The 72,089-nt window shown below is 37.8% G+C and overlaps 4 protein-coding genes across 4 annotated transcripts in view; 3 read left to right on the top strand and 1 right to left on the bottom strand.

The window, feature by feature from the left end:
- The first annotated feature begins 28,084 nt into the window (after positions 1 to 28,084).
- Positions 28,085 to 29,390, top strand: LOC113346347. Its single transcript, XM_026589894.1, has 3 exons — positions 28,085 to 28,589; positions 28,768 to 28,892; positions 29,002 to 29,390. The coding sequence occupies exons 1-3, from the start codon at positions 28,155 to 28,157 to the stop codon at positions 29,150 to 29,152; spliced, it is 711 nt and encodes a 236-aa protein (XP_026445679.1). The 5' UTR covers positions 28,085 to 28,154; the 3' UTR covers positions 29,153 to 29,390.
- A 516-nt stretch (positions 29,391 to 29,906) lies between these two features.
- LOC113346346 (UDP-galactose transporter 1) lies at positions 29,907 to 34,911 on the bottom strand. Its single transcript, XM_026589893.1, has 5 exons — positions 34,402 to 34,911; positions 32,530 to 32,779; positions 32,205 to 32,412; positions 30,869 to 31,100; positions 29,907 to 30,309 (listed from the first exon to the last, which is right to left on the bottom strand). The coding sequence occupies exons 1-5, from the start codon at positions 34,510 to 34,512 to the stop codon at positions 30,082 to 30,084; spliced, it is 1,029 nt and encodes a 342-aa protein (XP_026445678.1). The 5' UTR covers positions 34,513 to 34,911; the 3' UTR covers positions 29,907 to 30,081.
- A 3,577-nt stretch (positions 34,912 to 38,488) lies between these two features.
- On the top strand, positions 38,489 to 39,668 carry LOC113346517. The gene is made up of 2 exons (XM_026590065.1): positions 38,489 to 38,796; positions 38,914 to 39,668. The coding sequence occupies exons 1-2, from the start codon at positions 38,635 to 38,637 to the stop codon at positions 39,448 to 39,450; spliced, it is 699 nt and encodes a 232-aa protein (XP_026445850.1). The 5' UTR covers positions 38,489 to 38,634; the 3' UTR covers positions 39,451 to 39,668.
- Positions 39,669 to 70,693: 31,025 nt separating this feature from the next.
- The window catches only part of LOC113346469, a 2,249-nt gene continuing 853 nt past the window's right edge, over positions 70,694 to 72,089 (top strand). Inside the window, exon 1 of the mRNA XM_026590020.1 lies at positions 70,694 to 71,039. Coding sequence (XP_026445805.1) covers positions 70,739 to 71,039 — 301 coding nt within the window. The 5' untranslated portion in view covers positions 70,694 to 70,738. The remainder of the gene's footprint in view (positions 71,040 to 72,089) is intronic.

Below are 72,089 nucleotides of genomic sequence, written 5' to 3'. Positions count from 1 at the left end.
AAAGTTGCAACAGAGAAATCGCAACAGCTGTTCCTGTTGCGAAGACGATGTTGAACTGTTACAAAGAAACAATTGGTGACTGAAATTAAGGCTCTGTGGTCTAATATGCTGTTGCTAATTGGTTGAAGAAACTATTGCGAAGATGAAGAAACTGTTGCGAATGGGTTGAAGGAACCGTGGCCGATTCCTGTTCTTCACAGCAGCAGCAGGAGCAGTTTCTGTCAAATTTTCTATCGATTATTCTGGCTTCTACACTCCTCATAAGGATCTCCAATCACTTGCTAACCCTTATAATGTACCTAACAGACCCTTTTATACTCAACAGGAGCATCGAATCTCGCCATAACTCCACATAATTCTCATTAAACCCGCTGTCCAAAAATAAACGATAGTTACCATTTTTAGAAGATTTTCACGTCAACTCTCTCCCTGAACGCTCCCAATTGCCTTATCCACGCCTCAGCACTCTTTCTGAGCTAGCATAACTCCCCCATGCACGCTCTAACTCCAATTATTCTTGCTTACAGTGCGTGTTGCTCTGTTTTGGTTTGATGAATCGAACCAGGAATTCTAGCCAAATTTGATCAAACCTGATGCCCAAAACATGTTCTCTATGCCATATCACATCTCTATGCCAAAATTCAGCCATTGAATCGACGTATAACTGCTTCATTTCTTCGATCGAAAATCTCCTGAACTGTGAACAATTTTCCCGCCAAAAATCAAAATTTGAATTTTGAAGAGACTGCCCCCTATCCGTCTCTGGAGTGCAAATAGCAAATGCCCAACTGAGATGCCCCTTAGTAATTGGGTTGCCCCTTAACCAAAATGAGAGTCCGAATAACAAATGTCCTCTGGGATGCTCCGCATAATTTTTCGAGCCGATTTTTCCAAAATTATTTATTTCCAAAAAATACCTGCAAACACACAAAACACCATAATAAGGACGAAAACGAGTACTAACAACACGAAACAATGAGGACAATTTAGACACATAAATGCGTCTATCAAATACCCCCAAACTTATTATTTGCTAGTCCTCGAGCAAATTTATTCTAGAAAGGAAAATCATTTGAACCCCTAGGTGGCCCTAGTGGCGGAGTGTTGTTTCCGGAGGGTTTACCAGAGGTGTACCCACAAAACCTTTACTCTAGACCCTAGCTATTTACACAGAACCTTGGAAGGCACTAAAGAATCTCCTTGGTTGGCATACTTATTGACTATAGGAGGAAGTACCCTGACACGAAATTCCAATTGTTGTACACGAGTTTGCACTCAAGCATACTAAAATTCATATAAAGTGACAGAGCTCTACTAAGATAGTTTCACAATGGACATCATACTCGGAGTCAAACTAATCACATGAAAAGATCAAGAAGATGGAAAAAGAAAAATGTAGATGGTTGAAAAGCGAACGGTGTTTCCCATATCTGTCTGAAGGCCTCTGCCAAGATGAACCTAACCTAAATGACTGAGATACCGGTCTGACTAATATTAACACACTGGCATATACAAGGGAACCAGTGGTCAATAACTTAAATCTAGATCAACAAACTGGCAAATACAAGGGAACCAGCAGTTGACTACACATAACAATAACCATTTTTTTTATTTTTTTTTTAACTTAACGGCATGAATAGATCTTTTTGATCCAAGCGCATGCTTCTTGTCAGCAGATTACACGATAGTTCCCACGGGTCCTGCATTCCACGCTTGCTTAGGCGACGGAAACAGGGAGAACACACGCATATTGCTATCCAAGTGTTAATACTTATTCCGATTGGTCTAACTGGTCCGGTCTTTTTTTTTTTGGTAACTCAGTCACTCTATTTCACCCTAGCAAAGGTAACAACTTGAATCGTGTGCCCCACCAAATCACTTGAAATAAAAACTAAAAATAGAAAGTGAAAAGGACTCGACGAGATATGGCGAAACTATCATGTTATTTCTAACACCTGAGCTCTGTGCTTTTATGAATAGACTCTATAGATGTTTCCATCTAGTCAGATTGTTCCTCAGCTCCTAAAACCAAAATGTTTCCATCCACTTAGATTGGTTAGTGCCTACCTCAATAAGTATAAATTTCTAGGCTCTGGAGTTTAAGCTAACAAAAAGTTTATTCCCCACCCCCAAACTTAAATCTAACATTGTCCTCAATGTTCTAAAGATGAAATTAAAAACATGAACAAGGAAAAACTATTACCACTGGAGGGAAAAGAAATAAGGAAGGATATTACCGAATCAAATGAGCGCGGAAGCCTCCCAATAAATGCTAAATTTATAGTCATTATCTAGACATCAAGTACCTCTAAAAGAATTGTCACCTTCCAAAGTCGTATACCAACAGTCGAAACAATTGTGGGTCCATAAGACCAAACAGAGCTAGCACAAGTATGAGACAACTGCACTGGATTAGAAAAATGAACAGAAGGAGTACGTCCTCATCTAAGGTTTCTGTTAAGACAACTGGGTTTGCATGATTGAGCTTCATATTTGTGTCTTGATAACTAGAATCCTCCGCAAAATGGGTCTCTAATACCTGGGTTACCTCCTGGACAGTATCAGGAGGATTGGGTTGCGGAATCTGAACAGGCTCTAGTAGTATCTCAGACGTACAAGGTTCGAGTCCCAAGTTAGGATTTTCGATTAGGGATACTTGACGATCACCAGACTCATCTTTACCCCCAAACTTAGGGTGAACAAACTCCTCAAATGGACCAAAAGCTATGGGATTGATTCTAGGGTCCATAAAGTCGGCACAATAACTAGATTCTTTTGGGGATTGTCCATCTAAATGAACAATATCCTCGTATAATGGATTATTAAAGAAAATCTCTAGCATAGGCTCATCAGCTAGGGTGTTTGTCAAGGATACCTCCTCCGAAGCACTGGGGAGTTCATCAAACAATGGATTATCAAGCATATTGCAGGCTAACGGATCAGGAACTAAAGTGCTAATCATGTTCACTACTTCTAAATCATCTATCTCAGAAGACTTAATGACATTGAAAACATTTAGCTCAGTAGTCATATTACCAAAAGATATGTTCATAAGTCCGGTTCTACAATTGATGACAGCATTAGATGTGGCTAAGAATGGGCGACCTAAAATCACCGGGATGTGAGCACTTGGGTCCTGAACTGGCTGGGTGTCTAGAACAACAAAATCCACTGGATAGATAAACTTATCAACCTCAATCAGAACATCCTCTATGACACCACGAGGTACTTTGACAGACCTATCAGCTAATTGTAGTGTCATATTGGTCGGTTTCAGCTTACCAAGACCTAGCTGGTTGTATACATGATACGGGAGTAAGTTAACACTAGCTCCTAAGTCCAGTAATGCCTTATCGACCATGTGGTTACCAATTGCACAAGATATGGTAGGGCATCCAGGATCTTTATACTTAGGGAGTGTTTGGTTCAGAAGAATTGAACTTACTTGACCAGCTAAAAAGGCTTTCTTATGAACATTAAGCTTACGTTTCCGTGTACAAAGATCTTTAAGGAACTTGGAATAAGCCGGTAGTTGCCTAATTGCTTCTAGTAATGGAAGGTTTATGGTAACTTTCTTAAAAACCTCCATTATGTCATTAAAGTTTGATTCATTTTTCGTTGGTGCTAATAGCCGGGGAAATGGGGCTCTGGGAACGAAGTGAGGCTCAACAGGACCCTCATTTGTCTCTTTAGAGACTCTATCAGTCTCTTCATTCTCTGGCTCAGACGGGTGAACTACAACATGTTCATTATTAGCATGGCAACCTTGTTGTCAACTTTCTTTCCACTCCTAAGGGTTGTGACAGCATTCACATAATTGTACGATTTCTCTCCTTTTGGGTTGGGATCAGTACGACTAGGAAACCTTCCATCTTCTCTCTCACTTATGAACTTAGCTATTTGTCCTACTTGAAGTTCTAATTTGGCAAGACTCTGGGAATTATTCTTCAATTCTTGCCTAGTTTCTTGTTGAAAACTCATGTGGTTCTTTGTTAGCATTTCATGGTTATTTGCTAACATAGTGAGAGTATCCTCTAAGGTAGAGATCTTTTTCTCGGAAGTGTTCTGAAACTGGGTTTGACCTGAAGAGTTCAAAACCAAAACCTGGGGGAGGCTGAGAATTGCTAGACTGGCCTTGACTCTGGCCCTTAGACCAAGAGAAATTAGGATGGTTTCTCCAACCAGGGTTGTAGGTTTCTGAGTATGGGTCAAACTTCTGACGGTTCTCAAACCTAGCATTGTTATAGACAGCATGGGCTTGCTCTTCACTAACCTTCCTTCCCAAAATGAATTATCGGGCTCTATTCCACAACTAGAGACTTGAGAGGCTCTATTAGGTTCAACAAGGGACCTATTTTTAGACTGACCCATTTCCAAAGCTTCTAACCTTCTAGACAAAGCAGCAAACTTAGCATCAGACGCAAAACTCGTATCTACCATATTGGTGCTACTTCTATTGACCAAGAGTCTTTTAGGGGGTTCAACACAAGATTCCCACTGTTGGGATTTTTCAGCGCTCCTAAGAAGGTAAAAGCATCATCAACATTTTTACTAGTGAACTCACCAGCGCACATAGACTCAACCATGGCTTTGGTCGAATAGTCTAAACCATCATAAATAATTTGTACGAGTTTCATATTATCAAATCCATGGTGAGGACACTGAGAGAGGAGATCGTTGAATCTCTCTAAAAACCTATAAAGGGACTCTCCCTCTTGTTGCACACTAGCACTAATTTTCTGCCTAACAGCTGCAGTTTTATGCTTAGGGTAGAATTTCATATAGAAAGCAGCAATAAGTTCCTGCCATGTTTCAATGGATTCAGATGGTAGGTTGTTCAGCCAGGTCTTGGCTTTATCTCTCAAGGAAAAGGGAAACATCTTAAGTTTCAAGACTTCATCAGTAAGGTCTTTTATTCTAATTGTCCCACAGATTTCCTCAAAGTCCCTAATATGGAAATAAGGGTTCTCATCATCTTTTCCTAAGAATATAGGGATCATCTGGAGAAAACTAGGTTTTATCTCGAAATTAGCCGTAGTGGCTGGCAATTTAATGCATGAAGCTCGGTTGGTCCTAGTTGGGAACATGTAATCTTTCAAAGTTGCCATCTTTGGCACAATTGGAGTACTAGGGGTACTCCTTCACTCAGAGATAAATTCTCAAAACTGAAGTTTCCAAAAACAGGGCTCTCAAAAGAAGAATCTTCGAGCTCCCTGCTTATATCAGAAGAACTACTAGGTTTTTCGCTAATCAATCGACCTAGAGTATCTCTTTTCCAAGCCCTATTAACAAAATCGGGCATACACTAAAAAAATTCAAAAAGAAATAAAAATCCTAACAGGAAGGTTCTAGCAATCACACAGCAGGCTGACTCGACTTTACCACAGCAAACCTAGAGATTTCTAAAACAACAAGCATGATGGCTCCACTTAGATTGTTTCTAGACCAGCTTCTAATCCTTCGAAAGGGAATTCGTTACAATTTAAGCAAACCCCTCTGGAATCAATCTGAGTCAAAGTAAGTTGAATCGAGGCGAGGGAAGCTTAGTGGAGCTTTGATACCCAAGGCCTCACCGCGTTACAAGGCGGCGCAATCACGCATTCAACTCACAGAAACCATCATGAACTTCGGAATATGCTAAAAGAATAACCAATATTTTTCGAATGACTTTCCTACTAAGCTCGTTACCCTATAGGTCTTTTCTAGTCAAATTTTTAGGCTTAGGTTCGCGTTTGGTTTCGTTTTCCTAAGGCGGGCAAGAAGGGAGCGGTGATGAAATCCGAACCCTTATCTTGTCTAGGCCAGGCCTTGCCCTTTACTAGGAATTTAAAAACAGTCCATATTCAAGTCCTCAGCATATATTCACCTTAAGGAGTCCAGTAACCCGCTTGCAGGGATTCGCGAGTGTTTAGAATTTTACCTCCCGTACCAGACGGGCGAAGAACCGCTGAAGTCGACTCGGCCACGACTCCTATGCCGTGTGCGAACCCGAGGGGCCGAGGTGATATTGTAATCACCGTCCTTCCCTGCACACAGTTTGTATTTAACCACCCTTCCGTAGGGTTAAAAAAAAATTAAAGTCCAAGTCCAGTCCAATTTAAAGTTCAAAAAAAAAAGAAAAAAATTACAAATTTCCTCACACACTCTAAAAAAATATAATAATAAATAAAAAAAAAAAATTAAATCCTAAAATTGTCCTCTTTTCTTCTCTTTTGCTTTTCGCTTTAAGCTTTTTTCTCTCCAAGTCCTTCGTTTTCACTTTGAACCTGCAAAAATAAAGACAAAAAGAAACGTAAAAAGGAAAAAAAAAAATAAAAAAAATTCTAGAAAAATAATTAATAAACCTAAAAAAAAAATCTACCTAAAACAGGTCCGCGTCGGCGGCGCCAAAAACTTGATGTAATTTCGAAAGTTATAGTGATAGTGTGTAAAAGGGGTTCTTTTCGAACTTGTGAAGGTAACTTTTTTTTTAGATTTAATTCAGTTGTACGAAAAATAATAAAATAGCAAAGTGGTCGAAGTCTTTTTGGGGGAAACTGGGGCTAAGGATTCCACTTTTCTACCAAATAAAAATGATATTACTAATATTTATTATGCAGATTTTTCTTTTTAAATAGTTTTAATTATTGCAAAAATTGATTTTATAAAATAATACTTGTAAGTTAAAAGCATGGAATATCAAAAACTTCTAAGTCCAGCATAATCCATCAATCAAAATAACAAGTATTTAATAAAAATCTTTGGAAAATCCTAAATATTCAAGGCAAATAATTAAATAAATTAAGTTGCATAAATAATAAAAATAGATATTACCAATTTTTATTGGTGGTGAATTGCTTCCTCCGTCGCCCCAGAGAATAAAATTAGCTCATCATTATGTAATGCATCTCAAAATATAATATTATTGCTCCAAAATTGTTTACAAATGAGTAAAAGTTGCAACAGAGAAATCGCAACAGCTGTTCCTGTTGCGAAGACGATGAACTGTTACAAAGAAACAATTGGTGACGGAAATAAGGCTCTGTGGTCTAATATGCTGTTGCTAATTGGTTGAAGAAACTATTGCGAAGATGAAGAAACTGTTGCGAATGGGTTGAAGGAACCGTGGCCGATTCCTGTTCTTCACAGCAGCAGCAGGAGCAGTTTCTGTCAAATTTTCTATCGATTATTCTGGCTTCTACACTCCTCATAAGGATCTCCAATCACTTGCTAACCCTAATGTACCTAACAGACCCTTTTATACTCAACAGGAGCATCGAATCTCGCCATAACTCCACATAATTCTCATTAAACCCGCTGTCCAAAAATAAACGATAGTTACCATTTTTAGAAGATTTTCACGTCAACTCTCTCCTGAACGCTCCCAATTGCCTTCTCCACGCCTCAGCACTCTTTCTGAGCTAGCATAACTCCCCCATGCACGCTCTAACTCCAATTATTCTTGCTTACAGTGCGTGTTGCTCTGTTTTGGTTTGATGAATCGAACCAGGAATTCTAGCCAAATTTGATCAAACCTGATGCCAAAACATGTTCTCTATGCCATATCACATCTCTATGCAAAAATTCAGCCATTGAATCGACGTATAACTGCTTCATTTCTTCGATCGAAAATCTCCTGAACTGTGAACAATTTTCCCGCCAAAAATCAAAATTTGAATTTTGAAGAAGGACTGCCCCCTATCCGTCTCTGGAGTGCAAATAGCAAATGCCCAACTGAGATGCCCCTTAGTAATTGGGTTGCCCCTTAACCAAAATGAGAGTCCGAATAACAAATGTCCTCTGGGATGCTCCGCATAATTTTTCGAGCCGATTTTTCCAAAATTATTTATTTCCAAAAAATACCTGCAAACACACAAAACACCATAATAAGGACGAAAACGAGTACTAACAACACGAAACAATGAGGACAATTTAGACACATAAATGCGTCTATCAAATACCCCCAAACTTATTATTGCTAGTCCTCGAGCAAATTTATTCTAGAAAGGAAAATCATTTGAACCCTAGGTGGCCCTAGTGGCGGAGTGTTGTTTCCGGAGGGTTTACCAGAGGTGTACCCACAAAACCTTTACTCTAGACCCTAGCTATTTACACAGAACCTTGGAAGGCACTAAAGAATCTCCTTGGTTGGCATACTTATGACTATAGGAGGAGTACCCTGACACGAAATTCCAATTGTTGTACACGAGTTTGCACTCAAGCATACTAAAATTCATATAAAGTGACAGAGCTCTAAAGATAGTTTCACAATGGACATCATACTCGGAGTCAAACTAATCACATGAAAAGATCAAGAGATGGAAAAGAAAAATGTAGATGGTTGAAAAGCGAACGGTGTTTCCCATATCTGTCTGAAGGCCTCTGCCAAGATGAACCTAACCTAAATGACTGAGATACCGGTCTGACTAATATTAAACACTGGCATATACAAGGGAACCAGTGGTCAATAACTTAAATCTAGATCACACAAACTGGCAAATACAAGGGAACAGCAGTTGACTACACATAACAATAACCATTTTTTTTTTATTTTTTTTTTAACTTAACGGCATGAATAGATTTTTGATCCAAGCGCATGCTTCTTGTCAGCAGATTACACGATAGTTCCCACGGGTCCTGCATTCCACGCTTGCTTAGGCGACGGAAACAGGGAGAACACACGCATATTGCTATCCAAGTGTAATACTTATTCCGATTGGTCTAACTGGTCCGGTCTTTTCTTTTTTTTTTTTGGAAAAGGTAACTCAGTCACTCTATTTCACCCTAGCAAAGGTAACAACTTGAATCGTGTGCCCCACCAAATCACTTGAAACAAAAGAAAACTAAAAATAGAAAGTGAAAAGGACTCGACAAGATATGGCGAAACTATCATGTTATTTCTAACACCTGAGCTCTGTGCTTTTATGAATAGACTCTATAGATGTTTCCATCTAGTCAGATTGTTCCTCAGCTCCTAAAACCAAAATGTTTCCATCCACTTAGATTGGTTAGTGCCTACCTCAATAAGTATAAATTTCTAGGCTCTGGAGTTTAAGCTAACAAAAAGTTTATTCCCCACCCCCAAACTTAAATCTAACATTGTCCTCAATGTTCTAAAGATGAAATTAAAAACATGAACAAGGAAAAACTATTACCACTGGAGGGAAAAGAAATAAGGAAGGATATTACCGAATCAAATGAGCGCGGAAGCCTCCCAATAAATGCTAAATTTATAGTCATTATCTAGACATCAAGTACCTCTAAAAGAATTGTCACCTTCCAAAGTCGTATACCAACAGTCGAAACAATTGTGGGTCCATAAGACCAAACAGAGCTAGCACAAGTATGAGACAACTGCACTGGATTAGAAAAATGAACAGAAGGAGTACGTCCTCATCTAAGGTTTCTGTTAAGACAACTGGGTTTGCATGATTGAGCTTCATATTTGTGTCTTGATAACTAGAATCCTCCGCAAAATGGGTCTCTAATACCTGGGTTACCTCCTGGACAGTATCAGGAGGATTGGGTTGCGGAATCTGAACAGGCTCTAGTAGTATCTCAGACGTACAAGGTTCGAGTCCCAAGTTAGGATTTTCGATTAGGGATACTTGACGATCACCAGACTCATCTTTACCCCCAAACTTAGGGTGAACAAACTCCTCAAATGGACCAAAAGCTATGGGATTGATTCTAGGGTCCATAAAGTCGGCACAATAACTAGATTCTTTTGGGGATTGTCCATCTAAATGAACAATATCCTCGTATAATGGATTATTAAAGAAAATCTCTAGCATAGGCTCATCAGGGTGTTTGTCAAGGATACCTCCTCCGAAGCACTGGGGAGTTCATCAAACAATGGATTATCAAGCATATTGCAGGCTAACGGATCAGGAACTAAAGTGCTAATCATGTTCACTACTTCTAAATCATCTATCTCAGAAGACTTAATGACATTGAAAACATTTAGCTCAGTAGTCATATTACCAAAAGATATGTTCATAAGTCCGGTTCTACAATTGATGACAGCATTAGATGTGGCTAAGAATGGGCGACCTAAAATCACCGGGATGTGAGCACTTGGGTCCTGAACTGGCTGGGTGTCTAGAACAACAAAATCCACTGGATAGATAAACTTATCAACCTCAATCAGAACATCCTCTATGACACCACGAGGTACTTTGACAGACCTATCAGCTAATTGTAGTGTCATATTGGTCGGTTTCAGCTTACCAAGACCTAGCTGGTTGTATACATGATACGGGAGTAAGTTAACACTAGCTCCTAAGTCCAGTAATGCCTTATCGACCATGTGGTTACCAATTGCACAAGATATGGTAGGGCATCCAGGATCTTTATACTTAGGGAGTGTTTGGTTCAGAAGAATTGAACTTACTTGACCAGCTAAAAAGGCTTTCTTATGAACATTAAGCTTACGTTTCCGTGTACAAAGATCTTTAAGGAACTTGGAATAAGCCGGTAGTTGCCTAATTGCTTCTAGTAATGGAAGGTTTATGGTAACTTTCTTAAAAACCTCCATTATGTCATTAAAGTTTGATTCATTTTTCGTTGGTGCTAATAGCCGGGGAAATGGGGCTCTGGGAACGAAGTGAGGCTCAACAGGACCCTCATTTGTCTCTTTAGAGACTCTATCAGTCTCTTCATTCTCTGGCTCAGACGGGTGAACTACAACATGTTCATTATTAAGCATGGCAACCTTGTTGTCAACTTTCTTTCCACTCCTAAGGGTTGTGACAGCATTCACATAATTGTACGATTTCTCTCCTTTTGGGTTGGGATCAGTACGACTAGGAAACCTTCCATCTTCTCTCTCACTTATGAACTTAGCTATTTGTCCTACTTGAAGTTCTAATTTGGCAAGACTCTGGGAATTATTCTTCAATTCTTGCCTAGTTTCTTGTTGAAAACTCATGTGGTTCTTTGTTAGCATTTCATGGTTATTTGCTAACATAGTGAGAGTATCCTCTAAGGTAGAGATCTTTTTCTCGGAAGTGTTCTGAAACTGGGTTTGACCTGAAGAGTTCTTAAAACCAAAACCTGGGGGAGGCTGAGAATTGCTAGACTGGCCTTGACTCTGGCCCTTAGACCAATAGAAATTAGGATGGTTTCTCCAACCAGGGTTGTAGGTTTCTGAGTATGGGTCAAACTTCTGACGGTTCTCAAACCTAGCATTGTTATAGACAGCATGGGATTGCTCTTCACTAACCTGTCCTTCCCAAAATGAATTATCGGGCTCTATTCCACAACTAGAGACTTGAGAGGCTCTATTAGGTTCAACAAGGGACCTATTTTTAGACTGACCCATTTCCAAAGCTTCTAACCTTCTAGACAAAGCAGCAAACTTAGCATCAGACGCAAAACTCGTATCTACCATATTGGTGCTACTTCTATTGACCAAGAGTCTTTTAGGGGGTTCAACACAAGATTCCCACTGTTGGGATTTTTCAGCGATAGCTCCTAAGAAGGTAAAAGCATCATCAACATTTTTACTAGTGAACTCACCAGCGCACATAGACTCAACCATGGCTTTGGTCGAATAGTCTAAACCATCATAAATAATTTGTACGAGTTTCATATTATCAAATCCATGGTGAGGACACTGAGAGAGGAGATCGTTGAATCTCTCTAAAAACCTATAAAGGGACTCTCCCTCTTGTTGCACACTAGCACTAATTTTCTGCCTAACAGCTGCAGTTTTATGCTTAGGGTAGAATTTCATATAGAAAGCAGCAATAAGTTCCTGCCATGTTTCAATGGATTCAGATGGTAGGTTGTTCAGCCAGGTCTTGGCTTTATCTCTCAAGGAAAAGGGAAACATCTTAAGTTTCAAGACTTCATCAGTAAGGTCTTTTATTCTAATTGTCCCACAGATTTCCTCAAAGTCCCTAATATGGAAATAAGGGTTCTCATCATCTTTTCCTAAGAATATAGGGATCATCTGGAGAAAACTAGGTTTTATCTCGAAATTAGCCGTAGTGGCTGGCAATTTAATGCATGAAGCTCGGTTGGTCCTAGTTGGGAACATGTAATCTTTCAAAGTTGCCATCTTTGGCACAATTGGAGTACTAGGGGTACTCCTCTCACTCAGAGATAAATTCTCAAAACTGAAGTTTCCAAAAACAGGGCTCTCAAAAGAAGAATCTTCGAGCTCCCTGCTTATATCAGAAGAACTACTAGGTTTTTCGCTAATCAATCGACCTAGAGTATCTCTTTTCCAAGCCCTATTAACAAAATCGGGCATACACTAAAAAAATTCAAAAAGAAATAAAAATCCTAACAGGAAGGTTCTAGCAATCACACAGCAGGCTGACTCGACTTTACCACAGCAAACCTAGAGATTTCTAGCAAACAACAAGCATGATGGCTCCACTTAGATTGTTTCTAGACCAGCTTCTAATCCTTCGAAAGGGAATTCGTTACAATTTAAGCAAACCCCTCTGGAATCAATCTGAGTCAAAGTAAGTTGAATCGAGGCGAGGGAAGCTTAGTGGAGCTTTGGTACCCAAGGCCTCACCGCGTTACAAGGCGGCGCAATCACGCATTCAACTCACAGAAACCATCATGAACTTCGGAATATGCTAAAAGAATAACCAATATTTTTCGAATGACTTTCCTACTAAGCTCGTTACCTTATAGGTCTTTTTCTAGTCAAATTTTTAGGCTTAGGTTCGCGTTTGATTTCTTTTTCCTAAGGCGGGCAAGAAGGGAGCGGTGATGAAATCCGAACCCTTATCTTGTCTAGGCCAGGACTTGCCCTTTACTAGGAATTTAAAAACAGTCCATATTCAAGTCCTCAGCATATATTCACCTTAAGGAGTCCTGTAACCCGCTTGCAGGAGATTCGCGAGTGTTTAGAATTTTACCTCCCGTACCAGACGGGCGAAGAACCGCTGAAGTCGACTCGAGCCACGACTCCTATGCCGTGTGCGAACCCGAGGGGCCGAGGTGATATTGTAATCACCGTCCTTCCCTGCACACAGTTTGTATTTAACCACCCTTCCGTAGGGTTAAAAAAAATAAATTTAAAGTCCAAGTCCAGTCCAATTTAAAGTTCAAAAATAAAAAGAAAAAAAATTACAAATTTCCTCACACACTCTAAAAAAATATAATAATAATAAATCCAAAAAAAAATAAATTAAATCCTAAAATTGTCCTCTTTTCTTCTCTTTTTGCTTTTCGCTTTAAGCTTTTTTCTCTCCAAGTCCTTCGTTTTCACTTTGAACCTGCAAAAATAAAGACAAAAAGAAACGTAAAAAGGAACAAAAAAAAATAAAAAAAATTCTAGAAAAAATAATTAATAAACCTAAAAAAAAAATCTACCTAAACACAGGTCCGCGTCGGCGGCGCCAAAAACTTGATGTAATTTCGAAAGTTATAGTGATAGTGGTAAAAGGGGTTCTTTTCGAACTTGTGAAGGTAACTTTTTTTTTTAGATTTAATTCAGTTGTACGAAAAATAATAAAATAGCAAAGTGGTCGAAGTCTTTTTGGGGGAAACTGGGGCTAAGGATTCCACTTTTCTACCAAATAAAAATGATATTACTAATATTTATTATGCAGATTTTTCTTTTTAAATAGTTTTAATTATTGCAAAAATTGATTTTATAAAATAATACTTGTAAGTTAAAAGCATGGAATATCAAAAACTTCTAAGTCCAGCATAATCCATCAATCAAAATAACAAGTATTTAATAAAAATCTTTGGAAAATCCTAAATATTCAAGGCAAATAATTAAATAAATTAAGTTGCATAAATAATAAAAATAGATATTACCAATTTTTATTGGTGGAATTGATTCCTCCGTCGCCCCAGAGAATAAAATTAGCTCATCATTATGTAATGCATCTCAAAATATAATATTATTGCTCCAAAATTGTTTACAAATGAGTAAAAGTTGCAACAGAGAAATCGCAACAGCTGTTCCTGTTGCGAAGACGATGTTAGACTGTTACAAAGAAACAATTGGTGACGGAAATTAAGGCTCTGTGGTCTAATATGCTGTTGCTAATTGGTTGAAGAAACTATTGCGAAGATGAAGAAACTGTTGCGAATGGGTTGAAGGAACCGTGGCCGATTCCTGTTCTTCACAGCAGCAGCAGGAGCAGTTTCTGTCAAATTTTCTATCGATTATTCTGGCTTCTACACTCCTCATAAGGATCTCCAATCACTTGCTAACCCTTATAATGTACCTAACAGACCCTTTTATACTCAACAGGAGCATCGAATCTCGCCATAACTCCACATAATTCTCATTAAACCCGCTGTCCAAAAATAAACGATAGTTACCATTTTTAGAAGATTTTCACGTCAACTCTCTCCCTGAACGCTCCCAATTTCCTTCTCCACGCCTCAGCACTCTTTCTGAGCTAGCATAACTCCCCCATGCACGCTCTAACTCCAATTATTCTTGCTTACAGTGCGTGTTGCTCTGTTTTGGTTTGATGAATCGAACCAGGAATTCTAGCCAAATTTGATCAAACCTGATGCCCAAAAAATGTTCTCTATGCCATATCACATCTCTATGCAAAAATTCAGCCATTGAATCGACGTATAACTGCTTCATTTCTTCGATCGAAAATCTCCTGAACTGTGAACAATTTTCCCGCCAAAAATCAAAATTTGAATTTTGAAGAGGACTGCCCCCTATCCGTCTCTGGAGTGCAAATAGCAAATGCCCAACTGAGATGCCCCTTAGTAATTGGGTTGCCCCTTAACCAAAATGAGAGTCCGAATAACAAATGTCCTCTGGGATGCTCCGCATAATTTTTCGAGCCGATTTTTCCAAAATTATTTATTTCCAAAAAATACCTACAAACACACAAAACACCATAATAAGGACGAAAACGAGTACTAACAATACGAAACAATGAGGACAATTTAGACACATAAATGCGTCTATCACACCACGAACTCTAGGAGGCATTTTTGTAGATGATTTGAGAGTGAAGAATGTGTGAATTTAGAGTTGAAATGAGGAGTATTTATAAAACTCAAAAATTGTAGCCGCTAGATCACAAGATTTTTGAGTCGTCCAGATGTAGTCGTTGGTGGTTTTGGGAGAAACGCAGCCCTTTAACCAAAGACGCTGGCTTTCGATGGATAACGGGCGGTTTTTTGACAAACGCCAGCGTTTTTGTCTCAAATGCCAGCGATTGTGGCACGATCGCCCGGCCTTCCTTCACGCGCGCGCGTTTGTTCATCCATTTTTCATGTTTATTGAGTCCATAATGGGATCAAAATAAACAAATCCTTGTTTTGTTGAGTCCATAGGAACTGCTCTTAGAGTCATCCATATTTTCATCTGGAGAATTGCCAAAGGCGACGGGTCCGGAGGGGTAAGCAAGACAAGCCCCACTTTGGGGCAAAAGGGATGAGAGGCAACAGGACAGGCCCCACTTTTACATTTCGGGGTTTACATTCAATAAATAGTTACCATGACCTATATATAATTTATACTATAAAATATAAGGACAAAAGTTTAATAGTGTTAATTAGGACTTGAAAAGTTTTCTACATTCTAATTATATTATTTTTATTTGGATAACCTTTATTTCCATGTAGTTTTTTTCTTCTTATAATGTACTGGTAATTGAATTATATATCCATATAGAAAATCACATACGCAGTCATATTTCCTGTCTAGAAACATATACTGGTTTAGCGTATTTTTGGTTATTACACATGATATTTCAGTGAATTTTTCTAATTTAGATTCTTTTAGAATTAGCTGAACTTTTATGCTTCTGAAATATGACATTATCAAATAGTATGTAACTAATATTCGTCATTAACAAGATAAAACAAAACAAAACCAAAAAAAAAAAAAAAAATTGAGCGGCCTTCGGCGGTCTAGCCAGATTTAGTAACTAACCTTTATACAAAAAATCATTCTTTGCATACCGATGTTCTAGCTTCCTCTACTTATAAAAAAAACCCATTTTAAATCTCTTGAAAGTAAATGTGATAAAGATAGTGAACCACGCTGCAAATGATGTGAATGTAACTAAGTTTGTGCAATTCTTTTATGGGGCAAAAAATATTATTCGCTTCAGGGCAAAAATTTCTCAAGAACGACCCTGATTCCTATTGACATCATAATCTTCCCTAGATGTTTGACTTACAATGAATCAGCTATGCATGCTTTGGTTTTATGTCCTTTTACTGCTTCAGTTTGGTTTCTTCTTCTCATTGCTTGCCTGTTCATAACTTTCATAACTCAACTTTGCTTGATTGGCTTGATCATTGGCTCGTTAATCCTATTACATCTTCATCTGATGAGTCAAAAAAATGTTCATTGTTGTTATGTGGTCTATCTGTAATGGTATAAATAACCTGATTTTAAATAAAAAGAAGGAGAATCATACATATGTTATTACTATAGCTAGAGCTATGATTGTCTTTAGGATTCCCTTTATACCCCATTCATTAATGTCATTGGTGATGCTACATGGTTGCCTCCTCCACTTGGTTGGGTCAAATCAATACTGATGGTGCTTTCAACTATGCCTCTTTTGCTAATGGTGCAAGCTACATAATGCGGAATTTTCTGGCAAACCATCATTTTGTGCTACAATCACTTTTGAAGTATATTCTCCAGAAGAAGCAAAAACTAGGGCCATATGGGCAGTTTGGAAGAAAGCAGTGGAAAAACAACCCACTCACCTCATTGTTGAGAGTGATGCTAAAGCTTATATTAGACAATTCTCTTCGGGAAATTTTGAAGGTAATTAAAAGACGGATGCATTCTTTAAAGACATTTCTCTTTTCAGTTCTAATCTTGTAGCCTGTGTTTTTTCTTTTCAACCAAGATCTTGTAACAAGGCTGCTCAATCTTTGGCTACCTGGGCTAAAGATAACTCTGAAAATTGTTTCTAGTATAAACCTCCAATTTAGATTTTGCCAACTATTGATGTAGACCTTTAGGCTTCTTTAGGCCGTTGCTTAAAAAGAAGAAGAAGAAAGAAAGGAAAAAAAAAAAAACCATTCGTAGAGAGGTTTATAAAGATGAAGTTTCATTAGGAATATTAGGTTGTAAAAGCGATGCTTGCACAAGAAAATATGTCGAATGACTACTCAATTCCGTCTTTATCACCTAATAGTAGTTCAACATGCTAAAATTTACTAGCCTCTATATCTCACGTGGCCATATTCAACAATCAATTCTTTCTTCAGCATCCTAAGTTCAACATACAAAAATTTATTATCCCTCCATGTGGCCATATTGAGCAATGCCTATGAAGGCAAAGAAGCTAATCTAGAATAGCTTTTACTCGGACATGATGTGAGTGAAAACGCGGGGGATATAACAACTACACCCAATATTTCGTTCGGAAATTTGTATGGACTAAACTCCAATATAATTCCAAGAGCACCAACTTAAAAGTGATACTCAATCAAAAAAGATATCAAAGAGCTTTATCTCTTTCTCAATACAATCAGTAAATCAACAAGATAGAAATCCGTCAGACTGATTGATATAAGAATAACTCGGATAGTACTAAAGACCAATGTCCGAGAGTCAATCAAGTTATATCCAACAAATAAGGTCAGATTTATCTAATGTGATTGAACTACGCACAACATGTGATATTGCAATTATATAAACAAATATAATGCGGAAAAGAAATAACACATAAACCAGAAATTTTGTTAACGAGGAAACCGCAATTGCAGAAAACCCCTGGGACCTAGTCCAGATTTGAACACCACACTGTATTAATCCGTTATAGACTCTAGCCTACTACAAGTTAACTTCGGACTGGAATGCAGTTGAGCCTTAACCAAGTCTTACAACGATTAAGGTACAGTCGCGTTCCTTACTCCTCTTGAATCCCAACAGGACTCTGCGGACGTGATTCCCTTAGCTTAACTCACCCACAACTAAGAGTTGCTACGACCCAAATTTGAACACTTTTAAACAAATCTGTCTCCCACAGATATGTCTATTCTGGTTTTGTTTCCGTCTTTAGATAAATCAAGGTGAACATGAAACTCAACTAATAATCCGATCTTATAAGATAAACTTCGGTTTTTACCCAATATGATTGTAATTAATTAAGATAAAACTCTAAATACATTTAACTTTTAGCCCATGTTAAGAGATAATCAAAACTTAAACCTTATTTCAAGCAACGATTCACGTGTGATTGTCCAACGACACTTGCATAAAGGTAAGGGGGAGTTGGTCGTGTGATAATGGAAATAATCGAGGATAGTGTGTGTGTGAATCTCTGGTCTTCCTCTTGTCGCATACGTGACCATTTCCGCGACATTTTCCACACCGCTCACTTTATCCGACTACTAGAAATCAAGTAGTTCAATAACTATAAGTAGGTCATTAATCGAATGCTAAACACATAATACCGAGTGTTAATTCGACTTGAAATAAATATACTTATCTCACCTCTCCTATATGATTCCCTCACCTCAAAGAAGCTCTTCTTCCCATAACGACTGAATCATGCAATACTCGAACAGTCACCTGCTTGATTTAGTTGAGTGTTTTTCAAAATTGATATCGTAATTAGAGATGGAGCTAAAAATTTATATATGGGTGTGCTAAAATAAAATTTCACTAATACTCAAATGTAATAATGATAGTGCTGCAAAAGTCCACAAAGGTACCTGAAATCAAGTATGGAGCCATACACTTATCTTAATGGCACAAATTGCAATGAAGAAAAATTTACATAATACATACTAATATATTAGGCCATCGTAGGCCGCTTAAAATTTTGAAAATTTCATCATTTTTAGAGCTAAATGACACTGCCACACTTGTAAATACGCTTGACTAATATATCTAGTATTATCCTTGTATTATAGTTGCACTGACAAGTAAAACGAGCAAACAAACCTGTATTATACACAATCAATATGGGAGATCAAAGTCATGGCCAACAAAACCTTTAATAATCAATGTGGGAGATTACATCCATGGCCAATAAAACCTTGATATTTTTTTTAACGTTTGAAAGGTAGCTTGGTCGAATGATTTTAGCTATTAAAAAAAAACCCGAAAAAAAAAGAACCACGAATATTGTGTTTTATATACGTAAATAAATTGGAATGTTTTTTTTCGATCACTAATAATAATAGGCTAATTTAATTTTATAGGTTGGATACATATAATTTTTGTGAAAATTATAAGGCCGAAAAGAGATTTCTGAAATTATGGGGTGGGCTAAACCCTAACTGCTCGTACAACTCGTCAAAACCATAATTTCACTTTTATTCCTTACTTTACTGTTTGGCAATGACTAAATACAATTTCATTAAAGTTAAATACAACCCTTTAGTCAAATTATTAACCTTTCTGATATGAGTAAACAAAACTCACATTTGTTATCTTCTTATTTTTCACTCGGGTTCAGTTCTGCCCGGGATATCGAAAACCCCTAACTGGTTCTCTCCAGTAGTCTTAATTAATCCAATCAAACAAATAATAATCTTAATTCCATACCGATATTTATACTAGCGATTTCTTCGTGTTAGTTCTCTTTAGGAGTTTAAGTGGACAAACATCCATTATTATTTCTAGTTAGTTTGTAAGGAAATCAGTCATCAAAGAATTAATCTGGAATACTTAGCCCTGATCAATACTTCTATATATTTCTTGGAGAAGTGACTATTGGTTTATTTGTCGTTTTCTTTTTCATTTTCATTAATGTGCCTTAAAGATCGAATCTGTTAACTGATTAAGCATTGTTGGGATAAGTGATTGATTAATGAATAATATACGTTGTCTTATAGAATACATAGGATTGCATATAAATCCTACTGTTTTTTTCAGGCCGAACTTCATCACCGAAACATCAATGTAGTATGCGACCTCAATGAATGAACTGTAAAGACCCTCAAGCTAGTCAACGCTATTTAACTAGTCAAGAGACGATTTAGCCGCTAAGGACTCGATTAGTTTAACAAGAACGTTAATTCATAGAAATTAATATAACACCGATTTAAATACGAAACTAGTACCGTTGGATAGATATCGAAAAGTTACGCGAAATGGACTACTCGAACGTGTCATTCAGATATCAGACGAAGAAGATATTATTAGTTTTGTTTAAAGGGAAAAATAGTTATTTTGCAGTTAACCGACATGGCTGCCCTTAACGTTTGGGTGGGTGCATTTATCATGGGTCGTTGGCCTTATCACCAAAACGTGTCGACTCGAGAGAAGACTTTCACTTTCTCTTTTCTTCTTCTTTCCTCTTCTTCTTTCTTCCTTTTCTCCTTTTCTGCTCGTTCTTCTGCTGAGAGTCTGTGAGAGCTAATCGAGTGATCAGTTGTTTACTCGTGTGCGGTTAATGAAGGTTGATGTTGCTGCAGTCGATTGAGTTATGGAGGAGGCGGAAAGTTAAGGTTTGAGGAATATATGAGTTAAGGTTTGATTTGAGGTTCAGATAAGAATTAGAAGATGAAGATGATGGATTCGGGGAATTGAATTAAGATGGGGTTGTTCTTAATTAACGTTTGATTGAAGCTACAGGGTTGCTTGAGGATTGGATATGATATTAGGATTTCTGAATTTGATTCAGAGATGAGTTCGAAGAAGAATTAAGAGATGGAATTGGTATTCTAGGAGAAGGAATTGAGATGGGTTTATGTCTAATTGAGCTATGAAGTTGATTCAGTGAAGAATCGAGGGGTTAGCGTTTCTGCATGTTGCGTTGGAATTCGATTTGAGTAAGAATTAAGAAGATTGGTGGTGGTGCTGGAGTTGATTGAGGTCAGGAAACCGCGAGAAGGTAAATCAAGTAGATCTGGAATTAGATTTATCTTGTTCTGAATTTGAATTATATGTTTTGGTTTCTGAATTAGGGTTCAATAGAATTGTTATGAAGATTGATATTTGTTTGTGTTGTTGGTGAAAGAAGAATGAAACAATTTCAGTTAGGGTTCTTAATAAAATTAAGTTAGGGTTCATGGGTTTGAGCTGCAAGTGAAGGAATGTCAATTCAATGGATGCTGTTACTGGGGTAAGCTTTTAATTGCATTAATTGTGATACATGAAAGATGAATCATTGAATTGTTGAGTTTTATAGTTGTTATTGAAATTGTGTTATGAGATGGATATGGAGCAGAACTGTGGATAAAGTATGTTTGTATTGAATTACTGTGAACTAGATTAAATAGAGAAAGTACAAGAAAATACGAAGGTTGAATTGGTGTTGCAGGAATGAGAATGTCTGCAAGTGGTGGTGTTCATGAGTAACATGGCTTTAGAAATGGAATTGTAATTGTGCTTATTACTGCAGGGCATAGATGTGGTCTTAAACTCAGCTGGAAATGTAACTGGTGATGGTGCTTTTGAGTTCTGAATGGCAGTTGAAGTGAAGAACATGTTTGAGATGTGTAATGGGGTGGTTCTGTAATTGTTGGTGGCGCTTAAGGGATGGCAGTGATGAATTGAACTGAGATTGCTGGTGGTGATGGTTTGTTTAGGTCATGGTGATGTGGTGTAGTGAAATCTGGTGGTATGAGTTATAGGAATGAATGTATAGATATTCTTGTTGAATGGAACTGTGTTAGTAGTGAAGATTATTTAATTGGCAGAGATTGGATGTGGGTCTAAGTGTATGAATTATAGATGGAAAAAGTGATTGAGTTGAGATAAGTCTGGTGGCAGATGAAGATGAATCAGATTCAGAGTTGGAGATGGCGCTGTTGTTTGTGTGTTGAATTGAAAGAGAAGAGAATACGTGAGAGTAGTGATTGTAGAATCCAGTTTGGGTAGTCTCTTTGAAAGCTTGCTACCACTGAAATTGCAGGTAAGCAGTGTTTGTAATTGTAATTGAGTTTTGAAATTTGCTTGTAGTTTAATATTGAAATGATTAAGAAAATAAAATGTTGTAACATGAAATTGAGTTGCATAATTAGAGTTGCAGCTGTGAGAGAAGAACCCTTGTCATGTATGTCTGAATTTATTTAGTACGTGTTAGTTTTGCCCATAGCTGACTCAGTTAATCTGTCTGAGTTGAATCGGTGTTAACTCACTGAGTTTCTCTTTTAACCTGAGTTGACCAGTTCACCTGACTTTGACCGAGTTGGATCGGTTGACTAGACCTGACGTTGACTGTTAAATTGTCTTTTGACTGACGTTTACCGTTAGTTGATCCATTGACCGTTAGTGACTGTTAGTTGACTCAGATGGACTGGACTTTAGTTAATGGGCTTGTTTAATGGACTTGGGGTTAGGGCAGTTTTCCTAAGTAGACATTTTGGACCTCTTGTGGTCCGAATTAGCATTTGATTTCTTCTACAAAGTTGTAGATATTCATAGGACTTAGCTACGGACTATAGAAACAACCTAATTGAATTAGTAAACCTTTAGATATGCAAGAGATGGATACTGAAGAGGTGTAGAACCATAAATGGGCTTAGAACCATTAGTTAGACTTGTATGATTCTTGTGTGAGCCTTTTTGGCTAGTTTCTTAGACTTCTTGTGTGGTTAACAGTTAGTCAATTAACAACGATCGATTCAAAGGATGAACCAGTGGATCGTGGATCTCGAGGTAGGCTTGGCTTGTCATCAAAATATGTGGGAATACATTTGACTCTTTGGTAACCATTATTGTGTTCCTTTACAAAAGTTTATGTTTAACAAACTCATGTATTTCTGTTTGTTCGTTCTATGCACTGTTTAACTTGTTTTACGATGATTCTGTTGATTCTGTTAATCTTTCCATGGTTTGGAAATGACCTGTAATGTGTTGTGGTCAATATGAATTGTTATGGGAAATAAGAATTTCCACGTGTAGTATATAGGATACGCTCCTTCACATTTATACCTAGAGCTTTTATGATATATTGGTCGGCAGTTTGCGAGTTCGGAATTGTCGACATCAATACTTACGATTAGGTGTGGATTTGCGAGTTCGGAATTGCACAACCATAGTATACATTGTTTGAAGGAGGAGTTTGTCCATAGACATGTTTGTTTATTTCAGTGATTTGGTTGTTATTTAATGTTTGGGAAAACATGTATTGTTTTCCAAATCTTGCATATGATTACTTTAAAGTTAGATGTTATTCCTGCTGGGCACCCCTTTTAGGGATGATGTGCTCACCCATTTCCACTTTCAGTTTCAGAGATAGATTAGAGTTGCGCAGCGAAAGCTTCGAGGCGTTTGTTAGATTACTTCTGCTATGTTTATTATCTTGTATATTCTATTTACAAACCATGGCTATTGTATATGTATCATTTGAGAGAAGTTTTGTGTATATATATATATTTCAGAGCGGGGCTAGTTATTGGGTTTTAAGTTCTGTAGCAGATTTCTTAATTGAATGCTTAAATATATGATTTGGATTTTTAGTGCCTGTGTTTTTAGTTAATCTCTTGGATTAGTCAGCTGCTAACTTTGGGGGCGCTACATGAACGACCAATGGCAGTTGTGTGTTTGCAAAAACTGAAGGTGCGAGGATTAGGGAGGAAGATGAATGAAGATGTGTTTTGTTTACCCACGTAAACAATGTTTTTGATATTTTCGAAGGGTTGTATTATTTAATTTTAATACGGGTTGTATTTAGTAACTGTCTATAGTTACTTAAGAATTTCAATAAAATAGTTGGTTAAATCAACCATGCTAGTGGCAGAAATTACTACCTAGTAATAATGTAACATTGACTTTAACACAAACCATCTCCCTGCCTTTTCTCTTTTCCTTAACTCAAAACGATTTTAGAAAAAACTAGCATGATAACTAACCCTTTCGTCCAAATTTTGTTAGCAAGGCTAATAAAGTCATTTTCCATCAACTACCTTGATTTGGATTATATCGCAATCGCATCATTGGAAACCAACAGTTTTGAGGAATGAATCCAATTCCGCATGTTTTCAACCCGTTTGGTTGGAAAATGTTTGGTCTATTTTTCCGGAATCCAATTTCTTTAGGAAAGATCAAGAGAAAAAACCCATAAAATTTACTTTTAGCCACGGTGCTAACTTAATCTAATGGAACCCATTTCTACCATTACAAACTTATGTAATCGAACACATGTGTAAATCCTACAATATAATTTTTTATAAGAAAAACACCAATACAAACTCTTAACCAGAGTAGAAGTTTTGGTTTAGATTTCTGACTGAATCATCTCTGATATTGAGTTGGTTCATCAGTTGTCTAAGCTCATCGTTTTTCTATCTATCCAAAGTTATAGATTTGTTACAAAATACTGCTAAGTTTGCGGTCGACGTAATATTTTGTCTGTTAATTAAAATAAAAGACATAGCTTTAAAGTTAAGAGGTCTTCTGTTTTGGCTTCCAAAGTGAGAACTATCTTTGAATCTATTTTCTCTGACTTTGGCGTACATTCCAACTAGCAGCAACAAAACTGGTTACGAATCAATATTGTGACCACTTAATTCTGTCGCCCACTGAAATACTGCTTCAGCTCCGTTTAGTTCAAGAAGTTCCCAAGAATTCCATCCTGACGATTCTCCTCTTGCTTCTTTGTAAGTACATGTATCATCAATTAAAGTTGGAGCCATGACAGAATCATAGAAATCAGACAACATTGATACTATTATGTTTATCCTATATCTCATGAATTCTGGGCAGTGCCAAGTTATCAATTTGGTTATACGTAGATTCTGATCTTTGAGTGGACAGACTTTGTATGATGTTATAATCTTTACTGTTGACAAACAAGTAGGAATTTATATATTCCATTATAGTTATAGTAGTCATCCAACTGTTTTGTTCCTTCTTGTTTAAAACCTTGTTACATCCGGCTTTCCAGATGTGTCAAGTAATAGTGCTATATAAGTCGGCCCTGCTCATTTCTGTCTCGTCTTTATCCGTTGAAATAAACCAATTGTTAATCCAGTCATGGTAGTTGATGGTATTACCTTGTACATATTGTATACCAAAGTTTAGGTGGTTATGGACCTGAGTAACGAAATTACATTCCACAAACATATGTGTCATTGTTTCATCATGTTCATTGCACATTTGGCAACCGCGCCTATACTTCCAACATTTCCAAAAAACTGCTGGATGGTACATAGTTATTCATCTGCAGATGTCTCTGTGCTGCACTACTTGTTTATACCAAACAAATTGATTAGTCTGATTTGTACAACTAATCCTCTGCCATCCTTGATAATTTTATTAATCAAACTGTACAAACTAATAACAAAAGTACATTAGCTTTCTAAATATTTTAATCAACCCCGTTAATTCTTATACCAACTAAATCCCATTAGTCCATCCCAAGTTCCAACTAAATAAAAATCCTCGCACTAAATTCTGCCTGACCATAACGAGCCACACTATTCGAAAACTAAAGACAAGAGAAAGTTAAAAACTGGATAGATATATCAATCCATGAATGATTATTTTCGCTGTTGTTTCTCTCTTTGTTTGGTCATTGAAGAGTCAGCTGTCCCATCTTTACACTTCACAGGAAGGGAGATGGTAGTAGAATCTTGATTCCTGACATCGTCATAATTAAAGATAGAAAAATGAAAGAATAGGTCTAGGCCAGGGCCTCGAAAACGGGGTTCCGTAGAACGTTTTCTGAAGTCGTACTTTCATATCAAATAATTGCTCCCGAATTATTCGCTGCTCCATCCGATTGAGAAAACACTTGTTTAATCTATGAGCCATTTGCCCATATCTCATGGTCCCCGATATATCTTCTGTGTAGAATAGTGTAGTTCTTTTGGAAGAAATGAACAGATGCAAAATGGTAACCGGAACCAGTTCAGATCAAACTGGTGTTGATGTACTCAAAATCTTGCATGATCAAAACTATTGCAAGAAAGAATTCAAGAAATGTACTTGAAGTCGTGAATCATATTACAAAAGATACAGTCTTTCGTAGAAGTATTCTTGATTCTTGAAGATGTCTTTGCAGTACCGCATGGAATATAAAGTGGTCTTTTATTTGGATGATCGAACAAGGATTTTGTACTACTGAATAATAATCTCCAATTGTCCTTGCACAAATTTTGCCATGATACTATTTGTGAACGTAGTGGTTGTCTTTAGCATCAAGCTTTGTCCATTATCATTACCGGCCTTCAACAGTTCGTCCTTTCCCCGGGGGTTCTGTGTTCTCCTCGGAAAAAAAAATCTTTACTTTCTGGCAATAAAATCTTCACTCCAGCCAAACAAAGTATCGCTATAGTATATGGCTTTCTCTTGTTGCGTAAAGTGGGGAGTTGGATAACCTCAACCTAATTTACAGTTACTTTTTACCATTCAGAAAATCATTTGCCGTTGCTGTCAATAAACGCACATCTAATTTGATTATCTGATTCGGGATAATCAGATTGCGGCATTCTCCTATTATGCACTTTGTTTGATTCCATCACTGATTGGATGGCTCCACAGCATGATGATCCAATTATTAAGTCCGTGGGATGATAATCCATTCATAAGCAAAACCTCGGCACAAGTATGAATCATCATGCCCAAATTTAGTGTAGAAAAAAAAGAAAAAAATTGTATCAAAAATAGGCCTGTACCTTGCACAGATCCAGACATAAGAGCTGGAAGCATTAACTAAAATTTACTAAATAGCTAACAGGTTGGCTGGACGATCATAAATTATGCGACAATGCTGTAAGTTAGTAACCAGTACCGGTAGGTTGAAGCTATAATGTGCATATTTAAGTAAGCCGCAGCAGAACTTGAAATCTGTTTTGTGGTTCTTAATTATTCTTTCTATACCTGGTAAAGTTTAATGATCACTTTTTTCCATATCCGTAGTGTCACCTGAAATAACTTAATTCTACCCTGTTCAACTCCATAATCTAGTGATTAAGGACTTAAGTCTTCCGTCTAATACCTCAATAAAAGGGCACCATGCACAACCACCACAGTCCACAGACATTACATGCTTTATTGCTAGTAAGCGTGAACTTGACTTTTCTCGCTCTATTATTAACAAGCATGGGACTGGATATAAAAGTCTTACTCGTGACTCATGAGAGTCATTTAGTAAAAAGATAAAGAGATAAAAAATAAAAAAATCTCCTCGTACAGCAAGCACATGATTCTTAATTATTCAGTATAATCTTGCAATCATATCCAGTTGCATCTGGTCAGTTGGCAAAATTTTTGCAATCTTGAAGTATTTGCTTATATGCAACTTCAAGCTTCTACAAACTTGCAAGTTGGAATACACTGAAAAGAACCGGAACCAGAGCGGTACAGGAGCTGGTAAGACTGAGTCAGCTCGGTATGTAACTCGAATAATTGTACCCTGATTCCCAGTCCTGCTACATAAAGGCTTACCAAATACTGCTATAGCTCTAGTACTCAAAAGAAAAGAAATCAGATTTCATTTAAAATGAATATAAATTCTCTGATATCACAACCATGTGGCGTGTGGGGCATCAACCTATCATTCAACGGTTCTGATCAATCACTGTCAACTTAAAAAAGAAAGAGAAAGAAAGAAAACTGGGAATAAAAGGGAGGAGAGTGAGAAAGTGAAGGATATCTATAAGAAAAAAAGAAAAGAGAATCCTTCCTCACTTTCATCATCAAAACACCAGCACGGACAGAGTACAGCCCTGCTGCACCCACACAATATACATTGAGTCCTGCATCCATACATGCATGACCTATAATGGTCCTGTAACTAATAATAGTCTGATGACCCCCACTTAAACTAAACAAAACCCCCTATCACTTTACATGCCCGTGACTCTAATTACTTATTACATAGGGCATAGGCCAACAAACAAAACCAAAATATAAAACAAAACAAAACAGATCTGAAATATATGTAAAGCAGCATCTAAACTTCACACATTTCATTTCCTATTACTCTTTTTGTCTCTTTTCTACTCACCATTCTAACAACCTACACTCATCCACTAACATCTGGTCCTACTTCTCACCCAATCACAACCACCCACCTGTACTTTTAAAGGATCCTTTTGGGTCCCAGTGTCAAAAACACCCATGTGTCACTGTTTCATTGGTTTAGACATGTTTTACAGCAACAAATGCTGCACACTCCAAACATCCTCTAGTACCTCACACTTCACAGTGACTAGTAGCTCTATAAAAGACCAAGTACCCTGAAACTATTCCCTTTCATTTCTATCTTGATCACAAGAGCTAGTGAGTAGTGAGTGAACCATATATACTGTTATTCTCTGAAACCAGCCACACCTAGAGATCTAAAATGGGAAGTCCAACAGCAGGATCAATTCTGAGACAACTGAGTGGGAAAGAAGCATGGAATTCATCATCAACATCAAAGAGGTGGAATAAGAAGAGAATGAATAATCTGAAACAGATGGAAGGGTTTAACAATGGGAATGGTGGGATGATAATAGCAAGGAAAAGAGTAATGGTTGTTGTAGATCAATCATCAAGTTCAAAACATGCTATGATGTGGGCACTAACACATGTTGCTAACAAAGGAGATGTGCTTACTTTGCTTCACATTATACCTCCTATTAATTATCATCACAGTGATGAAGAGGATCTCAACAAAACTCCTGATCAAAGAGTCATTTCTGCTACTGCTGATGGTGATTCTGATTACCATTACTATTCTTCACCTAATTACTTTGCTAATTCTCTTGCTACACTTTGCAAAGCCTGTAAACCTGAGGTAATCAATTCTGCATTATCTTGTTTAATTATCCTATCTCTCTCTAATTAATTGATTCATTGAATATTCTTTTAATGTCTTGTTTAGTGTGTGCCAACTACCAAGTAAGTTTGTTTAGTGTGTGCCAACTACCAAGTAAGTTTGTTTAATGTCTTGGTAATTGTGTTTTGTTGTGTAGGTGGAAGTTGAGGCATTAGTGGTACAAGGACCAAAGATAGGTACAGTTATGAGCCAAGTTAAGAAGCTTGAAGTCTCTGTTCTGGTTTTGGCTCAAAAGAAGCCTACTGCTTCTCTCATTAGCTGGTGAGTACTGATTTTACTTTTACCCAACCCCTCCATAAAAATGACTTTTGTTTTTGATCTATGAAAATTGAGTTTTTGACATTTTGTTGGTGTTGTTTTGCTGGTGCAGTTTCTGTGGCATCAGCAGCAGTCAAGATTTTGTGGAGTATTGCATCAACAATGTAGATTGCTTGACTTTGGGTGTGAGGAAACAGAGCAAAGGAATGGGGGGATATCTCATCAGTACTAGATGGCAAAAGAATTTCTGGCTTTTGGCCTGAGTTATTAATATTACTATCTTGATAATAAATTCAAGTAGAGGGTGTTTGAGAGAAAATATGTAATATTAGGATTCTTCATCATCATCTCTATTTTCTCTGTAAAATTATCAGTTCCTTAACCATGACTACATCATAATATTAACTTTAGTTAATGTAGTAAAATGTAAGTTTCTTATGTTTGAAGCATTCTTGACTTGCAGTAATGGAATGCATCATTGATTATCCACCAGTGTTGCATTTGTTAACTGTTGTGTGCATTGAAATCAAGATGGTGTACAATCCCCCATTTATGCAAACCAACCATTTTCCTTGTTAGATCTGAATTCTGACATGAATCAGCTAAATACATGGATTATCTAGAGTGGAGTTCTGGGGGACCATGGGCTGATTTCTGGTCTGTGAAAGAACTTCTGAAAAGAAATCATCATCTGAAAAAATGAAAAAGATCACCTAAATACATGGATTATCTAGAATGGAGTTCTGGTGGACCATGGGCTGATTTCTGGTCTGAGAAAGAACTTCTGAAAAGAAATCATCATCTGATAAAATGAAAAAGAAAAAGGAAATCTGAAAAAAAAAAAAAAAAAAAAGGTAAAGGACTAACAGGATTTCAATTTGCATCTCTGAGATCTATCAACAACAGCAGTATGGTTTGACCCATGATAAAACCATCTGGGATGAGGTTCCCTCTATTGATCTATGTTAAAGAAAAAAAAAGGATCAATAGTTCAGCACTGAACTTTAGATGAGGTGATAAGGAGAATCTTAAAAATACTAAAATTTATTAAAGCAAGTTTACAAAGACAAAATATGGTGAGACTATAATTTAGTCAGTCTTTCTATTCTCTCTTTTAACCCTTTGCTGGCTGTGGGGGTAAGGGCATCAAAACAAGCATGCATCATGTGATCTTCTATAACTTATTAAGCAGCTAGACCTTATCATCTAATTTATCATTTACAAGAGGACTCATCTCCATCCGGCTTCGAGGTGTTCGCGGAGTTCGAGGGGTACCCGGTGGTGCTGGTATTTGGGAGAGTTTGTGCCTTACGTACCCGTAAAACGTACACCCAATCAGCGTTATCGCACATCCCAAAGCGTTCATAGCCGGTATAGGATTTTTAAATACCAGCCAGGACGCCAGTACGGCCACTGCAACCTGTAGAACAGACAACCACATCAATATTATAGGTGTCAAGCTGAATCATAGAAACTACAGCAAGCCTCTTCATATTCAGATTGTTCAAAAGCTTTGAACCCACAAACAAAATTGGTGGTAATTTAGCAGCATAATATAGAGTAAAACTTGAAATTTTAAGTTTTCAATTTTCATCTATGACCCAAGTTGTGGAATTGCGTCAGACACTATGGAGAATATTTTACAAGACACCTGCATCTAACAAGGCCAACTAACAGGCAGATATTTCCATGGACAAAATCCAAATTCCTAATTTCATAAATGTGCTTCTTTCCAAAGGATCCAAATATAAATGAATAGATCAACACCTCTACGTATTCACCAAGTGTCAGATAGAACTTAACATATAAAATGGAAAAGAAAACAGAAACCGAACTTCACTAATTCGGCCTCCATGACCAAGAAGGAAGGAAGAGTACGGGTAAATGTCTTCTAACTCATACTCTAAGATACTATTAGCAACAATAGTGCGTAATAATGCTAGGCAGATAGAATACAAATCTTATTCCATCTCTCTTACCTTAAGATTACCAGCAACATTAAAAGTGACCGCAGTTGTGGAATGGATGACATAAAAGATGGAGAAATTGAGGCAGAAGGCCAATACACCAGAGCTGATAATGATGATAAGGGCCGAAATAATATTGTCATGTGTTTGAAACCAGTCCACCACCCCAGCCCCTTCCAGTAGCAGTGCTGGCACAGCCAAGATCATGGTTGCAAATGGTGCCATGTAGTACACAGTATTTATACTACACAAAATGGAAAGCATAGAACGGCATAAGTTCCAATAATAATTCATGAATAAAGAAACAAATAATGGTAAAGCAATGAAAATTTACACTTCAAATGAATGTCTGATACCAACCAATCAATCGAAGGTAAAATATATACAGTCACCATTAATAGTAACTAGCAAGTATAAACATTATGTCACTGGCCATCATTGGATACTACGGGTGTGCTTAAACAGGTGGATATGAGTTATTTGTCAATGAGTGTATCGGTTCCAAATAACTTTAGTTCCATAAGATAAGAGACATCACATAATATCAAGTGATTCTGGGATTTATAAACAGTACGCTATCAGTTTATGTACTGACTCAACAACTCTACTTGTGCCCTACACGTTTGATTGCACTTCATCAAGCATAGTTCAAGTGTGGGCTGAAGCTTTATAACTTCTCAACTGGCCTGGTCTTTAGAACTGGAGAAAGTGGCACAACCACATGTATCAAGAATGATATTCCAGTACCACTTACTTGTTATACTTCGGTGCCAAAAGTGTGAGCTTAAAATCAGAACTTGCTCAAGTGTGAGAAGAAAATAGATAATTACAATTTTTCACTAAGTATCATTATCTAATCACCAAGCATCAACAACCTCTAGTTTCGAACAAAAGAACCATCCATACTTAAAAACAACACAAATACCAAGGGTGATTGATGAGTTTGAAAGGGAATGCAGGGGGAAAATGGTTCAGACCAGGAATAAGTGGATTGGTGGTCTAAACTTGCATTACACAGTGAATGTACTTTGATAGACACATACAATCACTAATTTCATAGACACGGATATAGACATGGTTTTAACAAGCAGCAAAGGGTTGGGGTTTAGAGTAGAAAACCCATCAAGGAAAGCACACTTAACGTGCCTAAAATTCTAGTGCAATCAAATCATGTAAGGAGGGAGACAGGATCTCGTAGATACAAAATACGGCCAAATGAGCTGCTTAGAATGAACCTCTCCCAGACAAAAAAAGGACACATTAGATAGATATCCACAAAAGCAAAAACACAACTAAAACTAACTGAGCTCTAATAGCAAAATAAAAAAGCAGGCGAAAACCAACATACCTATCAAATTTAAACCCATGCAGCAGAGACTCTGCCAAAATAGTTTTTGTGGATGTAGCCAGACATCCAAACAATGCAGCACAAAATCCAAATACATTAAAACTGAGTTCAGTAACAGAAGTGAGAAGAATTCCTCCCACAATGGGTACCAAGGAAGACCAAATCCGCCAGTCAAAGAATTTCCTCCAAATTAGCCACTGCAGAACAACTGTTTCGTAGAATATTTTTTCTTTAGTTATTTACACAAAAAATGAGTGTAAACAAGGATGTCTAAATAGTAGCGAATAAGATTAGGACATTGAAAGTAGTATAATATAATTCTAACCTGTAGTTGCAGGAGTGAATGATTTTATTGTCTGCATAAAAGAGACAGGAATGTATCGTAAGCTTACATTTCCCAATACTATGTTGATACAGAACACAAATGACATTGGGAATATCCTTCTCCAGAGGTCTTCAGATTCAACCACAATCAGCGGCTTGATCTTCAGGATCTTGATGGCAATGTATGCTCCAATAGCTGAGCATATGAAGTGAACGCAAGAAACTGATAACGGGAATTTAAAATCCAGTTTCTGTAAACAACAAAAGGAACAGCAAGATAAAGTGAATTAAGCACAGTACTTTTTTCAATTACACCACATTTCCAGTTAATGGGGGTCTCTAAATATTTGTTTCAGCAGAAGAAAAAATGGAAGACAAGATAAACAATTACAAAGGAGATTAACATCTTCAAAATAATACATCGTTTCAGCACCATGGTTATCACAGAATTCTAGTAAATACAGAGCAGGTTTACAGTCAAGTTAAAGAGAAAAAATTATGAGCTTGGCATATTAAAGATAAATATTTTCCACTGTCCACTGATACGAATCCCACACACAATCCCACTGCCACGACCAGTGGCCTACTCCTTCAGTAAGTGTTAAACTACCATAATGCCTTTTACAAGTTACAGCCATCCCTTACCAATCAAGATCCTATAGAAAATTTTGCAGTTTCTCTAAGATCTGAAAACAACAAGCCACAATATGAGAGGAACGCTGACTGTCCTGTTAGATTATATGCACTACAAGCTATGTTTAACAGATCCGTTTGAGGACATGAACAAGATCTGAAGGCACCAGCACCATAGATCAACCAAAGACCATATACCAGCACCATAGATCAACCAAAGACCATATATCATGTCATGGAATTGACATAGAAAGGGACAAAGTTGGTGCCACATTCATTGGGGTAAAATGACTATCAGTCCTTACGCAACAAAGGGAACACAACCAACAGCTGCCACCGGCTCATTAAAGAAAAAAAATAACCAAGGGATTCCTGTCAAGAATTTAATGACCTATAATGTGGTTAAAGCACCCTTTGCCACTCATCCATTTGAAAGTGCATGATAGTAATTATACAAGTCTACTCTCTTTCTTCCTCCAGGAAAAGTCTTCTTGCTTAATATTCAACTTCCCTCTCTATTATCATTCTCTAAATTATTTTGACAGAATGAGAATACTTTTTTCTACTATTCATTGAGTAAAGGATGCACTGTGTGGGATCTGACCTTCTAGGCAGGTGGTTACTTCTCTGAGGTATGAACTGGAGACCATTTTTGGTATTGATTAATCCATTCTCCATCAAGGTATTAAGGTGTTAATAGGATAAAGGTATTAAGGTGTTAATAGGATATAGGGACATAGTGTTGACACCTAAATGAGTTGGTCATTGTGTAATCCTACACTTTTTTAGATCCTCAAAACATACACTAGGGAGTACTATGCTTGTTAAGTACTTAATGGAGTTGAAATTCATACTTCAGAATTTACAAAAATAAATATATATATATATATACATACAAAATTTACATCAGATAAACAAATTGAATTATGCATAGCGCATTGCAGAATTCAGCTCAAATAATAGAATTCAAAGAACCCACATAATTCACACCTTCATGCAAACAAATCAAACTAAAGAATTAACATAAGCCTTTTCACCTATAATGTCTATAATGTCTTTGCATAAATCGATGAACAAAAAACAAAATCTAAATTTGGATTCTTCAAATTCTTGCCACAAATACACACACGAAGACTGAGAAGAATAAACAAAAACAGCATCCAAAACCAGCAAAAAGAAGGGAAAAAAAAACTAGATCGGAAGCTGAAAAATAGAAGAAGAAAAAAAAAGAGAAGAATACCTGAAAGATCCATTTGTTCATGATAATAACAGTGACATTAAAACCCCACCATTGAAGAATTGCAAGCAGTGAACGAAATACACTCCACTGAAACAATTTGCCTTCCTCCATCTCAATGGATGGATTATGGATCTCTCTCTATCTCTCAATCTCTCAAAATACTCAGCAGCAGCACCACCAGCAGTACCAAAGAGGAAGATCACAAAAACAATGAGAGAGATAAAACCCAGCAACACATGAATTTTACTCCTCCTCTTATGACTAATGAAATACAAGGAAAGTAAGTAACAATTAAAACGCCTCTTTCACTTTCTCTCTCTTTATATTAACATGATATTAATCAGATTTCAAAACCCTAATTTAAGAGATGTGCTGTAACGGTAGTGTGATGATTATGAAGGAGAAGGAGGAGGAGGAGATGGGTTTTTGTTGTGAAGATGACAAGAGAAACAAAACAAGCTCTCTTCCCATGTCATATGTATGTGTTGATTTTTCTCTCTTTTATGGTATTGTATTGTCAACAAAAGTATATGTAGTTGTTTCAAATGAAACAATGTGATGCGATGTTTACCGTTGATACATTAATATTATATTGTCTGTCTCCGAATATCTTGCGGTTATGAGATGTTCATAGAATTTTGGTGGGACATAAACTTGTGGGGAATTTATCGTGCATTTAAGTGTTGTAGGAGTTTCACCGCTTGCAAAAGAAAAAGAGTTTCAGCTTTCTCCAAAACGCACGGCACGATAATTTGGTGAAGTTTCACTCACTCAAAGATAGTTTTTATGCGAGAAGATGTTTCCGCCTAACAGGGCAACTAGCATGCTTTGCAATTTTGCATCAATCCTATACAGGCCACAAAATACGTGCTATTAGCGCAGAAGGTGTTGCGTTTGCAGAATCCCCGTTTGGATGGCATATATATGTTCGTTAAAATAGACGCCAACGATGACTAGGGGTTGCCAGAATAATCCACAACGGCTTGACTAACTTTAAGAGCAAGTCTTATGGTGGAATTCATCCATCTTCCATCTTCCACGCCACCTCAGCATTTGGAACTATGGATGAAAGCGCAAGTGTAATGGTGGAATAAGTAGAAACGCTATTCTTAATGGAGCTAAAAAACGCAATTAAGAATGGAGCTTTTTTTTCAGCCGTTAGATTTCAACAACTCATTTTAAATCTACGGATTAAAAAAAACGCAATTAAGAATGAAGCTAAAAAAACGCAATTAAGAATGAAGCTTTTTTTTCAGCCGTTAGATTTCAACAACTCATTTTAAATCTACGGATAAAAAAAAACGCAATTCTTAATTGCGTTTTTTTAGCTCCATTCTTAATTACGTTTAACGCTATTCTTATTGGCGTTTAGATGGATTCCACGGACCCTTCCACCAAACCATGGAACGTTGCTTGGATTTTCTGTGGAAAACCCCAACTTGGAAGCCACTAGACTTGACATTCCATGAATTTTCCACGCTTGGAATAGGTTGGATTCCACCATAAGACTTGCTCTAACATCAAATGTAAGAAAAGTAAACTCAGTAAAAATAGGTCCAACAGAAAACTAGCGTAAGCTAAGTCTTACGGTGTGCTAATTTAGCAGTTAGATTGGCAATCCACGTCAGCTAGGACAACCACCTAAGTCTTATGAGAGTGCTAAACTGTTAATCTAGCAGCTAGATTAGCAGTCCACATCAGCGTCCAGCGTTGTTTGGTTCAGCGCAACCAATATTAGTGTCAGATCAAAAAATAAATCTCCCAGCGTTGAATCATTCAACGAAAAGGTGGTTTTTCGAGTGTTGAATGATTCAGTGTAATTATCTAGCCGCTAGTTCACCTGCGAGCAAATGCTAGTAGAGAGAACTAGTGTTAATAAATAGACAACACTTTTTTTTAATTGCAACATATTTCTGTTAATCTGGCAGTTTAATTTAGCCCATAAGAATTAGCTTAATAACAATCGACAGGTAGTGCTCTAAACAAGAAAGAGACCGCATATTGACATGTTTGCATCATTGCACCTGTATGGGGGTACTTTGAGTGTTAAAGAAAGAAGAAAATGCATTGGACATCATATTTGAATTGGGACCCTTGCAAAATAATCTATCTTTTTCTCTTCTGAATTGGAAGATTAAGTATCTCATTTTTCCCAACTCATTGGGATCCTCTTGATAACATGTGACAAAATAATAAATATTCAACAACCATGCATCATAAGTTCATAACCCATGAGCTTTGCAACAAACTCTCCTCCATCCCCACCACTTTTTTTTTCTTTTTCTTTTTCATTCTTGGCTTAAGACTTTGCTTTTCATTCCGTAATTGGAAACTATCGAGTCAGTTTTCTTTAGCTGATTTCTTGACTCTAATACCAAATTTGGGTGAAGTTAGCACTAGGATGCATTCTCTTAATGCATGTTGTTGAAATTGACCAGCATTACCATTGTTATAGTAACTCCCATTAAGCAAAGGTATTTCTAGTCACCAAAATCAACCACGGTTAAAGGGTTTGCTTCCATTTATGACTTTTGACTTTTGTTGTACGCATATGGCATATTGTTATTATTTCAGTCTTTTGCAAACTTCTTGTTCAAATCCAAAGTCTTTTGTTATCACTACAAAAATTATACACTACGGAAGACATAATACACCTATAGAGTTGTCTCCAGCATCATGCATCAGTTTTGGGTTGAAGTCATGCTAAATTCCATTTAAAGAACTTAGATAATGCAATAGTTCTGTTATGTTCGGATCTTTCCAAATAAAGTTGTCTGAATGACTAGTGCAGGAATGAAAACCTAACTAAGTTGGCCGTCGTAGTGTTTTGATCTTTAGTGGTGTTGATCAACTTTCCCAGGACAAAATAAACTGCTTTAAAATTTCCATCCTTCGTCTGATGGTACCCCAGGTTGAACCTTCTTTGGACCGCATATTTATATACCTCTCTTATCTCCTTTAGAGTTGCCTTATCTTCAGCTTGGAAGTCTATATTAGCTCTATGCAACTCCTTTTCCCAGCTCACAGCTAGTTCAGCTCCTCTTCTAGCTCTATTGTCTTTTGAGCTGCAATCTTTGATTCTTCTTTCTCCCACACAAATAAATAGCAACCGATAGAGGAACCAAAAAAAAACTTTTTAGCGCCTGATCACATAGTATGGGATATGTAGTTTTGCTTATACATTTGCTCACATCGAGTCAACCAGAATGACGGGATTTCGTTTTAGTTGTCGAAGAATTTAATCAAACATATGAGGAGTAGAAGCTGCAAATGAGAAACTCAGAAGTAACGACTAACTTATGATCATTTTCATGAATGGACATTATCTCACAGTTATTTTAGGATATTTTCCCTAGGTTATGGGTTTCTGGTTGTTTACTAGAAAAAGATGCCTCATGTTGGAGGCTATGGACTAATATTTAGAAATTCTGCTGGTGCGCATGTAGCCTCGAGGAGTGTGGTTTTCAATGGAGCGACTAGATCAGAGCAACTGGAGTGCTTGGAAGTGTTAGAGTCTATCAAAATGACTTTGGAGTTGAATATTAACAAGATTGTTATTGAGATAGATTACCTACCACTTGTGCATGCAGTCCAGGGAGAAGATGCAGAAGTTCCTTAGGGAGCATAGAGGCATAGTCGAAGATATTTCTTGTCTTGTACGCACGCAAATAGATTAGCTAATAAGTGTGCTGATGAATTGGCAAAATATATTCGTAAAGAAGACGTCTCTAGTACATGACGCAGAGGTCCTCCAACATTCTTGTTAAACTATATTCAGCACGATAGTGCTTAAGTAATCTATCCTTGCATTAAAAAAAAATAGTATGCTTAAAAACAGGATTCCAAAAAAAACCGGGAAAAAAATAAAAATAAAATAAAATAAAATAGATACCCTGAAAATAAAATAAAATAAATGAGCCCGATACACAGCCCTGCTGCTATGAGAATGGGGCCCAATTTTTATCTGGGCCCATTATATTTCTCATGAGATATTCTTCTAGAGCACTAGCAAGAGGAGTAATAGCCATGAGTATAACCTACTATTTAACACTGAATTTGGGAAGGAAACGAAGAAATTTGTCTCCTACCTTTTTACCCTCCATGGCTATTTATAGTCCCATATTCTTCTCCTGCTAAGATCCCCCATTTACAAACTTCCCTTTTGGAGAGAGAAACAAACACTTGGAGAGAGAGAAACAAACAAACACAAACAACTTTTCTTTTCTGGCAGCAATGAAGAGAGAAATTCTTGATTACACTCTTGTTCCATTAGGTCTTGGTTTAATGGTTTCTTATCATGTTTGGCTTCTTTATCGAATCATAACACAACCTACAAAAACAGTAATCGGTGTTAACGCCATCAATCGAAGAATTTGGGTCAAAACCATGATGGAGGTATCATCTTAGACAAAACTTCTTTTTTTCCACGTCTGCATGTGTTACTATAGATTAATCTGTCGCTAAAGATTAATCATTTATGTTCTGTTCTGCTTTGATTTTTTTTAATTGTAGGATACATCAAAGAATGGTGTTCTTGCTGTCCAAACATTGAGAAACAATATAATGGCATCAACACTATTAGCATCAACAGCTATTATGTTAAGTTCACTGATAGCAGTACTGATGACTAACAAGAACAGCAACCAATCCTCAGATTTTATCTTTGGTGATAGTAGTCCATTAGGGTTTTCTATAAAGTTCTTTTCAATCTTATTGTGCTTCTTGCTAGCATTTTTGTTTAATGTCCAATCAATACGGTATTACAGTCATGCAAGTATTTTAATCAATGTGCCACTTAAGAAGATGAGTGCTAATTCAACACATCTAACGCCTAATTATGTGGGTAGAGCTTTGAACAAGGGGAGTTATTTCTGGTCATTGGGTTTAAGAGCATTTTATTTTTCTTTTCCACTGTTTTTGTGGATTTTTGGTCCTATTCCTATGTTTTGCTGTAGTCTTTTCCTGGTTTTTATGCTCTATTTTCTTGATATCACCTTTGAGTTTGGGTTGGGTGTTAGTAATGTTGAAGATGAAGAAGAAGCTGTGTGAGGTGAAAGAGGAAAATTTTCATTAGAGAAACAAAAGAGAATTGAAGCATTTGGGGTTTTTATCCATGGTAGAGCAGTGGGTTTGTGACACTTGGCTAAACAATAGAGAGAACAATGAAGATTCAACCCAAGTTGAACCAAGATTTGTTTAGTTAATTTCTTTCTTTTTTGTGTAGAATTTTACTAGTATTGATTCAATAGAAATCTGGTTCCAAGGAATACGAGTTATTTTCTTTGATCTTGTTTGGTGGATGATTAATATTTACATGGTTATCTGAAATCTGAAGAAATGTTGTTGAAACTTGATATTAGTAGTGGACTTATTAAATGACATGGAAGATTCTTTTTCTTTTTAATAAGGTGCTAAAATGATGTTGCTTTGGCATAAAATGAGAATATGTTTCTATTCTGGTACTAAATGCTGATGCAAACACATTTTTGTTCCTTCTTAGAAGAAGTGTGTAAATCTTTTGATTACTTTACCCACCTAACCGCACTATGCCGAGACTTTCTGCGCTTGGCAGCTCTTTTTGGTTCCACTGACATGTTTAACTTTGTTGAATTCAACTAAAGGACAAAAGGACATAGGAATCAAGAATATCTCATGTTGTGTTGGTGAACTTTATGAACATGCAATGCAAGACTAGAGTTGTTTTTCACTAGATGTGATGCATAAGTGGGTCGTCGCAAGAAAACAAGGAGTATGAACTATATATCTCTTCTACCTACTGGTTGCAACCTCGCAGGCGCCTAGCAAAAGTTAATAGTAGGTCGATTTCATGTAAAGCGGTTGTGTTTTTTCAGTTTTCTCTAAAACACAAGGCATGGAGCCGTGCTCTATTGTTGTAGATGCCCCACCCAGACGGGCAAATAGGTAGGGGGGCCGGTCTTCATTGAGTGGTAGTTTTGAGAATGGACAATTCAGGACATATATAGTATATTCTCAACTATGAATTTCACAACCACAAAATAGTCGATCGTGGTGATCATGAGCTATAGAGGTTCTTAACTATGAATTCACCACCACAAAAATAGTCGATTAGAAACAATTTCTGTAAGTCGAATTATTTAAAAAAAAAAAAAGGTTCAAAAAGTTAGTAGTGCAACAAACTGTCAAAGAGTAGTAATAATATTCATGACTAGCTTGGCGGTTTAACTTTTTCTATACTTTATGAAAATATAGTAGAGAGTACTAGTTTTTAGAAGATAAATTAGCTAAAGAACTTAAAATCAAGGATACCAGATTTTTCTCAGCTGGATTCCTCTCTTGTAATCATGAATGTTTGTTTTTTATGCCGTGGCCAATCTGAAATTGGAATCCACTAATCGATCGAAAAAAAAAAAAAAAATTGGAATCCTCTCTTTTTTTCTTTTAAGTTAAGATAGGTCAACTTAATTTCCCATTTTACACTAGATAATCGCTGCCACGGTGGGATGGCCGGCCGTAAAAATCGATGTGAAAGTATCATTTTTCTTGACACGGCGCGAAAGTATCATTCTTCCTGACACGGCGTGAAATTATCATTTTTCCTCTCACGGAGTGAAAGTATCATTTTTCCTGACACTGGTGAAATTATCATTTTTCCTGAAACGGAAAATTAACCTATGCATAAATCAAATATAGCTGCATAATGTGATATGCATCCTTTCTGGTGGTTTGCATAATGGCTTACACATTCAATTTTATAAAATTGTGCCTTAAAGTGAAAATATCACTTTCTTTTAAACGGAGGGGGTACATCGTTTTATTAGTTGCAATGGAAAATAAGTTGATGCATAAACCAAAGTATCTAGCTTATAAAGCACTAGCCCTTAACCCATGCAGTAACGGTTCGGGCCATGATGTTGGTTCATTTTTAATATATCGTATAATTTGTGTCCCAAATACTTATCAACTCCTTGTGATTTAATATGGGTTTTTCATAAAAATATATAGTTGGGATTTTCCTCTCTTTTTTTCTTGTTTTTTTCCTTTAATATTTTATCGCCGGAGATTTGCTCAAACGAAAGAAATATAATTTCAACTTTCAGACACTTTTTTATTTAGGTTCATTACTTATAATGAGATAATGCTCTACATGAACATGGGAGTTTAAATATTTTTTGGAAATATGTCATCAGCAGCGCTCATCTCAGTGAAATCAACTAATCAATATCGTCCATAAAAGTCTCCCCATGATCCTATTTCTCTCCAGCTGATTCATCTATCATGGTCGTGTTGTCGATCCTCCAAATAGGCAGAGAATAGTTTTTTTTTTTTTGCATCGAACGGATGATACAAACTCTCCAATGTGACATGATTTTCCTGTAATTTTTCAACACCCATTAGATGACAATGTTTAAAATGTGTACCCATTACCTTTTCGAAGGGATTGTATATATGCGAACCTCTACCATTGAATCTTCAACAAAATATTGTATCCATCAGTTCGGCTTAAGAAAGGCTTTGGTAACTTCAAAAGTCTTGGACATTTTTTCACTTCCATATGTTCCTACCTTCACTTGGAATACAATCTGGCGACATATTACCTCATAAAGAACCTTGAACACATATTGTACTCCCTGATCCTATTTCAAATTAATAGGTTGTCAAGAGATCCTTTACCAAAAGTTGACATCTTCTATGTTGAATATTTATAAATAAAAAATATGGTATTGTGGATCGTTGCTTTCTAAGATTGTAGTTTTCAAAAATTGGTCTTTTCAAGTCCCACGGCTTTCTAAGTTTATATATCCTATTTTTTTAACATTTTAGCTAGCCATATTATGTTTGTTACTAACTTTAAACTTGATGTCATCTTCTACTATGAACTTTATGTGATTTCAGAATCGAAATAGTTATACCTCTTTCATTCGTATCAAGTAATCTGATGTATATCCCAACAATTCTTCTACAACAATTCCTTTCTTTTGTCGTTTCCGGACCATCAGTAGCCATTATTGTCAAACGCAATCTGTCTAATTTTTGTTGATGTTATGTATTTGCAATGTCATTTTTCTTAAATAAATAGATTGTGGAAAAACCAAAAAAAAAAAGAAAAGAACATAAGTATTACATCCGGTCTAAGTTACTATATCCAAAATACTCCGTACACTGCTTCTGGTGCCTTGTTTCCTCAAATTCCTCGTTGCATTCTAGACAGTACATGCAACACCAATCATTTGCGAAGTGAGCTATCTGCGCAAGTGTGGTCAATGTATCCCTTACCTGTAATAATAATAACAACACGTCAATTTTTTTCAAGGCGTCTAGTTGTAAATGGTATGAATCTAATAGATTGAATTGTACCTCAATCTTAGATATCACCTTCTTCTCACATAACATAACAATTGAGGAAGGACAAATCTTGACCACTCTTTACATAGGAAGAGTTAGCCAAACTATGTTTTGCAATTGTCTTACGTGGAAATTATTATTAATCCATATTTTAGTCGGCTCCTATTGAAGCCGATCTAATTAGTCCTATAGAAAGTTAATCTTAAATTTTTGACCTTATTTCTTGACCAAATTATTGAAGTATTCTTAGTCATGTTCTGCTTTGCGTGATCTAACCATGTGTATCTACTATATCGTCTAACCCAGTGAATGAAACATATACATATTGATCTGTAATTTGATATTGTTGATTTGTAATCAAGAGGTCGCATGATTTGAGAATGTAAAATATAAAAAATATTCTATAAACATCGGAGGCGAAATTTAGATTTATGATTTAGGTTTTTTTATGATGATTTTGATGAACAAACATAATTCTCAAACAAATATTTTAGAATGTAAATACATTTTCCCGGTCAATAAGGTTTTATATCGGGAATTGAGTGAAAGTTGTTGTCTTTGTAGGTAGTTGTCGCGAAACAACTCGACATTGGTGGTTTTTCAGGAAAAAGAATGTAATAGTACTTGAGAGAGCGATAATGTTCTCTTACGCGGGTACACCAATTGCCTTTATATAATACGGAATACCGTTTCGGTGATCCAACAGTCGTGATCATATTGTCTTATACGTTCCGGTATCATCCTCGAAATATTTTGTTTTTGTCCTTATCAATCGTGCTAAAAACAACCAATTACATATTTCACAATACAATGTTGCATGTTTTGTGAAGATTTTTTTTTACTCGGTCAATAAAACTCACTAAAAAGCAAAAACTATTATTATCCACTACTATTACCAACATCCACCACCGTAAAAACCATCCACCGCCACTATTTCTTCCACCAATAGTAATGTTACCGCCTCCACCATTCACAAACACCCGCCACCGTTTATATTAACCCTACTTCCACTACCACCATTAGAATTAATATAGTTTTTAGTAAAATTATGTATTTATGTTAGATTATTAAAGGGACATTTATAATACAAATTTAATTAATCATTATGAACAATCAATGAGACACTAATTAATAAAACATTTAAAAATGGTTAAGTTGAACAAACCCCAGCGGTAAATTTATCTTTTCCAAGGACAAATCCTGACCACTCTTTACATAGACAAATCGATAATAAATACATATGTTCTGATCTTGATTCGTGTCGTTCGTTTAGTTATTACATAACATGGAAATTGATTGCACCAATTTTTTGAAATGAACATGTATTTTATCGAGTTTATTTTAACATTAGAATGATCAACCACGTTTTATACTTTATAATATAACGTTACATATTTTGTGGCGCTACGAAATTAATATAATATGTTTTTGTTCACCAATACCCGCCACCACCATAAAACCATATGAATCCAATTTTTTTTATCCATCACCACCTAATGGCAGAGCCAAGGGTTGACTAACCTAGCTCTAACCCCTTAAAAATTTTTAATAACTACATAAATTTTTTAGTTTATTTTATAAATAGTACTTTGTCCATATATATTTAAGGTTTAGTCCACCAAAGTTTACATGTTTCTTTTAGAAAAAGAGTAGGCCTCCTCAATGTCAATTTTTGACTCCACCACTGTTACTATCACTGCCGCCCACCCCATGTAGGTTGTTGGACGCAATTCTAATTTTCAATCACAAATGCCATGTATGAGGTTTAGATTGAACAAAATGTCGTCAATTGATTAGTTTGTTTTTCCGTGTATATATTTTTTTTATATTGCAATCAATTTTATTTTAACATTAAAAAATCATGATTTATACTATATAGTACCAAAGATAACAGGGGTACCATTTGGGTGATCCAACTACGATCATGAAAATATTGTCTTGTATGATATCATCCCTGAAATATATGGTGCCTTCATTTATCAAAAGTGTTAAAAACAACCGATCTCATCTTCCACACTACGATGTTATCGATGTTGTAACGACAACATAAAATTAATATTGTCCATCACTACTCACCGGCACTACTTCTTCCACCACAAACCAGGGGCGGAGCTAGGATTTTGAGGAAAGAGGGAGAAAAAATTCTTGGCAAGTTGGATACATGTGAAAAATGGACTTTGTATCTCATTTTAATATGAAAGAACAAAAATAAATATAATTATGCTAGGATCCGCCCTTAACCATCACTAATCTTTCGGCCTCCACCTCTTCTACTACTCATTGTCGCCGAATATTTCTATTGATATTATTTATCAAAATTACTTATTAATAGAAATAAATATATAATTAATTAAAAAAACATTTATAGCTAAAAAATTATTAGTCATTTATTATGAGCAATTACTGAAACACTAATTAAAGAACACTTTATAATGAATAGATTATTTATTATGTGCAATTAGTGAAACACTAATTAATAAAACAATTATGATATTTAAGTTGAACAAACCACCACCGTTGACTTATCTTTTCTATTAATTCCAACCAAGGTGGAACACTGGTTAGAGGCCACTCTTATGACACAATAGGTCATAAGTTCAAACCTCCCTGTTATAATTTTTGAAAATCCATATCTTGACTTTATTTTTAATTCATAATATTGGAATGAACGCCACACGTGCGAGATGTAAGGGGTGGTCTGAGGAACCATAACCATTGATTTATCTTTGTCTTGAAAAATCCTCACCACCACTAACAAAAGCTAACTTATCCTAGCTTTGTTTTGTACTAATGATAGTTTGGACAACTTAGGCAAGATAAAGAGCGACCAGGATTCATTTTTGGGAAAGCTAAATCTACAGCTGTAATATGATCAGTTTAATTAACTTTCAGTAATAAATGTTCTATTAGTATTTCGAAATAAATATTTGTTTAATTAATCAAATAAATACACTTTCATTAATACAGTACATAATAAATTTATCTTATATTAAATCAGTAGACATCAATGGTGGTTGTGATGGTGGGCAAGGGTGGTGGATCAACGGTGGGGATAATGGTGTTGGGTGTTGGTGAGAATAGTGGAGTGATGACGTTAATGATGGTGGTGGTGGAAGAAGTAGTGGTAGTGGGATGAGAAAGGTGTCCTAAGGTAGATAAATTACTTAGTTATCCTTAGTTTTCTTATTAATTTGATATTAGATTTTAAATTTGTTTTTATTTTAGTTTTTTATATATAATAATGTTTTTTCATTAATACAATACATAAATTTTTTATCTTATATCAAATCAGTAGACATTGATAGTTGTTGTGATGGTGGGCGGAGGTGGTGGATCTGCGGTGGGGATAATGATGGTGGGTGTTTGTGAGAATGGTGGAGTGATGACGTCAATGGTGATGGTGGTGGAAGAAGTAGTTGTAGTGGGATGAAAAAGGTGTCCTAAGATAAATAAATTACTTAATTACCCTTGGTTTATTTTTTTTATTTGATATTAGTTTTTCTTTTATTTTTTAATTTTTTTAAATTAAAATAAATATTATAGGTCAGGTCGGGACATGAAAGAAGATGAACGGTTGAGGACTATAGAGAAAACAAACTCACTTTGAAAGTTAGTTACCAAACCAAGATAAAGACGGTTATAATTGAAGAAATTATTTTGCATAAAAAGATGCCTCAGAGGGCTTTATTAGAAAACAGAAGAGCAAACGTTACAATGAGTTGATTGGCAGCCGAGCGACAAGCTGGGCACAAACCCCTTTTTGACATTTACAAAATTATTTATATCTAAACTGTAAATAATGTTTTATTTTGCATTGTAAAATTATTTTTTTACGTATTAATTTAAATTTTGCATTTGGACAAGTTATGCAAGATAAATACAGGATGAGATTTTTTTAGGGAAAAAATATATCAATAATTATGGTTGTCTACATCATTATTGTATCATTAACTTCACATAATAAATATTTTACTAATCTCTCATTATAAATGTCTTAATAAATATATTTTCAGTAAATAATTAATAAATTTGTTAATAAACATTATGGATGATCGGGATGGTCTTTATGAGTGGTGGTGTATGGATCCAGTCACGCTAGTGCTGGTGGTGGAAAAGGTAGTTGTAATGGGTGGTTCGGTAATGGTAGTGCAGATGCTCAGTGTGTTAGTGGCAATGTTTATTCCATGTCATTAGGACACAAGTAACATTATTATGGAAGTTGTGGTTGATTTTTTTAATATGAAAATAAGATGGTTATTCATAAAAAAGAAACAATTATATAGGCTGACCACAATTTTTTGCGGAAAACAACAGCAATGATAGGGACAATAAAGGTTTTCAGTTGGTCCCATTACATGTATCACCTGGTGGTTTTTTTGAGACAAATATTAAGGTCAACCTTGAAATTCTCATAAAGAAACATAACAATTAAAAAACATGGAAAATAATTGTCATTTTATATAGAGTTATCAAAAAAAATGATAAAGATTAAAGTTGACATAATTCTTTTTACTTACTATGGAGGCCGTGCCGTACGGCAGGGTAAAATTCTAGTGGCTACATAAAGTATCCTTTGTGGTGGTTTTCATAATGGATGTGCCTAAAATGATTCCGAATTTTTCGTAAAGACTCTAAATTTGATATTGTTATTTGTACTCATTCCGTAGATTTTTTTTTTAAACCATTCCAACGAAATAAAATTTGTAAAATTCCAAGGCACGGATTTTTGGATATGTTATATTAAAGGAGTTATAGTAATTGGACTAAAAGGGAGGGACAAATTTTTCCAGTAAAAAAGATTAACCATTGTTGATGGTAGTTTTTATCTTAGGGTTAAAATCGTAAAACCGCACATCTGACATGACGTCACTATGACCATTAGCACGTTTAATGAATCGATCAACATGCGTACGTAAGAATTACCAGGGTACCTTTTTTTGTGTCACGTTCCACGACAGAACCCTTAACATTGACCGACGTCATCTATGCCAAACCTTAATTCTCATGCTACCGCGCCAAGGCATGCCAACCATGCCAGCCGCACCACTGTGCCAATGGCAAACCATGCCAGCCACATCTCCGCGCCAAGGAATTCCAACCATGCAAGCCGCACCACTGTGCCAATGGCAAACCATGCCAGCCGCACCTACCGCGCCAAGGCATGCCAACCATGCTAGCCGCACCATGCGCTAATGGCATTCCAAACCCTTGGCCCCACCATGCCAAGCCAACCGCACCTTGCCTTGGCCCCAACCATGCTAGCCGCACCATGCGCCAATGGCATGCCAAACTCTTGGCCCCACCATGCCAAGCCAACCGCGCCTTGCCTTGGCCCCAACCATGCTAGCTGCACCATGCGCCAATGGCATGCCAAACCATTGTCCCCACCATGCCAAGCCAACCGCACCTTTCCTTGGCCCCACCATGCCAAGTCGTCTGTGCCAAACCCTTGGCCTCACTATGCGAAGCCATCCGCGCCATTGGCCTTGGCCCCACCATGCCGGCCTTCCCTATGCGGCTACCAAAACGAAAGCGTGCGACGATCAACGGCCACCCTTCCATCCTAGATGCAAATCCTAGCCGTCCAAGGTCGCCAAACGACGCATGGTAACCTTTGGCCCGAAACCCTAGTTTTGGCCACGCCAAGGCATACCATGCCACATGTGCCAACGGCATGCCAACCACCTTGCCGCGCCATACCATGCCGGCTTTTCCCATGCGGATACCAAAACGAAGGCGTGCGACGATCAACGGCCACCCTTCCATCCTCGATGCAAATCATATCCGTCCAAGGTCGCCAAACAACGCATGATAACCTTTGGCCTAAAACCCTAGTTTTGGCCACGCCAAACCACGCCAAGGCATGCCATGCCACATGTGCCAATGGCATGCCAACCACCTTGCCGCGCCATACCATGCCGGACTTCCCCATGCGGCTACCAAAACGAAGGCGTGTGATGATCAACGGCCACCCTTCCATCCTAGATGCAAATCCTAGCCGTCCAAGGTCGCCAAATAACGCATGGTAACCTTTGGCCCAAAACCCTAGTTTTGGCCACGCCAAACCGCGCCAAGGCATGCCATGCCACATGTGTCAATGGCATGCCAACCACCTTTCCGCGCCATACCATGCCAGCCTTCCCTATGCGGCTACCAAAATGAAGGCCTGCATCAATCAACGACCACTTTTTCATCTAAGATGCAGATCTTAGTCGTCCAAGGTTACCAGCTAACGCATGACAACCTTTGGCCCTAGTTTGGTCGCGCCTAAACAAAGCCAATACCATAACTTTTGGCCGCACCTAAACTGGGCCATATTAAAGCCATACTGATCATACTTTCATGCCACTGGCTACCAAACGAAAGGTTGCAATAATCAACGGCTACCTTCCTCTTAAGATGCAAAATCTCGACCGTTGAAGGTCACCACCGAACCGACTAGTCTCCCAAGCTCAACTTGCCAGACAACAACAACATGCTACATGTTTTACACGAAAACACTCGAGACATCAACACATGTCACAAACTGGGGGATGCCCATTGGGTATTTGTTTGGCGGTTTACAGTGTGCGACATACACTACGCTCATTATAAGAAAGTTTCATAAGGATGAGGCGGTTAGTAACTACAGGGAGTAATGGTGAAACTTTTTTTTTATGGAACATCAATTCCAAGCGTTACCGGTTACCACCTCCTCCCATTTACTCACCCGTTTTCCATTTTTTAATGAGACCAGAGTACGTTTCACTTCGACTTGTATAAATAGGCATTACCTATTTCCACCGAACAACAAGTTCAGGTCAGGAGCATACAACACTCGGAAATCACCTGTTAGCTTACGCTTTCTGATACAATTCAAAACAAACACTCTTCCAGAATCAACTATTATGGTCTCAACACTCTCTTCGCTTCCCTCCCCAAAAAAAACCCTTCTCCTCCACTTTGTGACCGACGCAAGTCTGGAACAACCATTTCTTGGGTTAGGCCGGATTTGTACAGATTTATCTCTCGAATATAAAGTACTCCATTGCAGTACATTGTTTAGGGTTTAGACTCATTTCTCACCCACATACCCGAAATTACCGAAATCAGCAGAAACCGTTCTCACCCTCAAACAATTGGCGACCACAGTGGGAGATTGATCTTTCGGTTACAATGTCGATTTTCGACCATCGATCTCATGCTTCTACCCAGACATCAAGGCGGTAGAAGCAGGCGATCCGCTCAGGGATCGACGACTCATTTACCAGACGACCCGATTATCAGTCTTGACACGACGAGGGATGACTGGGACTGCCTAGAGGTTAAAAGCGAACGATCCAACCAGGGATCGACGACTCGATTATCAGATGAGACGACTGGGGACTTTCCACAATCACGGCGGTGCCTCCCATAAAACTCGGTCTTACACCCGGAAGATTCCTTTTTTATCAGTAGACCTGGAAAACCGAGTAAGTCTTACCTAGAAAAAATACATGGTTTGCTATTTCAAGTTTTCACGGGAATGATAAAACTGATATCCATGTTATGTTTCACCCCATGTCATCTACCGACATGCAACGGTCACGGTTCCATGGTTTTCCTGGGATGTCTGCATCATTTGTAATCGTAACCAAGACAACATCATTCCCAAAACAATCCATTCCAAAAAAATTCATTCCAAAAGAATAATCTAAAACCCTCAAGGTAACATTTTTCTATCAACCCAAAAATCCAGGAAATCAAAACCATAAACTAGGCGTTTCATTTGCCTTTCAAAAAAAAACTAAAAATAAGAAGTTCAGAAGACAAAAATACATTCAAGAAAAGTTTTTCAACAATGTCTTGCTCTTCTTAGCAAGAGCCTCCTTCGTGCTTTGGAGAGCCACCCTCTTCAACTTCAGCTTCCTGGACAATTTTTCGACTTCTGCTTCCTACTTCTTCACCATATCCGCAGAAGGACCTTCGACTATTTCGACCAGCAACTTTTCAATGAACCAAGGAACATTGAACTCGAAGTTTACACACATGTCACGATCGAACCTCCAGCTCGAGATTACATCCTCAGAAACAGTATTATCGGTCACGTTGCACATGTCGTCAATCGAAGACAAAGCTTCCTCCACACGCTTAACCAACGCAAATCGACTAGTAACCTTCTTGGTCATGGCGATATGTCCGTAGACTTCCCATATCTTGGTGTATAGCGTCGCATGTTTGGCTAGCACGCTAAATCCCCCGATCAACACATGATCCGGATAAGGAACCAGGTATGGAGGGTTGAAAGTGGCGCCCGCGTCTACATCAGCAACCGACAAGGGATTCCTAACGAAAATTGCACCTGCTGCCACTGGAGTAATCTCCATTGTCTGAGTCACAACGACGTTTTCATCTCGATCAACATCCATTTCAAGGTCGCCCGGTGCGGCTGCCACAATTGGAGACAAAGTTGTATCACCACCAGTCTTCATCTCAGGGCCATCTTCAGAAACAGTTTCCCCCTATGACATCACGGATTAGATATTTTCCAAAGAGAAAGAAAAAAAACATGCGGGAGACTCACTTATTCGCTTTCAGACTGGCTAGAGGAAGATTCAGCACTGCTTTCGGAAGAACTACTCTCGCCATCACTGAACTCTGAGTATTCATCCTTCTCGGGTTCCCCATCACCATGGATAGGCTCAGAACCGCCACCCTCCGTCTTGAGAAGCGATGTTTTCTGACTACTTGAAAGTTTGGTAAAGGCGTTCACGCTGCTGAGACCCTAGGAAAGATACAAAAAACGGATACTCAGGAAAGAAACAAGGATATACATGATCCAACTAAAGTCAAGAGGAAAATCACACGTACCCGCATATTGGACGAACTGAAAGTCGGTAGGGCTGTCGAAACTGACTTGGAACCATCTGCACGGCTTTTAGATCTTTGCTTCTTCACTTGGGGACTATATGCACTCGGGCTAACGGATTTTCGCTTGGGCGAAGAAGGATCCCTCAGCAGTGGATGCTCAGCTAAAACCGCAGGAGAAGGCTTACCGCGACGGTTTTCTACCACGTCATTCACGAATCCATGGAAAACGAGAAACTCATCCTGCCAAAATATGTCATATTTGGAGGTTGTTGATGGATTTCATTCCAAAAGCAGGAAAGGGAGACTTTTACCCGACACAAGAACAGTAGCATCGAGAACAGTTGGCAACGAGACTTTTGGAACAACCGGCTGACGAACAAGTGGGACCCCGTGGTCAAAACCCATATGCCGAGCCGCCCTATCGATATTGTAAGAGACTGTTTTGCAAGATCCTCGAAAGAAAGACGGCACATAACTGGGCGTGCAGCTTCGCATGAACATCATCTCTCCAACACTCATATCCTCTTTATCAGAAGACAAAGACATGCTCGTAGCAGGAGCAAAGGTACTGATCTGAGTTATGGACGCATGCACCGGAGCCCATGGACGAAAATTGACCGTGTGCGAGTTTTCAAAGAATCCAACCAGGTTCGAACCAATCTTTGGGCGCCTATTCGACCAGCGCAGTATCCTAGAGCCTCCCCAAGACTCGTGAAGTACGACCAACGGTTTTGGAGCATACCTTTCGAAGTGCTCCTACAGCCACGCTTGGAGAAAGGCAGCATGAATATACGAATCCACTTTCATGTAACCATTTGAAGCGCACATGTCCGCGACCAGCTGATCCAAGTGTGTGTACAGAGAACCAAGAAACGAGCCGCCAATAGGGAGAACGACGCCTTTTGCCAATTTTATGGCAATCTTGATAAGTTCCTGTCTTATCTCCTTCTTACCCGAGCCGTCATCGAAAATATCTCTGGATAACCAAAGAGCCAAGAACGCCGCGACATGAAGCGTACTATTCTTCTGATTCGGCTCCAACCCATCGGGAAACCACTGAGACACCCACCAGCCATAGAAGCACCTCGTTTCGTTTTCTTTCCGAACGAATCCTTTTTATTTCGCAACCAGAGCGGCGCGCATTTATTCTTTATCTGCAGACAATTTGACATCCAGGTTTCCTATTACAGGAAGGTTCAACAATACGGCCACGCTCCCTAAGGAGATAGTCATTTCACCTCACCTGCATATAGACGTGTGAGTGTCTGGACACCATCTGGAAATAAAAGCAACCAAGCCTGGAATATATTTCCTAATTTGAAGCACTGCGGAAGCCGCGACAACATCAATGATCTGCGCCTTGGTCAAACTGGCTTTTACACATTCCTGGCTCATCATGAAGCGCATCCATTTCTCAAAGGGACGCAACGGACTCACGGAGATTTTAAAGTCAATAGGAGAAGCATGATACTCTTTCCTCTGAAGACAAAACCTTATTACACCTCCTGGCCGAACCGACCGAGCCTCTCCTTCACTTTCCGGACCAGTCAGAAGAATCGACACATACTTGGGATGATTTCTCCTAATCGTGGCGGATGTTGTAAAGAACTCATCATCTATGTTTGTCTTGGAATTGCCAACATATTTCGGTACGACAGAACTTTTCTCAAATGACATCCTAACGAAAATTCTCTCACGCTACTTCCACCTTCGAAATAACTACAATGGAACAACACGAAGAGAAATTATTAGGGAAAGTGCATGAAAATTATTTTATCAGACACAGGAGATCCATCCTGGAGGAAAGCCAATTTTTTTCAAAGTCATAATGCGCATAGGCAAAGAAATGGGGACTGACAGACCCTACATCACCTCCTCATGCCAAGACCGTACCCTGAAGCGGGAAATTTGCGCTCGGCCGAGGAGGCGCGCCCCACCACGGGAACCATAGACACGAACACACCAGGAAAAAGGAGTAAATCCTAGAAGCTAGGTTTTCGCGGGAAGGGAATGACAATTAGCAGCTCATGCATGCCTACTTTGCACGGTAATTGAGGTGGCCAACATCACTGCGGTATTCACGCCTAAATGTTACTACAAGTACGTGCAAAGCATACCTACGGCTAGGATTCATACCAACACAAAAGGACAACATTTCTACAAGTTCATGAAAAGGTACGCCTACACTAATAAAAAAAAAACAAAACAAGAAAAGCAAGTTAAAGAGGAAGTGTTGGAAGACATACCTGGGATTCGCTCGTCCGCTTTACTGTTACCACACAGCCAGAATAAAAAAATATAAGTGTGAAGTAAAAGGAGAGGTCGACCCTCCTTTTATAGGCGTGATACTTGGGGGTTTGAATAAGGAAAGGACTTCCTATTTGAGTCAAGTAAGGAAAAGAGGAAACCGGGCCCGCGAAGACCAATCAACATGCCAAGACCGTCCGCGCCATTGCCTTGGCTCCACCACGCCAAGCCGTCCGCCATGCTTGCATCACCAGAACCGCTCCATGCCTTGGCCCCACATTCCAAGCCGTCCGCGCATGCTTTGCCTCACCAAACTGCGCCATTGTCTTGGCCCCACCACGCCAAGCCGTCCGCCATGCTTGCCTTGCCAGGACCGCGCCATGCCTTGTGATAGACACATTTTTGTGTCTAATTTGATCTCAATACTATATATTGTTGGCACTCGATTTTGTACTAATTTTGGTGTTTTGTGTGTTTTTTAGGTATTTTTTGGAAATAAACATTTTTGGAAAAATCAGCTCGAAAAGTTGCCAGGGGCACCCTTGAAGGTCATTTGTTATTCAGACTCTCATCATTGGTTAAGGGGCACCTCATTTACTAAGGGGAACCTTCTTTACTATTTACACCCCAGGACAGCAACTGCTATTCGCACCCCCAGTTTGGTTAGGGGGCAGTCATCTTCTTCATTTGAATTTTGATTTTTGGCGGGAAAATATCTTTTCTCTTTGGCAGATTTACCAATTGATTTTTGGGCGTGCTGGAGATCGATTCAATTGATGGAATCTTTTGGAAAGATTTGATTGATATTAACAGAGTTAACATGCATGTTGGAATCAATCAAAATGGGTTGTACACGCTGTTTGATTCAAAACAGGAAATAATATTTTCATAAAACAGAGGAAGAGATACAGGGATTTTTTTGGTTGTATTCCGGGAAATATATATGCAGTAAAGGCAAGATATTGATTGTGGATTATACATTATTGATGGGGAGATATTTTGAAGCACTTTCCAGCGTAAAAATGATTCTCGTGAACTGGCAGGAGAAGAAAATATTGAAAATATTTTATATAGTAAAGAGGATGATTCTCGAGTTATTGTGAATGATTTCTTCCTCCTGTTGTGTATAAATAACATCTTGGGTTGGTAGAGAAGGGCTGTCGAGAGTTGGGAGGAGAAGAGAGGAAGCTTCAGAGGAAGAATCACGAATTCTCTCTGCTGCTGCTGCTGTTCGTGATGAAGATGAAGAACATGAAGAACGGACCTGCATCAGCAGTCGTTTTTCAACAGTGAAATAACTCAGTACGTGGGTCGTAGGTGTGGGTCTTAGAGATACAGTAACAATAGCACTTCTTCTGTGTCGTTCATTTTGGACGCTTTCTGTGGGTCGCACATTCACTGTTTTATTATTTCATCTCCATTTTCATCCTTGTAAACACCCTTTGAGCAATAAATAAATACTTTGAGCGTGTTTTTATCATGATGAGCAAAACCCAACACTGGGACGACGGAGGAGGTCGAATTTCATCGATGTGGTAATTTCATTAATTCTTTTATTTACTTTTTGCACTAATTTTAATTGAATTAAGATTTTAAATTAATTATTTGTGATTTCATTTGATGGAGTATGCTTAGTCCTAGGGATTTTTGATATGCCATGCTTAAGAAATACAAGTAATATTTTATAAAATCTATCTTGGCAATAAACTAGAGTTAATATTTGTTTTGTTTTTGAACTATAATTGCTAGAATTAATTTCTGAACCATTTGAAGAAAAAAAAACGGCCGAATCTTTAGTCCCAGTTTCTCGCACCAGTGTTAATATTTTTATTGTATATATTTATCTTTTTTATTAAGTTTAAAAAAATTATCCTTCACAAGTCCGAGAGTTTGAACCTCATTACTACAACCCACAAAAATTATTAATCACCTTGGCCCCACATGCCAAGCCGTCTGCGCATGCTTTGCCTCACCAAACTGCGCCATTTCCTTGGCCCCACCATGCCAAGCCGTGCGCGCATGCTTTGCCTCACCAAACCGTGTCATGCCTTGCACCACCATCCACGCATGCTTTGCCTCACCAAACCGTGTCATGCCTTGTACCACCATCCTCGCATGCTTTGCCTCACCAAACCGTGTCATGACTTGCACCATCGTCCGTGCCATGCTTGCCTCGCCAAACCGCGTCATGCCTTACACCATCGTGCCGCACCGTGACTTGCCGCGCCAACACCAACAAACTCTCCAAGCCAGCGTCACGATGTTCCCTAACCCAGCCAAGGTGATGCATGCACAGACTAAGCTGGCGATTTTCATCTCACCACTCCACGGTCTGCACCACCAGTACAATTTATGCAAGGCTGCCAACACGGGAAGAACAAACTCTCTTTACCTCTCGAAAAAGGTTAGTCGGACCTTCCTAACTATCTTTTCACGACTTGTTGTTTCGATTTTTGTCCTAGCCTATCACCATCTTATGCTTACCTCGCAACGATGCTCCCATTTCGAGCTAAGCAGGAGACTTAATGTTGATGGTGTTTTTTAGCTTAGGGTTAAAATCGTAACACCGAACATCTGACATGACGTCACTATGACCATTAGCACATTTATTGAATCGATCAACATTCCTACGTAAGAATTACCAGGGTGCCTTTTTTTGTGTCATGTTCCATGGCAGAACCCTTAACATTGACCGACGTCATCTATGCCAAACCCTAATTCTCATGCTACTGCGCCAAGGCATGCAAACCATGCCAGCCGCACCACTGTGCCAATGGAAAACCATGCCAGCCACATCTCCACGCCAAGGCATGCCAACCATGCCAGCCGCACCACTGTGCCAATGGCAAACCATGCCAGCCACATCTCCGCGCCAAGGCATGCCAACCATGCCAGCCGCACCACTGTGCCAATGGCAAACCATGCCAGTCACGTCTACCGCGCCAAGGCATGCCAACCATGCTAGCCGCACCATGCACCAATGCCATGCCAAACCCTTGGCCCCACCATGCTAAGCCAACTACACCTTGCCTTGGCCTCACCATGCCAAGCCGTCCGCGCCAAACCCTTGGCCCCACTATGCCAATCCATCCCGCCATTGGCCTTGGCCCCACCATGCCGACATTCCCTATGCGGCTACCAAAACGAAGGCGTGCGATGATCAACGGACACCCTTCCATCCTAGATGCAAATCCTAGCCGTCCAAGGTCGCCAAACGACGCATGGTAACCTTTGGCCCAAAACCCTAGTTTTGGCGATGCCAAACCGCGCCAAGGCATGCCATGCCACATGTGCCAATAGCATGCCAACCACCTTGCCGCGCCATACCATGCCGGTCTTCCCTATGAGGCTACCAAAACGAAGGCGTGCGACGATCAACGGCCACCCGTCCATCCTAGATGCAAATCCTAGCCGTCTAAGTTCGCCAAACAACACATGGTAACCTTTGGCCCAAAACCCTAGTTTTGGCCATGCCAAACCGCGCCAAGGCATGCCATGCCACATGTGCCAATGGCATGCTAACCACCTTGGCGCGCCATACCATGCCGGCCTTCCCCATGAGGCTACCAAAACGAAGGCGTGCGACAATCAACGGACACCCTTCCATCCTAGATGCAAATCCTAGCCGTCCAAGGTCGCCAAACAACGCATGGTAACCTTTGGCCCAAAACCCTAGTTTTGGCAACGCCAAACCACGTGAAGGAATGCCATGCCACATGTGCCAATGGCATGCCAACCACCTTGTCGTGCCATACCATGCCGGCCTTCCCCATGCGGCTACCGAAACGAAGGTGTGCGACGATAAACGACCACCCTTCCATCCTAGATGCAAATCCTAGCCGTCCAAGGTCGCCAAACAACGCATGGTAACCTTTGGCCCAAAACCCTAGTTTTGGCCACGCCAAGGCATGCCACGCCGCATGTGCCAATGGCATGCCAACCACCTTGCCGCGCCATACCAGGCCAGCCTTCCCCATGCGGCTACCAAAATGAAGGTGTGTGACGATAAATGGCGACCCTTCCATCCTAGATGAAAATCCTAGCCGTCCAAGGTCGCCAAACAACGCATGGTAACCTTTGGCCCAAAACCGTAGTTTTGGCCACGCCAAACCGCATCAAGGCATGCCATGCCACATGTGCCAATGGCATGCCAACCACCTTGCCACGCCATACCATGCCAGCCTTCCCTACGCGGCTACCAAAACGAAGGCGTGCATCAATCAACGACCACTTTTTCATCTAAGATGCATATCTTAGCCGTCCAAGGTTACCAGCTAACGCATGACAACCTTTGGCCCTAGTTTGGTCGCGCCTAAACAAAGCCAAAACCCTAACTTTTGGCCGCGCCTAAACTGGGCCATATTAACGCCATACTGATCATACTTTCATGCCACTGGCTACCAACCGAAAGGTTTCAATAATCAACGGCTACCTTCCTTTTAAGATGCAAAATCTCGACCGTTGAAGGTCACCACCGGCCGGCAAGTCTCCCAAGCTCAACTTTCCAGACAACAAAAACATGCTACATGTTTTCCACGAAAACACTCGAGACATCAACACATGTCACAAACTGGGGGATGCTCATTGGGTATTAGTTTGGCGGTTTACAACGTGCGGCGTACACTACGCTCATTATAAGAAAGTTTCATAAGGATGAGGCAGCTAGTAAATACAGGGAGTAATGGTGAAACTCTTTTTTTTTTATGGAACATCAATTCCAAGCGTTACCGGTTACCACCTCTTCCCATTTACTCACCCATTTTCCATTTTTTAATGAGACCAGAGTACGTTTCACTTCGACTTGTATAAATAGGCATTACCTATTTCCACCGAACAACAAGTTCAGGTCAGGAGCATACAACACTCAGAAATCACTTGTTAGCTTTCCCATATGTTAGCTGACGCTTTTTGATACAAGTCAAAACAACTACTCTTCCAGAATCAACTATTCTGGTCTCAACACTCTCTTCGTTTCCCTCCCCAAAACCAACCCTTCTCCTCCACTTTGTGACCGAAGCAAGTCTGGAACGGCCATTTCTTGGTTTAGGCGGGTTTGTACAGATTGATCTCTCGAATCTAAAGTACTCCCTTGCAGTACATTGTTTAGGGTTTAGACTCGTTTCTCACCCACACACCCGAAATTACCGAAATCAGCAGAAACCGTTTTCACCCTCAAACAACCATGGACACCAAATCCAATATTTTTGTGTCAAATTGGAAAAAAAATCATGCTTCACATTGACACAAAGTCACCATATATAGAGTCCTCCCTCGCTTCGCTCGGTCAACCTAAAAACCAAATAAATTCTTCAAATGTCACTTTTTTTTTTTACTTTTTGAAGCAAAACGTCTCATTCTTCACAGTAAGCCTAAGATATATTTTACAGAGGTGACCAACAAAATACTAACAAAACAATTTCTTTTATTTGGTGGAGGAAAACTTCATCTACTAAATCAAGAATCGGTACCGTTACCATATATTTCCCTGGAAGATATCATTTCAAGAGAGTTCCAACAATACTAGGTCAGACCTATTTTTTTCTTTAAGGCGAATGAGCGATGTTATCTTAATTTACTTTATTTTTTATTCGAAAACAGAGATAAATGTCGAGACAATTACTCAATAACGGAGTTTGGGACAACAAAGCTAATTATAGCCTCATGCAGAAGCATACAGTTTTCATGCATCAAGCCGGCATGACAAGCAATGCTTACAAACTGTAAGTACATTAAGCTCAGACGCTTCCAATTTAAGTCTCATATAGTATTGTTGTTGGCAGCTAGGTTTAACAAATTAAAAGTCGTAGAGTTTTTATACCATTGAACCTTAACAAGATTTCGCAACACATAAGTAATTTGTTCAAAATATTCATCACTTATTTGATGGAATCCGGGGTTAAATCTTCATTTACTTTCTTTGGTAGATTTTCTTTATTTCCTCCAGAGTTGCATCATCCTCAACATGAAAATTTATAATATCTATTAGAGTACTTCTCGGTCGAATTCGCAAGCATTGCTATCTCAAGCTTATTTGTCAAGTTTAGTTGATCAAAACTATATACTTGATTTCTAGTCTACTTATAGCTATGTCTTGGATTAGAATGGAATGTGTAGTTGAGCTTTAGACTTCAGGCGTTCACCAATTAAAGAAGAAGATCTACTGAGGATCTTGGAGGGACTTCATCAACGAAAGGCATGTGGAGACTAACTTATCTATCACTCGGAAGTCTATTCTATTCTATCTTCTAATGAGACTAAGTCGTATATCTATATAGACTTTTACATTATACACATTTCATATTTCGAGCTGAGTTTATCTCACTTATTTTTTTTCTGGAAATATGTGTTGGAAGATTTTTGCTTTAGCTATGTTCATCATATTCTTGACGAGTTTAGTTGGAGACAATTTATGATTGGAAGCTAAATACAATGTCAAAAGATGTGAAAATTACCTTGAAAATCTGATATGATTTGAGTGAGACAGTCATTTGATGTTAGCTTGGGAAGTTTCGTATTGATCATTCGATCACTTGAACATTACTTGAAGCTAATGGTTTGTATGAGACAACCATTGTCGTCTTCCAAGGATGTTTTAATGATTGAAATGAGAGTTTGGAACGGTTATGTATGTCTGGATACAACACGGTATGCATACCTAATATGCAAACTGTTTTGTAACGATTCAGGTTCGGGAACCTTGTTTGCGTACCTAGTATGGGAACGGTTTTAACCGAGAAGGTCCGAGAACCTTGTTTGTGTACCTAATATGCGAACGGTTCTACCTGAGTTAGGTCCGGGACGGCTGTTTGCGAACCGGGTTTGCGAACGGCTTGACATGCCAAGATCCGGAGTTGTTGTTCGCGTACCTGGTTGGTGAACACAGTGGTAAAGTTCTATAATTGGTCATGTATGATTCTCATACTCATGAACTAATATATTTATGATCTAAGGAATGCAGTCTTTGTAAACTGTGGCTTAATGTTCACGAATTGATTCTTGTATAAGTATTTTGTACGATTACAAATCAAACCGATTTCGATTCAATTTGTTCATATATATTTTCTATGAGACACTGAACAATTGAACAACTCTATTTTAGATTCATTTGATTATCTTTCATGATTGATTGATCTTCATATTTGATCTAGAAGTATTAGATGAATACGACTAAAGTATAATTCATATGGCTAACTTCGGTTAACTATTATTGAGCCAACTCAATATACATGTTTAGGTATGGTAACCCATATCTAAATGAAGGTATTGCATTTGTATGTAACAAGCTAAAACCATCTACGGTGGAGATTGATTTCTTTATTTTTAAGCAGACTTAGCTTGAATCTTAACCAAGTTTTCATCTAAAGGTGAATATTGAATTCTTTGTTACTAAGATATTTTAGTTTGACTGAAAGCAACCCTGATTTGAAAGACTATATAAGGTAGAACTCTAACAATGGGAAAACCTAATCCCCACACTTATGTGTGTTCCTAGTTTCGTACTAGAGTTGATTCTCCTTTAACCTAGGTTTTTCCTAAAACAATTATAGGTTAATGAATTGAAGACATCATTGGGATTCGTGAAGCCAGATCCAACTATTTTCTCTGTAGTTACGTATTTGATCTTACTTGTTTAATCGTATTGAGTTTTATCTTCTCTAATATTTACTCGAGATTTATCTCTGATAGGTAAGATATAAAAAGTAACCACAACAGTTCTTCGTCTCAGACTCTTGTGATTCCGCAATAACTTTTCCTGTTAATCAGTTGGGTTATTGTGAGGTGATTGATATTTCGAGGCTGCTCTTCGGGAGTATAAGACATGATTATCAATTGGTTCCTGTTCACCTTGATTTATCAAAAGACGATACAAAAACCGAATAAAGAATAGACATATCTGTGGGAGACAGATTTGTGTATAAGTCTTCGACTTTGGGTTGTAGTAACTCTTAGTTGTGGTTGAGATCATCTAAGGGAATCAAGTGCGCATAATTCTCCGTGGTTCTAGAGGCGTAAGGAACGCGACTGTACCTTAATTGGTGTGAGACTTGGTTAGGGCTCAACTACATTCCAGTCCGAAGTTAACTTGTAGTATCCTAAAGTCTGTAGTGGCTTAATACTATGTGGTGTTCAATCTGGACTAGGTCCCAAGGTTTTTCTTCATTCACAGTTTCCTCGTTAACAAAACTTCTGGTGTCCGTGTTATTTCTTTTCCATATTATATTCTTATATAATTGAAATATCACAGGTTGTGCGTTGTTCAATCAGTTGATAAATCCGAACTTGTTTGTTGGATAAAACTTGATTGACACTTGGGCATTGGTCTTTGGTACCGTCCAAGTTATTTCTCATATCAATCAGGCTTGCAGATTTCTATCTGTTTGATTTGCTGATTGTATTGAGAAAGAGATAAAACTTTTTGATATATCTCTTGATTGAGCTAGATTTTAAGTTGATGCACTCGGAATTATTTTGGAGTTTAGTCCATACAGATTGTGGAACGAATTATTGGGTGTGGTTATTATACCCCCGCTTTTTCAATTGGTATCAGAGCAGGAAAACACACTAAGACCTCATACGTCTGTGTTTGTAGCAATCTGACTCTATGGACAGAAGTGATATCTCTATAAACGTATAGCCAGTCTTCTATGGCTTGAATTACTTATGGTGGAAAATTTCTGTGCATGCCTTTCTTCAAGCGCGTGATTTTCAATCATGGGTTCGTGTTGTTAATGGCTATCCTCCATTAGACGGTGTAACTGTTGCAAAGGATATTGGTGAGTATGATCCTATCGAGATTCTCGCTGCAAAGCAAAATTCTGACGAATTAAATTCTATCATCCATGCCATTACCCCAGATCTTCAACACCATGTGACTACATGCACTCGGTCTAAAGATGCCTGGGATATCTTAGAGACCGTATTTGAAGGGAATACCTCTGATAAGGAAGCTAGGCTTCAAAACCTAAATTCTGATTGGGAAAACCTTCGTATGGCTGATGAAGAGTCATTTGATGAGTTTAATCACAAAGTGTCTGAAAATTGTTAATGCATCTTTTGCGTTGGGTAAGACTATTCCTGAAAAGGATATTGTGATGAAAATTCTCAGATCACTGCCAACTAGATACACTTCTAAGAAACATGCCATCGTTGAGGGAAATAATCTTGAAACACTTTTCAGAAATACACTTGTTGGAAAGTTAAAGATCTTTGATCATGAGCATTCATCCAAAGATGAAAAGGATATTTCTTTCAAAGCACAAAAGAACACTAACCTACTTGATAAAAGTAAAAGTGTTGGGAACTCTGTGGATGATCCTATTGAGACAGAATCATCAGATATCTTCACAACTCAGTTTCATTGATCACAAGACCGTTTAGAGATCTTCTTTTGAAGAAAAGTAAATGATTCACCAGAGATAAACCTAGATCATCAGTCAAACTGCATGATCATGCCCCTCCTAAAAACAGGGATACTGACGACAATGATGATGAGTATATGCCACATTGCTTTAAGTGTAAGGGTTTTGGTCATTTTTACAAAGAATGTATAAATCGAAGAAAATACACCGGGAACAAGGGTCTTGCTGCAACTCTTGGTGAAACATCCGATCACTATGATTCAACTGAAGATGAAAAATCAAGTGTGGCACTCCTTGGCGAAAATATTAATTTTGATAATTGTATCAATACTCACATCAACTTTGATATTTTTCCTGGAGAAATATCTTCGACCACATTGGAGGATGAAATGGATTTTTCTATGACTAATGAAAACTCTACCTCACATGTTTCATGAACTTCACTTTGTTTAGCAGCATGTTCGGCTATGGTGCCTGAACCATCCTTCACTTTGACATGTTCTTATTGTACTATTAAGGGTCATGAACTCTCTACTTGTTTCAAGTACAAACATAAAGTAAGATATGTCAACAAACTGCAACAGAGAGCTAATCGATTAGCAAACAAGCTCAAACTTGTTCTAAAGTCAAATTCATCTGAGATATGTCTTTTTAGTTCATCTCCTAAGAAGTTATTTCTAAGAATAAAGTTAGATCTCTACAAAAAAGAACTAGGTCCAAAAGACCTATGGATAAGAGTGTAGAAAATCAGGTGCAGGAATCATGTGGTGGACAGATTATTGTTCACCCCAACACAGTCTAATTGTATTAAAAATGCATCTTGTCTCATATGACCACATTTCGAAAAGAGACAAGAGTTGTGCACCAGTTGGGCTATAAGATCAGAAGCTATTCTGGGTTATTTTCTTTTCTTGAATTTTGTTTTCTGATTTTCTGGTTATTCTTTTCATATCAACAACTAATGATGTTGAAAATATTTCTCAGTATTTGAATAAAAAAAGGGATGGTCAAAATCGACATTCCTACCCTTTTTAGGGATGTGTGTGTTGATCGTACGTGAACCCTATTACTCTGTATATAGGTTCTGTAACCCTACATTATTTTCCTTCTCTTAAACTCTTTTTCATCAAAAAGTTGCTTGTTGAGCTATTGGTTTTTTTCGCCTTTTCACAAACCCCATATTTTTATGGATACTCCCAACATCATATCTTCTGGTGGAAAAGATGTTAATATGATTGTTAAGCCATCAGTCATGAAGAAAAAATAAAAATCTCATTCCTCTACAACTTTGAAGAGAAAAAGGAAGAATATGAAGAAACCAAGGGCTAACACCTCAAATATTTAAAAGTTTTCTGTTATTCTTGAAGAGTTGAAAGAAACAAGGATGGAGATTCAGCAAATAAAGGATATTGTTCTAAGAACTCTTGAAATTCAGAAGGCCCTGGTTCGACAATAGTCAAGAAGGTTTGTTGGAATTGACTTCTTTCTTCATGAACCTTATGTTCCAATGTCTGTTGACGATAAGGAGTTCAGGTACGATAAAGAAATTTTCAAAAATCTTAATGTCTAGGAAACTTCTTTTGAGAATTTATTCTTATGCTTAAGAAGGATAACTAAGGTTTGGAACAGCATTGTTTGTGATTACACATAGCTATTTCAACGATTTTCATCTTGCAATGTTGTTAGATTTATTTATTTAAATTCTAAAGTTATTTGGAAGATGATTTTTGCAGTATTTAATCTTTTCAATTTCATATATTGCAAATTGCTTATGTGATATATATGTGTTTACGTTCGTGAACTATGCTTATCTCATATATGCTCAAAAGTTAAGTCTATCGTGTCTTTATGCAAATATTGATGAAAGATAGAATGAACTTTTGAAAGTATTCCGCAATATTGATCTTTCCCTAATCCACTTTTATGTGAAAGTACTGTGTGCTCTGTAAATTTTCTTATGTTGAGCGTTTCCGATTAAATTAATCAATAAGATCTCCTTGTGGTTAATTTATTCGAGTTTACTAATGTCCAAACAAATCCTTCTTTTCTTGTAAAAATAAAATCGCTCATGTTGTTCTCTTGGGAATGACATCTAATAAGGGAGAGTTCTTAATTGAACTTGTGCTTAATTGCCATATCTTTGTGGGGAGTGCGGCTGCGGAATATTTTAGGAGTTATCTTGTATCTTTATAAACTCCATGATGAATACACTAAGTTTCGACTATGTGAAATCATTGAAACTTCCCTTTTAGTCATGAAGTATATTTTTGAAAATTTCATTGTGATCCCATAGTTTTTGTACCTTTGCCAATTTATATTGACAAAAAGGGGGAGAATTATTTTGTAGTTCACATTAAATACATATGGTTTACGGATCATTATATAAGGGGGAGTGGTTTTCATTGTAAGATGAAGTATTGACTAAGGGGGATTTATATATATCACCATAGTATTATTTCTAAGTTGTGATACAATTGAACTTTGGCTATTTATATCAATACTATGACACTGTATAACAATAATTGAGAACATTTGTTTTCTTATTGTTATGGCTACGGATCTTCAACAACAATGATGCTGAGTTGAACACGTTCAAAATCGCTGAAGTACTTGGAGTAGCGAAGCATTCATGGAATGTTGAAGAGCCAAGGAAATCAAGCATGATGGATGAGAAGCTACAAATTTTATTTATTCTGTAATCCATATGTATCGATAGTTTTGTCATTAAAATTGACAAAGGTGGAGATTGTTAGAGCACTGCTCGGTCGAACTCACAAGTGTTGTTATATCAAGCTTGTTTGTCAAGAATATTTGATCAAAACTATATACTTGATTTCTCGTCTACATATAGTTATGTCTCGGATTAGGATATAATGTGTAGTTGAGCTTTAGACTTCACAACGTTCACCAATTGAAGACGAAGATCTACTAAGGAGTTTGGAGGAATTTTATCAATGAAAGGTATGTGGAGAATAAAACTTATCTATCACTCAGAAGTATATTATATTCTATCTTCTAATAAGACTAAGTCGTATAACTATATAGACTTTTACACTATACACATTTGATATTTCGAGACGAGTTTATCTCGCTTATCTTTTTCTCGAAATATGTGTTGGAAGTTTTTTGCTTTAGCTATGTTCATCATATTCTTGACGAGTTTAGCTGGAAACAATTTATTGTTGAAAACTAAATACATTGTCAAAACATGATCATGTGAAAATTACCTTGAACATCTTATATAATTTGTGTGAGACAGTCATTTGATGTTAGCTTGGGGAGTTTCGTATTGATCATTCGATCACTTGAAAATTACTTGAAGCTAATGGTTTGTGTGATACAACCATTTTCATTTTCCAAGGATGTTTCAATAGTTGAAATGAGAGTTTGGAATGATTACCAATGTCTGGATACAACACGGTATGCATACCTAGTATGCGAACTGTTTTGTAATGATTCAGGTCTGGGAACCTTGTTTGCGTACCTAGTATGCGAACAGTTTTACCTGAGAAGGTACGGGAACCTTGTTTGCGTACCTATTATGTGAAAGGTTATACTTGATTGGGTCCGGGATGGCTGTTTGTGAACGGCTTGATAGGCCAAGGTCCGGAGCTGCTGCTCGCTTACCTGGTTGGCGACTACAGTAGTAAAGTTCTAGAATCGGTCATGTATGATTCTCATACTCATGAACTAATATATTTATGATCTAAGGAATGCAATCTTTTCAAACCGTGGCTTAATGTTCATGAACTGATTCTTGTATAAGTACTTTGTACGATTACGAATCAAGCCGATTTAGATTCAATTTGTTCATATATATTTCTATGAGATAGTGAAAAATTGAACAACTCTATTTGAAACACAATTAGATTCATTCGATTATATTTCATGATTAGTTGATCTTTATATTTGATCTAGAAGTGTTAGATGAATACGGCTAAGATAAAAGTGTTCATATGGCTAACTTCAGTTAACTATTATTTAGCCAACTCAATATACACGTTTAGGTACGGTAAACCATATCTAAATGAAGGTATATTTCATTTTTGTGTAACAAGCTAAAACCATCTAATGTTGGAGATTGATTGCTTCATTTTTTTTAAGCAGACTTAGCTTGAATCTTAATCAGGTTTTCATCTAACTTTGAATACTGAATGCTTTGTTACTAATCTATATTAGATTTGATTGAAAGCAATCCTAATTTGAAAGACTATATAAGGGAGAACTCTACCAATGGGAAAACCTAATCCCCACACTTCTGTGTGTTCCTAGTTGCGTAGTAGAGTCGATTCTCCTTTAACCTAGGTTTTTCCTAAAACCATTATAGGTTAACGACTTGAAGACTTCATTGGGATTCGTGATGCCAGATCCAACTATTTTCTCTACAGTTATGTATTCTAATCTTACTCTATCGTATTGAGTTTTATCTTCTCTTAGATTTACTCGAGATTTATCTTCGATGGGTAAGATATAAAAAGTAATCACAACAGTTCTTCGTCGTAGACTCTTGTGATTCCGCAATAACTTTTCATGTTAATCAGTTGGGTTATTGTGAGGTGATTGATATTTCTAGGCTGCTTTTCGAGAGTTTAATACCGAATTATCAATTGGTTCATGTTCACCTTGATTTGTCAAAAGACGGAACAAAAAACCGAATAAAAAATAGACATATTTGTGGGAGACAATTTTTTTTATAAGTCTTCGACTTTTGGGTCGTAGCAACTCTTAGTTGTGGGTGAGATCATTTAAAGGAATCAAGTGCGCAGAATCCAGCGTGGTTCTAGAGGCGTAAGGAACGCGACTGTACCTTAATTTGTGTGAGACTTGGTTAGGGCTCAACTACATTCCAGTCCGAAGTTAACTTGTAGTAAGCTAAAGTTTGTAGCGGCTTAATACAATGTGGTGTTCAATCTGGACTAGGTCCCGGGGTTTTTCTTCATTTGCAGTTTCCTCGTTAACAAAACATCTGGTGTCTGTGTTATTTCTTTTCCGCATTATATTTTTATACAATTGAAATATCACAGGTTGAGCGTAGTTCAATCAGGTGATAAATCCGACCTTGTTTGTTGGATAGAACTTGATTGACACTTGGGCATTGGTCTTTGGTACCGTCCAAGTTATTTCTCATATCAATCAGGCTCGTAGTTTTCTATTTGTTTGATTTGCTGATTGTATTGAGAAAGAGATAAAGCTCTTTGATATATCTCTTAATTGAGCTCGCTTTTGAGTTGGTGCTCTCGGAATTTTATTGGAGTTTAGTCCATAAAGATTGCCGAACGAATTATTGGGTGTGGTTGTTATACCCTCGCTTTTTCATTAGCTCTCTGCAATTATTTTGCCGAGATGATTGCTAGTTCAAATTATTTTCTTGCACGGTTTATGCTCCTTCCATAATCTATGAAGGTTCTTGCTCCCACATAAATTTCTGAAAATGACATAGCAATAAAGGCAAAGTTAGTATAAAAAACAGAAATATGATTAGCAATGTTTTCCATGTCTGAATAAGAGATCATGGAACTTATATTATAGTTATTCCAAAGTTTTCCTTATGATGTATGGTAATCGTTTTCTTAGGTAATAAAGATTGTCGATAACATGACTTTGATTATGCACTTTGTCGGATGTTGTCGGCAGTATACTCAGCAGAATGGGATATACTCCTGAAGACCAGATCACGCCTGGATTTTCAGATGAACTAGCAAGTGGTGGCATGGATAGGAAGCCAGCTTTTGATAGGATTTATTTGGAGGAACCAGGTGTTGAGCCATTCTTGAAAGGAGCTAACCCCTTCAAAGACATGATGGTCCCCCACCAAAAAGTCAAGTGCAAATAGAAGAAGCATAAGGACAAGACATACCGGGTATGGGATATCTCTTAGAAAACACTTTTTACAGATTGCAGATGCGATCAATGTAGTTGAGGATGCTTGAAGTCTTGGCATTGGCGGGGAGGATACCATGACCACACTTCCATTATAAACATTTGAATGGAGGAAGAAGTATCAAGATTCCTGATATCTTTTCAGGAAGAATTCGGAGTATCAACTTTATACTTATCTTGAATTTTCTTGCCATACGAAGATTTAACTGTAAATTCTCCTTTGTCATTTAAACTCCAAGTTATAGTATCATCTTTTTGAAGATTGAAAGGAGTAACATAGATAATTGCTTAATCTTCTAGAGAAAACAAGAGGGACAGGATGTCAGTATCCCACTCTCACATGTGTCTAAAACTTGATTGACCGAATTCAGATTATTAGGACAATGCACAGGTCTGTCTGGGAAAGTATCCCTGTCACCAACCCGTTATATCTGAATTTTATTAGCACTTCTCACTTTCCATTTATGGTATTTTTGAATGTTATGTACCTCTTCTAGATAACTTTCAGATTCATGAATCCGTTCTATCAGGCTGAATGTTCATTTTGATGGCTTCCTGACCTTGAGAGTGTTTAACTTCATGATATAAGACAATAAATGGTTATCTTAAATTCCTGAAACACTAACTGCGGGACAAAAGTGGAGGCGAAAAACGCGAGATAAATACAGGACTGAGAGGTATGTGAAACAAACGACACACTCCCTGTCGTTTTATCCATCTCTAGTCAGATCGAAATTCTAGCACGAAGACTTCATACCTCTGAGCACGGCCCCTGGTCATTATTTCTAGGTGGTTACTTATTTGGTTTTCCTATTAGAACAAGGATTATGGGATAGACTATTTTAGAGTCCATCCCTATCTATTGAAATGAAAGAGAGTCTAGGTGAAGGAGTGCAAAACCAACCATCGGACAAAAGGATAATAGTCTATACGACAAACAATTGCTCGTCTGGAAAAAAATTGAAAGTCAAAAATTTACAAACGGCTGATTATAAGCGGTTTATTTTGGTGCATGTCCATTTATCAATAGCTTATGGGTCAGTGAAATATGTTTTATGTACATTAATATCTTTTGTTGAAACTTGCCTAATATGGTAAAGAAAATCAATAAACACGGCTGGTTTTTAGCCGTGTATGTATCACAGATGAGAATACGGCAAACTAAAAAAGAGAAACAATTTGGACGCAAATTGTTTCCCTTTTTCCTATATTTATTTCAAACGATAAATTATAGCCGTATAGTGAAGACTTTCGTTCACTCGTTCGATCTAAAGAAAAGACGATTGAGTTTGGTCTGGAAAGGGGTTTCACTTTATCCATAGTAGGACCTAATTTGATCCAATTTGATCAACACTTGTATTTGAAAGAGATTCTCAACCCCTGGCCCTTGCTCTTAGACAAATCTCACAGGATAATACCCGGTCTAATCAGGTCAAAAGGTTTGACATTTTCAATTTACAGGGAAAAATGTCCAAGAATGCTAATGGGGTACCAACTTGCTTGGGGGCGTACCAACCCCAAGGCAAATATTGTTTTGTCTTATTAGTGTTCAAGTACATCCCCAAGCAAAACCAGTCCCTCTATTAGCAATCTTGAAAATGTCTATGATGATATTATAAAAGAACTCGGAAGGGCAAATAAAGACCTTTTAAGCCTTCTCCCGTTATCTCTTGACTGTGAGATCAAACAAAGAGAAAATGGAGTGGGCAAGAAAAGCAGTAGGTGTTGTAGAGAGTGCAAGCAGCAACAATAAGGTGATCAATGTATTCTTAGTTGGTGTTTTTGGTGCCTTATGTTATCGATCAGTTAACCAACAAAAACTTATCGAAGCTCTTGAAGTTGAGAAGAGTGCTCTCCTCCAAACTAACAAATCACTCAAGAAATCAATGTGGGATTGGAAACAATCGTTATTTGCTGATGCTTCTGATGATGAATCTTCACCACTTTCTTTGTCTAAACTCAAAATCATTTATGGAGAAGCCCCAATTAGCCAACAAGGTACACACGACTCTTTTTCTAGGGTTTTCTCTTTACATTTGTTTTAGCTCGATTTAGGGTTTTATGGGTTTAAGAAAATTAGGGATTTTAATGGAATTAGAATGTATGCTTAAGAATGATTCTTTGATCACTGTTCTGTAAATTCTTATGAGTGCGTAGATTTTATCACAATTCTCATTTCAATCAGATTTGTTTTCTTACAATTATATTTGATTTAAGATTTGGTAGTCACAAAAATGGGGAATCCCAAAATTACGAAGACTGGAGTAAAATTGAGTTAACTATCAAAATAGACCAAAGAAAAAACTAAAAAGAACAGCCAGGTTATTCTTCTGTGAGTACTTTACACATTGAAGTCTGGAAGATGCACAATACATGTCAAACTGGAGGATTTTTTGTCAATCAAGTAGTGTACAATCTTAAAATGCCTCCTTTATTTTTTTCTTCTTCCCTATTAGCATCCTAAAATTATTCGATCTCACTCTACGAAGGCACTAGAATCAGTCTGCATTCAAGTGGGTAAAAGAAGACATTCCAAAAAGACGAGTCTTAGAATGAACTGATCAACTTAGGAGTTACTTTGAAAGGATACTAGTATTTGGGTTGTTTCAGTGTAAGTCTGTGTATGGTGATGTCACATTTAAGATGTTCCAGGTTCTTTGGGTGCAAATTGTTAGAAAATCAGCACCTAAACAAAGGTAAAGAGCATATGATAGAGAGCAGATATTAAACAAACGATAAACCAGAACATACATGCTTCAGTACGAACTAAAAGATATCACACCCATAGAGGACAGATGCTGTATTCGGTGCGGCTACGATGTGGTCGGGCCACATACTCCTATCTTTATATACTGACACGTCTTATAAAGTAGGGAAAAAAAATCCATAACCAGTTTTATTAGCTAACTGTTTATCTTTATGTGTTAACTTCCTACTTTTTCTCAAAAAGTAAAGTGGTTAACGGGATTTGGAGGGGGCAGGTTTTTAAGTTACATACGTTTCAAAAAATAAAGAAATGTATGTGGCCCGACCACATCTTAAACGGAG

Source organism: Papaver somniferum, unplaced genomic scaffold (assembly GCF_003573695.1).
Source record: "Papaver somniferum cultivar HN1 unplaced genomic scaffold, ASM357369v1 unplaced-scaffold_99, whole genome shotgun sequence".
Taxonomy (NCBI): domain Eukaryota; kingdom Viridiplantae; phylum Streptophyta; class Magnoliopsida; order Ranunculales; family Papaveraceae; genus Papaver; species Papaver somniferum.
The sequence above is the reverse complement of the archived record's forward strand: the minus strand, read 5'-3'. Positions and strand labels throughout refer to the sequence as shown.

Excerpts from the sequence above, each read along its gene's own strand:
- LOC113346347 (XM_026589894.1), top strand. The coding sequence starts at position 28,155 with ATGGGAAGTCCAACAGCAGGATCAATTCTGAGACAACTGAGTGGGAAA. Across the intron at positions 28,590-28,767 it reads GCAAAGCCTGTAAACCTGAG|GTGGAAGTTGAGGCATTAGT; the intron begins GTAATCAATTCT and ends TTTGTTGTGTAG. Across the intron at positions 28,893-29,001 it reads ACTGCTTCTCTCATTAGCTG|TTTCTGTGGCATCAGCAGCA; the intron begins GTGAGTACTGAT and ends TTGCTGGTGCAG.
- LOC113346346 (XM_026589893.1), bottom strand. The coding sequence starts at position 34,512 with ATGGAGGAAGGCAAATTGTTTCAGTGGAGTGTATTTCGTTCACTGCTT. Across the intron at positions 32,780-34,401 it reads TGAACAAATGGATCTTTCAG|AAACTGGATTTTAAATTCCC; the intron begins GTATTCTTCTCT and ends TGTTGTTTACAG. Across the intron at positions 30,310-30,868 it reads ATGTTGCTGGTAATCTTAAG|GTTGCAGTGGCCGTACTGGC; the intron begins GTAAGAGAGATG and ends TCTGTTCTACAG.
- LOC113346517 (XM_026590065.1), top strand. The coding sequence starts at position 38,635 with ATGAAGAGAGAAATTCTTGATTACACTCTTGTTCCATTAGGTCTTGGT. Across the intron at positions 38,797-38,913 it reads GGGTCAAAACCATGATGGAG|GATACATCAAAGAATGGTGT; the intron begins GTATCATCTTAG and ends TTTTAATTGTAG.